Genomic DNA, 72,089 nt, shown 5'->3' on the forward strand with positions numbered 1-72,089 from the left:
AAAGGACACTCTTGCAACCAAGATGCAACTAAATCAAAGAAACCGTCATATTCTAACCAAGATTTGTCAAATCGAATAATTTTGGAAGATGGAAAAATTACTGCCTGGGTATCTAAAATAATGGGATTATGATCAGAATATGCTCTAGGTAACGAATAAAGTTTGGATAAACTAAAATGAGCATTCCACGAGGTAGTACAAAATACCCTATCTAGTAAGGCCTGAGAAGTTGAATTTAACGATCTAGCCCATGTAAATTTTCTATCTACTAAAGAGAGTTCCATTAATTGGTTGGCTCTAATGAATCCATTAAAACGACTACTCAAAACATGATTAAAAGTTGGTCCAGTTCTCTCATTCCTTATTCGAATCATATTAAAATCACCCATAATCAGTCATGCATCTACTCCTAAAATATTAATAGGTCGCCAATTAGAAAACTTATCTACGGGAGGCACTGAAGGGAGAGGAGATGGCCTATCTCTAATCGGATCAGAGAGAATAGGAGACGAGGGATGAAGCACCTGAGAGGCGGGATGAGAAGAGAGAAATGAAGAGAGACGGGAGATTGTGTTTTGGAGTTCCGCCAGTAAGGATGGAAGGGGTGTCTCCAGTGCAGCCATCCGAAAAAAAGAGTAAAACCCGATCAGGCCCAAGGCCCAGTTCTTGAAACACCGATCAACTCTTTTTATGATTTGCTTAAATGTTTGTTAACTAACATGTTTTAATAGTATAGATATGAAGATTCAAAATAAATTGAGTCAAAGAAAGGACTGATGAAAATTAGGCAGCGGTTAAATTAAAAATTGGAAAAATACTTGTGCCAAAAAAGGAACTGAAGGAGGATGGAGGATGGAGGATGGAGGAGGAGGAACGAGGAGGTAGCAGTGCACTCCTCTAACTTTAACTTTAACTGCATATAATAATTAATTAATTAATTAATGCAGTGCATCTCGCCTTTCAAAGCAGATACGCTGCTAATTATTCATATCGAAATGCTATAAACGCTCACCCTATCTCCTCGCAAAGTAGATACATGATGTGGATTTGGTATTTCCATTTTTTTATTACCATATCCATATTTTCTTAGAGGAATTATTTTATTCATTTTGATTTTTAATTATTTCTATAAGTAAATTTTTAATACACATACATAACATAACATGTACACCACGCACATAAGCACATAAGAATGATATGATCTGCTTCAATTCCATGCGTGCGCCTTTTAGTTTTAGGTGAGCCGGATATCACATCAAAATTAGGTTGCTTTCATGAAATGAATAACAGCACTTGGCATATAATTAAGGGCTCATAAAAAGTTATTTATTTTGGTAAAAATAAAAATAAAATCGTGACGTGCTTAACTTAATAATTTAAAAAGATTTCAGTAAAATAAGTTACATTGAACTTTAATTATTAGATGGACTGGACATGTGTGTACGGACTTACGAGAGATATGTCAGCAAATTGTAAGCTACAATATTTTTATTTTTATTTTTATTGATCACTCACTGTCTTGCGGTTCAGTGCATTAAACTAATTTTATGCGACAAGCAACGAGCCAACAACGACTACTTTAGCTTTACTGCCCCAAGTCAACCTTAACTTAACTACTATTACTGTTACTGTCCTTTGGATTTATTTAATAATTGGCGTAAACAAACTGCATTTACAAATACCATTTTAATTTCTACGTTCATTAAAATGTCCTCAAAAAAGAAAGTGTAAATAAAGATGCAGCCCCTTTTTTGTAAATTACTTCAAATACAATATTCATAACTTTTTTTCGACCAGGAAAAAAGAAAAGAAAAAACAGTTAATTAGCCAACAGGAACACAACTCCAACAATTCAAAGAAAAGAAAAACAAATGTAAAAGAAGAAAGAAACAGAGAACTGAAATTTTATTAATTACTATGTTCACTCTATTTTCCAAAAAGTAGAACATTTTTTTTTTTTTTTTTCTTCTTCTTTCAAGTTTTACCAGTCCAGTGTGATATACAAACTAAACAATCTATTATTCTTCCACCTCCATCTCCTCCAACGTTTTAACATCGGTGCAAAACATGTCCCGGCGTGCGGCATTCCCCCCTTTGATTACATAGTGTGCGAGATAAGGCGTACCGGTCTCTTCCCTGAAATTCTCCAGGCACAAAAATTCCTCGCTACACACCCGCTCGACCTCTCTGTCGTAGTCGTGCACAAAAACATCAGTGACACTGTCTCTCTTAGTGGAGCGGGCCAAGACAGCAGCAGTAAAGATTGCCGCCATTCGGCCAGGGGATTTAGCTGAGTATCCCCTGGGCCCGTCAATCAGTATAACATCCCAGTTGATGTCGTATAGCTGGTTCGGTAGGTCATTGAGTGCCAATCGACATTCAGAGAAGAGGAGGTTCTGCACAGGACGACAATCGGAATTTCTTGATTCTCTGGCAGAAGCTATCAGGTCGCGGAATTCGCCAACCTGCACAATTTTAATTATTATGCTTGAACCATAAAATACAGAAGAAGGTGTTTAATTAAAGTAATTTGGAGAATTGAATGGAATTGAATTGAATTGAATTGAATTAAATTAACCTTACCTTAGTAGTGTAGGAAACATCATAAGCCTCGATGCCGGGATGCTGTCCTTCCATATACTCAGCATAATATGAATTTTCATCAAGAAAAACGGTGCGCCCCCCATGATTAAGTGCCCGCCACAACGGGCTCTCAGCCCCAAGACCAAATACTAACATGTTACACGGTGCGCGGCGCCTCAACACCGCCGCAATGGCAAGCATATCAGGGTGGGGCATGTGACTAGTGGAATTCACCAAAGAAGCATAATGTAGAATAGTGTCAAAAATGTGTGAGGGGAGACGAGTGGACTCAGCAACAAGACCAGGGGAGAAAGAATGAGACGGCGGGGAATGGCCGGTGGAGGCGGAGGAGAGGAGGGTGAGGAGGGAGGCGATAGTGAAGAGAGAGAGGAAGAGGAGGATCCAGAGGCGGTGGTGGGAGGAGATGAAGGGAGGAGAGGAGGCGTTGGTGGAGGGCTTCGTTGTGGTTGCGGTTGCGGTTGTGGTTGTTGGGAGAGATGAGGGATGGAGGAGGATGAATCTTGTGTTGTTCAGGCCTTTCATTTTCTTAATCTCTCACTCTGATTCTTTCCGAGAGAGAGAGAGAGAGGGTGTGAGCGGTGGAGAGATAGTAAAAGGACCAAGTAGATTTTACTTTTTTTTATGTGAACATTTTATTATACCATTTTCTGTAGCGGGTCGTTGGCAAACTTTTATGTATAGATTTTTGTTATAGCATATTAGAAGACCATAAGCATTAATGGAGCATCACTTCTTAATGGAAGTATTTTATTCAAATAAATTCAAAGATATACATATGCAATCCATAATATTGTATTTCCCTTTTTATTGTTACGAAATCAAACATTATTTTTGTTAGAAAAAACAAAATTCATGCTTTGAGTGCGCTATTTCTCTCTATTTCTCTCTTCTTTGTTCAGAAATTCTCAAATCAAAACCAAACTAATTTAAAATATTTAACTAATTTCATTTTTTCTCTCATTAGATGTGGACGATAATTTTATGTTTACAATAAATATTTTTTAAGCAGGTCCTTACTTTTTTTAAAAAAAAGTAACTAATTTTAGGGTGTCAACGGGTACGATACGGGTCGGGTGGAGATATTTTCATATCCGTACCCGTTATGATAACGAAATTTTTTTTTATTCTTACCCGTCTTTTCAAATACGGTACGGGTCAGGTAAACGAATAAAAAAGTACCATTGACATTTCGATTTGTGATTTCGATAAAATATTTTTCAAAAAAAGAAAAAAAATATGAATACAACTAATTTGTATTATGAAAATTTAATAAAATACAAAAAAAATTATTGTGTCATGTATGATCTTCATACAAATATATCTCTCTATATATATAATTTTATTTTTAAAAATTATTTTATACAAAAACATGTAAGATAACGGAAAAAATCATTACCCTTACCCGTACCCAATTAGCTAACGGAAATTTTTTTTACCATTACCCGTGTTTTCGAATACGATACGGGTCGGGTAAACGGGTAAACGGGTAAAAGGGTGCCATTGACACCCCTAACTAATTTCATTTTTTGTTTAATAGATGAATATTGACGAGTCGGCAATTTTATTTGAACAAGAGACCAAAAAACTTGAATTACTCGGTTTCAAGTACGAAACTCGCGAAGATCTACTTATTGGTGTTAGAGCATTTTGCTTGGCTAAAGGATACGCATTATCTATTTGTGGTTCAAAGTCAGAGAATATGTGGTTTTACAATGTGATAGAGGTGGTCAATATCGTGATGTACGGGGTGTGCCTTTAGATGAAAGAGAAAAGACAACAGGGACACGACGGATCAATTGTCCTTTTAAAATTAAGGGTAAAAAGACGGATGAAGGAATTTGGATAATTGAAATACGTAACTTATCACACAACCATGAAGCATATACCAATATCTGTAGCCATCCTTCTCTTTGACAACTATCACAAGAAGATATCGAGAAAGCTGATCACATGACTCTATCTGGATACCGCCTAGACAAATCCTCTTTTCTTTACGCCAAAAGAAACCCGAGCTTAAAGCTGTCTCTAAAACAGTGTATAATGTGAAGGCGAAGATTCATAAAGAAAAGTTAGAAGATTGAACAATGATTCAAGCTTTATTGGAAGAACTAGGAGGAGATGGGTTTGAGTATGATTACATGATGAAGGTGATAATCTTACACATCTTTTCTTTATATATCCTATGTCAATCACTTTGGTTAAGAATTTTCCGAGTATTTTCATTATGGATTGTGCCTACAAAACAAATAAGTATAATGCCACTTTTTGATATCGTTGTGGTCTCATGCTTTAACACCTCATTTTATGCCGGATGTGCATTTTTAAAGAATGAAAGAGAAGAAGATTTCATATGGGCACTAATCATGTTTAAAAAGGTTATTCCAAAAGAGATTCAACTTTCGGTTATAATGTCAGATAGGTAGCAAGCATTTACAAATGCAGTAAATGTGGTCTTTCCGGCTATTACCCATTTTCTTTGTGTGTGGCATATAGAAAAGAACTTAATGACGAATTGTCAAAAACACTTTGATTCCAAATAGAAATATGGTATTTTTCTATCCATTTGGAACAATGTAGTTTATTCTTCAATTAATCAAAGTTGGTTGGAATTTCAATCACTTTGTAAAGAGAAAAAGGCTTCACTACAATACATAATAAATGTATTATTTAGTGTTTCAATTTAGTTATATGAAATATTATTTTATTCATGTAGTTTTCCGTTGAAACTTAAAATTTAGAAAACTAAAAAAAATAATCAAGTTTGAATCTGTTTTGTTACAAATTAATTATAACAGTCCATATACTTAAAAAATCTAACAAAAAATAAATTAAGCATACCTCTGTGGAACTAATTTTCCTTGTGCAAACGTATATATTTTTTGGAATAGTTGCTAGTATCCCTAGAGTAGCTGCTTAATTAGCCTTGAACAGCCTATGTTACTGTTGCATCTCTGGTGGGTGGTATAAACCTATTTCTTCCATAAGCATTTTGTTTGGTGTCTCAATAAAGAGAACACTTAGTACTATTTAGGAACTAATGTCCTAAAAACTTTCTGTTTGACAATAGCTCAACACAGGGATAACATGCCATCACATAGCATTTATCCCTTTCCCAAACAGAATTGGTAGGCCAATATTTACAGCGTAATGGCAATGAATGTCATAGTTGTAGTTGTATAGTCTTTGTTAACTGATGTAATAGTTGTAGTTGTACAATTTTTGTTATGTGTGTCTACTATCGATATAACTTTATATATAGTTAGATGTTAATCTTAATAGTTGATTATCTTTTTCCCTATGCAATTTTATGAACAATTTTGTTACACTCCTTTCGACAATAGCTAACGAAGCTAAGCAAGACTCACTTCTAGTGTTATATTAGTTTTTTTTTTAATGCAGGGACATAATAGTTCAAGTAAACAAATTCTCTCACCTGATCGCTGCATTGAGTCATTTTTTGCTGTTAAAATCCTCATAGGCCATTCAAATTGAATCCAAACCCAAGCTCATTCCCGTTCCCGCCTAACAGCCGAATAGGCCCGAGTGTGTAAATGTATTAAACATTTAATTTATTTTTATAAACACCTAAAATTTTAAACACAAGATAATGCAAGTATAGCCGATTTTTTTAAAAATACCCACTAAAAGAAATATTTTATTAAAAATAACCAGGTTTCAGCAAAATTTTTAAAAATACCCAAACTGCGGATTTTTTCCGCGCTCCGAAATTTTTATTCCGGGCCGCGGAAAAAATTCGCGCCCCGAAAAAAAAAAAAAAAAAAAATTTCCGAGCGCAGATATTTTCTTAGAGTTTGGAGTTAGTAAAATAATGTTTTTTTGGGAATTTTTTGTCCAACTTTGCACCTCCGATTAATATATCAAAACACCTTCAAAAAGCATGAAAATTTACCGACATGCATTATTGACTTCATAGAATAAGACTGTGAAGTTTCATACAAAATCTCAAAACAGATCGTGAGATATCAGCTCTCAAAAATTGCCCGAACTGCTGAAGGAGTGATTCTGAGCCCAACTTTGCACCTATGGTTAACATATCAAAGCACCTTCAAAAATCATGAAAATTTACCGACATGTATTCTTGATTTCATAGAACAAGACTGTGAAATTTCATACAAAATCTCAAAATAAACCATAAGATAATGAAACATAACAAAACTGAAAACTAAAAGATAATAAAACATATACTAAAAAGATAATAAAACTGAACATAACAAATCAAAACTCAAACATAAAAAAACTGAACTCTCTCTGAAGGAGTGCTTCTAAACCCAAATTTGCATCTCTGATTAACATATCAAAACACCTTCAATCATGAATCACTTCTTCAGCAATTCGGGCAATTTTTGAGAGCCGATATCTCACGGTCTGTTTTGAGATTTTGTATGAAACTTCACAATATTGTTCTATGAAATCAAGAATACATGTCGGTAAATTTTTATGATTTTTGAAGGTGCTTTGATATGTTAACCAGAGGTGCAAAGTTGGGCTAAGAAGCACTCCTTCAGCAGTTCGGACAATTTTTGAGAGCCGATATCTGACGATCTCTTTTGATATTTTATATGAAATTTCACAGTCTTGTTCTATGAAGTTAAAAATGTAAGTCGGTAAATTTTCATATATTTTGAAGGTGCTTTGATATGTTAACCAGAGGTGCAAAGTTGGGCTCAGAACCACTCCTTCAGCAGTTCGGGCAATTTTTGAGAGCTGATATCTCATGATCTGTTTTGAGATTTTGTATGAAACTTCACAGTCTTATTCTATGAAGTCAAGAATGCATGTCGGTAAATTTTCATGCTTTTTGAAGGCGTTTTGATATGTTAATCAGGGATGCAAAGTTGGAAAAAAAATTCCCAAAAAACATTATTTTACTAACTCCAAACTCTAAAAAAAAAAAAAAAAAAAATCCGGGCCGCGGAAAATATCCGCGCTCGGAAAAAAAAATTAATTTTTTTTTTCGGGGCGCGAATTTTTTCCGCAGCCCGGAATAAAAATTCCGGAGCGCGGAAAAAATCCGCGGTTTGGGTATTTTTAAAAATTTTGCTGAAACTTGGTTATTTTTAATACAATATTTTTTTTAGTGGGTATTTTTAAAAAAATCGGCAAGTATAGGCACTTTACAAATTCAGTCTTGTCACACGTACAGTTTGGAATCTTAACACTCAATTTATAATAATGAGAACTAGAATTTCAATTATCCACATGAGATTGTGCAAATATGAACATCTAAAAGATTTTTCTTAACACCAAAAATTTCATATAGAACAATAAAATGAAACTTATTACTCTTATAGTGTTATCACATTACTATATATGCAAATTGCAAGTTAAAAATACTGGATATTTTAAATATTTATGTTTAGTAGCCTAGTTATTTATACAAGTAGTAGAATAGTCGGAATAAAAAAAATGAAAATTTTGCTTTGGAATATTGTTAGCACTCCTTTAAATAATGTTCGTTTAAAAATGAGAAGGAAAGAATTTCAAAAGTTTTATAACTTGAAAATATAATATACCAGACTTTTTATTTTATTTTAAGATGAAGAACTACACAAAAAAAAGCTTATAAATTTTGTGACAACACCCTGTTTGGATGGAAAGGAGAGGAGAGGAGAGGAGAGTAGAGGAAGGAAAGGGGAGGTAATTAAATTAAATTAAAGAGGTGTAAATGGTGGATGCATGGTGGGAAATGGGATAGTGACTTCTCAGGAGGGATTTTGAAGATCTCCGATAATTGCGCTTATTTATTTATCGAGGAGGGATCCACTTACAACAACTTGAAAGTTACAACATCTTACAACATCATTTTTTTTCATTTTCAAAGTCCAAATCGTCGATCCAAACAGTTAGATATTCAATCTATATTAAAACGTGGTTGCAGACCAAATTTTACATTTTTTGGAATTTTTTTGCTATTTATTAAGATGGGTACAAAATCGCTGTATTTATTAAAATTCTGCACCATTAAAAAACAGCGATTTTGTACCCATCTTAATAAATAGCAAAAAAATTCCAAAAAATATAAAATTTGGTCTGCAACCACGTTTTAATATAGATTGAATATCTAACGATTTGGATCGACGATTTGGACTTTGAAAATGAAAAAAAACGATGTTGTAAGATGTTGTAACTTTCAAGTTGTTGTAAGTGGATCCCTCCTCTTATTTATTTTGGTTTATTAGAAATTGAGAATGAGAATGAGAATGAGAATGAGAATGGAAATGGGATTGCCACCGAATCCAGTTCCAGCAGCCAGTCTCAAATCTCAAAGTTGACTTAATTATATTCCTGGTTGGGCCACACCCCTACACATAGATAGATACATACATAGATCTACTTAAATTAATTGTGTGTTGAACTTCAACTTCAACAGCAACACTTACACTCAACTCATGAACTCAACATCCTTTAATTTCTCCATTTCCCACTTTGAAGCATTTTAAAGCAGAGTAATATATGTGTAATTAATTAATGTTCGATCATTTCAACACTCAGGCTTTATACCTATATATATATATATATATATATATATATATTCAATATTTCATCATCAAAAAACTTAAGAAAGCATAGTTAATTTTTGTTCTTATTTATTTAGAAACTTAAAAAGCGGATTGAGTAACAGAAGACAAAGAATTTGCTTAAAGATGCAAAAACTACTAGCTAACAGGTTAGGTTAGGTTAGAGTCATGAAGTGAATGTTGACCTAAAAGTAAAATAGGTGTAGCAAAGAAATTGGAAAATGATGGCTGGCTACAAAGTAGCTAGAAAGGGAACTAAACATAAAATAAAGCATCCTATCGATCCCTATGTACTAAAAAAAGGCTATACTTGATTCTTCAAAGAATAATTGCAGATTACTGCTGATTGGTATATTATAACTTAATAACTCTTGTTTGAAATACATTAGAACTGGCTAGGACGGGCAAAAAAGCTCGTGGCCCGTGGCCCGCTTGGTATTCGCCCGTGATTCGATTGGTAACAGCTCGTTCATTAGTGGATCGAGTTAAAATTAGCTCGCTCGCTACATACTTGAGTTGGAAATAATGAGTTTGAGTTTGGCCTGGCTCGCCACGAGCTAGCTCGGTCGTTAACGAGCTATTTAATATACATAGTTTAATAGTTTAATTGGATCCGTTTACTTCAGATTGGGAATATTATGGTCTATGGATGTTATAGCCAATATTATGACAATTGCAATTTGGACTGTGTTTAAGTTTATTGGTAATTTTGTATGGGATATGTGTAAATTAATTACAAGCAATTAAGTTAATTTGTATGAATTTGTTTGATTCGGTATGCATGAATTTATTTGTGAATATGTTTGTATGAATATAGGATTTTAATATATTTGTATGTATGAATTTAGCTGTAAAGTTAATTTATAGTAGTTGATTTGCTTAATTACAATTGAATTAAGAGTATTATTCAGTAATTAGTGATATAAATATTATTTTGTTTTAGCCACAATTGATAAGATGTGTTATAAAAATTTAAGATATAGCAGGAAAGAAAATATACAAATTTATAAATTTGCCAAGCTAGTAATGAGATAGCTCGGCTCGCTCAGACAAGCCACGAGTCGGTCTTGAGCAGTGTTCTAAATAGCTAGCTATAGCGGCGCTATAGTTTTTTCGGATCATAAACGCTAAGCTATGAGATAAAAGTCTGCTAACTCAGTTACGACTGCTATTACCGCTATGTTACATGGGCATTTTTTTTTGCAATTTATATGGGCTTCTGTACTTCTATTCTTATTTCTAATGCTACATGATCTTCAACAATAAATATGCTAAACCAAACTATGTGCTTCTGTTTTTATTTGTGATTTATTCTCTCATTCTATATCGAAATATTCAAATATTAATTCTTTCTTTTGATTGCTCTTCGTATAATATTCATTTGTAAAATTATTATCGTTCGTTTCAATTGAAAGCTGATTTTGGTTATTATTATAATATATAAAATGTTTAAATATGTATACTGACTTTGTATACCTTATAAAATTAATTGATCTTCGTCTATTATAATATGTAATACTATGAAGTATGAACTATTAAATAATGTTACTTTTTAGATCTTTTTTTTCTTCTTATTTGCGTAATTGATAAAAAATATAGACTTAAATTAGTTGTCATTTAGTTATTACCTCAATTGTCCAATATTGATTATGTTGATAATTAGTAGAAATATAGAATATAAAATTTGAAAAGGAAAAAAAACGCTATGTATGATAGCTTCCGTCTTCCGCTATAGTTATGTTATTCGCAATAGCTTTTTTTTTAGTCTCCGCACTAGGCCGCTATAATCGCTATTTAGAATCTTGGTCTTGAGCAATAGTTTTAGCTCGGGACCTAAAATCCAAACTCGCTCGCTTAGTTTAATATACTAACAAGTCGAGTACGAGTGTGATCTAGCTCGCTCTTTAACAGCTCGTTGCCGCCCATAAAAGTGGCACCTGAGAAAGAGTTTGAATTTGAATTTTTTACCAATTAAATATATATAGTACGTACACTTTCATAATTAGATGTCACTACCTCTACTGTAATATAGTACATGCATGTTTTTCTACTCTATAATTATTAATTGCCTTAGCTAGATCAGTCATCATTAATTGATGAACATTATATATATTCACCAAACTTTAGGTAAAAAGGGATGATAATCGTCATTAATTAAACAAATTGACAAGTTAATTAGCATGCGTCAAGTAAAAAGGAAAAAAAAAATTAATGTTTGGTTTCTAGTTAGATCCTTTTGACAAAATACCACATGGGGTAATTTTTAAGTTTAAAAATGTCAACATTAATTTATGCTTCAAAAGATGATAATTTGCTCTTACACTTTTGTTGGTGAGGTTGACAAGAAACGAATGTGGTAGCTAGGACATTGGGTGGGAGTTTTCCATCATCACCAAATTAAATAACACACACAGAGCTCATAATAAATTAAAAAATGATTAGATTTGAAGGGGGCATCAATCAACACTTAGAATTTAAGTCATACCTTGACAAAGCATAGAATTGGATAGAAGGTGCCTGTCATCACTGCACTCTCTTTTGGTGACTAAAAACCTGTAGTCAACATTAAACAAAAAGCATTATGCAATTGAATCTTTTGCAATGAGGTCCTCCCAGTATTTTGAAAATAAAAAGTTATCCCCATAGAAGTCAGATGAGTTTCTGGATATAGAGCGGAGTAGGTCTGGTGCGCATTAACCTACTTTAGGTTTGATGAGCTCCAAGACCGTTTGTTATACTTTATAATCTGTGCACTCACACTCCGCTTTAATATCCATGCGTGACTATTTCAATTTCCGTACACACTAATTTTAAAGTGGATCGGAAGACCTACTCCACTCTATTTTGGGTATTGCTTGCTTCATTGTTTTTCTTCTTTTTTTCCTTGAAGATATGGATATATAATTGGAGGTAGCACTTATTCATGCCAAAAAATTTGATTAATTAACTTCAGCTTTTAAATATATCCAAACTACGTACTATTGTAATTGGTCTTCTTCAAAAAATGTGTCCACAGTTTTTTGCAACAACAAAAAATTATAAAAGAAGAAAAATGAAATGAAAGACGACGATAGATACTACCTAGCTAGCTACCATTTCATGTCTGATACAACATTAACACTCATGGCCCCATGAAATATCATATTGTGTACGCATCGTATTGTGCCATGTCATGCCATGTCATGTATGAGTATGACATTGTGTTAATTTGTGTCCGTGCTATATAAGATACTATTAAAGATTTATAGTTCTAATACTGTCAATACATGATCCTTTATATAAATAAATGCTAGCTGTTTAGGCAAATTAAAACCATGTGCATCTCAAGTTATTTTACTTTTTGATCTTTTGATGTATACACTTAGGTGTTATTTTATATATGATTAAATATAATATTTATAGAAAGGTGTATCTTTTGTTCTTCTTTGAATTATGATCATTTTATTTTAGTGAAATTGTATATGTTACTTTGAATAAAATAAATTTTAAAATGACCAAGTATCTTTTGTAGAAAGAAAGACATCTCTTGTCATAACAACGATCAATTCGATCGGTGTTAAATCCATTTTGTTTATCTTTCCTTTTCGCGTATATCTACGAGTATCTTTTGTTTTACATTGTGCTGGTCCATAGCACAAACTAGGAGTGCACAAAAAAACTCATGACTCATAACTAGTTCAGAATCAATTCGGATTCAACTCGCTAATAACTCGAGTTGAAACTGACTCGAGTTTATTGACTCGATTGTTTCACGAGTTGAATTCAAATGGCTTTCAATTCAGTTCAGAATCAACTCGGTTGACTCATTGACTTGATAAACTATGTAACTTTTTATTTATACTTTGTACTATTTAATTATGTATTTACCACTATTTCATTATATGAAGTTTTAAATTGTGTACTATTTTGATAAACTATGTGCTATTTAATTTTGTTAGACTTTGGTTTGGTAATTTTTAATTTGATAAACTATGTACTATGAGTCACGAGTCGAATTTGGAACTTTAGAACTCTTCAATCACCTTAGTATCGTAACAGATTTATTTCCATAATTTATAACCATGAACCATCTCTTATTAGTTATTATTAATTAGTAAAAGAGTGAGTCTATGAAAATATATATTTTGGGTTCTTCCTAGACCTAGAGAAAAAGAAACTCTTATTTATTAAATGGGGCCCCCAATTGCAACGATTAGTCAGTGGGTGTCTATTTGGATTTTTCTGGACCTCCATTTGGTAAAAGGCCTGTCGTTATAAACTTGTACATGTTAGCATTATGGGTGAGGCCCATCTTTTCTGTTAATCTAATATGTGTAATGTACCGACTTGAATAATTTTCAATAATAAGGACCAAAATATCCAAGTCATATCAGAAAATGCATAAAGAATACCGGTCCGATAGACAGCACAACACAATAGCAGTATTTTGATAAGCCTAGTGCAACAGTACACCACAATTTTAGAGTTTTAAGGATAAATCCCAGAAACAAACACAGACACTTGGTTGGTAGATAGTAGATACTAGATACCCTTGCGGTGCGGCACAACACAACACAAGATCACACAAAAAAACCACAAGTGTACTGTGTGGTACTTACTACTTGCACCAATTTTGCAGGTGCTCATCCTTACGAGAGCTGCTGATAAGACCTCCGCAATTCAAACAAATAAAACTGCTCCCATCAGCAAATGCATCCAAGATCACTTGCCTCCTACCAGATTCAGCTAAAATGGCATCAGGAGTCGTCAGAAGCTCAGATGGATCCCGTCCAGGGCCACAGAAAGGATTTGACACCGCTGTGGGGCTTGATCCTGATGCCTCCTCAATCGCACACTGAGCCAGCAGTGCCGTCAGGTCACCCATGTCAGCTTCAGACTGGGCCCTCTGTCTATATAGCTCACGGGCCCGGCTCATGGCACGCAGGACAGCATTTTCGCCCCCTTCTGATCTGATAGCTGATAAAACCTAAAAGGGAAAAAGGAATATGAATTTTATGATTGATAAGACCAAAATAAAAAATAAAATAAAAAACAAAAATTCGGTACATCTTTTCTCTCAAAAAACATTAGTATAAGCACTGTAAAACCAAACATGATAAACCATAAAGCAGCCTAAGAAAAATAGTAGCAAATTGCAACCATACTTAGCTTAGTAAGGTAGTATGAAATACTTGAGTATTTGTTTACAAGAAAGTAGTCTCATTTAGTTAACAATGGTAGCAGAAAATGGTGTTATACCAGTAAAATAAGCCGGCAAAGAAAAGAAAATAATAGGCGTTGTGCCTACTATTATTGCAGTTGTCTTGTTTTGTTAGAATGGTGAAAAGATCCGAAGAAACGATAATTTTTTGGATGGATTTGGTGAGTTAAAGGGACAAGTACAAGTAGAAAGTGGTTTGTTCCGGCGGTAGAATAGAATAAAAGAGAAATCTTAGAAAGTGCAGTGGTAGAATAGATTAAAAGAGAAAATTGATTACAGTTTGAAGAGCGAGAGTGGGGTTTCCCTCGGCGATGAGTTGGCGAGCCCTAGAGAGAAGGCCCCACGCATTCTCCATTTTGCGGCTGGTTCCGGCGGCGGCCTCCGCTGAATTCATCTCCACATCCGACCTTGTCTCCATCGCCTCTCTCTCTTTCTCTCTCTCTTTGATGGTGTCTCTTTGCATCTCCATTTCTTGTAATCTTGCTCGGGCGTTGGTCTCTCCAGTAGTTTTCTTTTCTTTTCTTTTCTTTTCTTTTTCTCCACTCCACACTTTTTTTTTATATTCTCTGTGGCATTTATGATCCAATCGATCGAGATCGAGATCAACAGGTTCATGTGGATGTGGGTCCCAAATATCGGTGACTCATTCATACTCCTCCATAAGAAACATTTTCCTTCTTTGTGCGACCGCCACACACGACACCGACCGCCAGGTGTTCTCTAGGGACTTCCGTAAATATCTGGAGACTTCGCCAATGTGTCGTATCATAATTGGTCTAATCCTGACTTAGTTAGTATCATCTGAAACTGAAAATAAGTGATTTATTAAATAAAAATTATTATTATTTGCAAACAATCACGCCCTCGATGACTCCACCCACCGACCACCGTGTAAGAGTAAAACAAACATTTCATCGTTCATCCTATGAACATCTACCAGAATTCAGAAATTTTATTTAGAGTCATTTTATCAGATTTTAGAATTCAGGATTAGGAGGTCCCCATTTGTAATCTTCAAGAGTGAATATAATATAATATAATATAATATAATATAATATAATATAATATAATATAATATAATATATAGTTCTGCATGCAGATCCACCTGTAGCATCAGTGCAAGTGGCTCTAAAAAATTGACCCACATAACTGAAAACTAATTTATGATCGACTACACCTATCTAATACCTAAAGTAGAAGTTTTGGTTGGTACATTACACAAAATCATCATCATACAATTAAATATAAGATGCAGATAGGTTTTTCAAATACAACTCATTAGCTAATATAAATATTACACTTTAAAGTTATGGACTAATTAAGTTTACAAATTACAACAATTAATTACTCAACTACTACCAATAATAAATTTAGTGCAGATCTATCGTCTGTCATGCTTGCGTGTACCCATCCTTGATTTTGCATATCTAACACTCGTGTCAAGGCAACATGTGATATAAAAAGACATATAGACCAGAAAAAAAGAAAAAAAAAAGAAAAGAAAAAAGGGATGTATTTATAAACAGATAACAAAATAGATGCAAGGATACTCTAAACGCATTCCTTCAGTTGAAGAATGTAACAGTGTTCCTTGCAAATTAATCAGGGCCGTGGTTGCACTCTCCTCATCCTGTTCAAAAAGCATAGAACAATAATAACTCTAGCCTTCAACAATATTGTCATCAACCACAAACAAACTTAACTTACCTTGAAGTCAACAAATGCAGCAGATGGTCCACGCCGCCTTTGCAACTTAAGTTTTAGAAACCCAGGCCACCTATAACATTATGACATCTTATATTAAACCAAACATTAGGACCAAATACAGTAGAAATAAACAGAAGAAATTCCAAATTCTGAATAATTATCACATGCACTTTATTTGGGGAAATAATACTTTGTTCAATCACTGGTTAGGCTCTGAAATGGAGAAGGAAAGTTTTATGTTCCACCAATGTATGCTGAAGAGGTGCTCAGGAATACTAACAAGAGAATCCTGATTCTGACAGAAGCTAAATTAAGGGCTCATGGCCAGTGTATGTTGAGGGGCCCTACTCCACCAGGTTTTTTTGCTGCTTGTGGTCAATTATCATATTTATGAGCATTTCCTGGCACAAGCTTCATGGTGGCATTTATGGTGTTTTGCTTGTGCTTGCAAGAAAATTTGGTGGTGGTATTGGTCTAATCTTGGGCTGGTGACTTAGCTACGGGTACCATAATGTATGTGGTACTGCCCAGGGAGTTTAGCATCGCAGTGTGCTGATTCTTGCTGCATTCGTATTAGTAAAAAAGCTAGTAGTGCTTTATACTCATTTTAATTAAAGAAAAGAGCGCGTGCACAGAGATAAAGAGAGGACCGAGGGTGTGTGTGTGTGTGTGTGTGTGTGTGTGAGAGAGAGAGAGAGAGAGAGAGAGGGAGGGAGAGAACCTAGATAAAACTTGAGTTAGCTCATCCTCTGTACAGGTTGGACCCAGATTAGTCACATAGAGTGTCGGGCAAGGAGGATTTTCTTGAGGGGCACCCATTGATCTTAGTTCCTTCAAGCAAACAGAGTACTCAGAATCAATTATCTAGTAAGAGAAAGACACGACAGTTGCAAGTGTACATCTGCCAGGTCTCTTCTGAGAACAAACCAAAGTTCAATTCAAGTGAATTTAAGATATCAGAGAGCAATTGTTGAAGCAAATAACTAATGACCACATTAAAAAGAAGTTAATAAAGCATGCTCACCAATTTTTTATAGTCAGTTCCAGGTGGAGGAGGAGGCTCCAGGCTAGATAACCTGAAAGTACAGTGAAATTTAGCATTAAAGAGTCCGAAAGAAATACCAGTTCTTCCATCACTCTTGAAACAACTAGTTAAAACTATATCACAGATTTATTTAATCGAGTTCATTTTGGTGTGACAATTAGTGTATAACAAAACATTGTGCTAGTGGTGCCATAACCTTGGTGCAGAAGGATAACCACTCAAGCTGTGAAGTGCGTGTCCTGATGTGTGCACATTGCTTCCAACACCTGTTAGAGTGTGCAAAGTGGGGCCCATGTATGTGGTAGAGTGAGCTTGTGTATAAGTGCGGTATTGTAACGGATTGCAAAAGAAACTTGTCACTGCCAAATGATTTCTGTAGCAATTCTTCTCAGGTATGTGCACATGTATGCACAAATTATTATAGGCAATTATTAGCTGTTATTACCATGATTGTATTTTCAAATGTTTGAAAATCAAAATAGTAATGGACCCTTTCAATAACCTATGTAATTCAGAAAAATGTCTGAAATACAGCAAGCAAAAGACCAAGAAGATTATACAGTGCAAAACATTTTTGTACCCATACATATATTTTATATCATAGCATCAAAAATGAAACAACATTGTTTGGTGCTTGGAATTATTTTACATTATTTAAAAGGTCAAAATAATGTACCATGCATAAAATTGTTCAGTATGTTATTTTAAGAAAGCAGAGATTTTAGCCAAAATTTCCTCAGTAAATATTTCCTATCATGATTCTGGAAATTATTATAAATTAAAGAGAAGCAATAAAATGTCCACTTTGTTTGTGCCCATTATACTTATTATTTGGTGTTATAATATAAAACAGTAATTCCGAATTGCAAATAATGTTAATCTTTGTCCACATCATGAGTAATGCATTCATATAAAAGCTACAAAATCTAGGGTACATTTAGGAGGCCAAAAAATCAACAATTTCGTCAGAACTTATTTGATGCATTGGTTCTTCAGCCTCTTAATCTTGTATTACATGAAACATTAAATTCTATAGAATTGGACATGAATACATTAGTCTTGATATTAAACAAGATCAACAGTTCAGATTTGTCTTTGGAATTCACACGTTTTAGTCCTAAAGAAAAAATATGGGTACTGATAGGGAAGCAAAATAGGTTGGATTTGACCTCTCTTAATTTAAAATACTCCACAAGAATTACAGAATGTAATAAAGAAATCAAGATAGTAATTACCAAATTCTTCTTCTCCTCTGGAGTATTTTGTTGCGTTGTGAGGAAAAGAGCCATCATCATCTGACAAAGAGGAAAAGAACTAAATATAAAGAAATGGAAATGTTTTTAAAAAAAATACTTAAAAAGGGACATTTTAATCTAAAAAACAATAAATAATTAAAACTCACGACAAGGAAAATTTTGCATACGCGGTAATCAAAGATACTAATGCATGATAACAAACTTTTCTTGGGTATAAAAACTCATTGAGATAAAACTAATTACAAATTACAAATTCCAAAAGCTCCCTCTTTCAAACTCATAGTTTTCAGAAAAAACAGCATGTGAGCACAAATATTAACTCAGTCTTCAGCAATCCAACAGCAGTTAAACATTTTTTTTAGTGTATATGAATTACAACCATTAGTTTTGAAGGGCACAAATTTTCAACAGAGGCTCAGCTCATAAAGCATAAAATAACTCTGGGGTTCTATAATTTCCTTACAACATAATAAATATTCTTGTACTTTAACAAGCACTCTAAAGTTGTAGAGAGTGAGGGAGAAAGCAATCAAGAGGGCAGGTAAGAAGCAACTGCAAGATAGATGAGAGGAAGGAAACTGCTTATAGATGTGGGAGATAAGAAGACAAAGCTCTTTCTTCCCTTCTATTCTACATTTTTTATAACATCACTTCATACTTTTAAGCATTGATTAGGTTCATTAAGAATATAAATAAGGCTCGCAGCATAAGGGATTAATTGAGCATTGTTAAAATTGAGATAAAATATGACATAGAAAATTGAAGTGTCACTTGTCATGAACACAGCAGCAGCTTCTATGAGAGTAACCACTAAAAGTGCAAATATACTAAGAATGATAAAGGAGCTGCAATAGCCGAAATTTTAAGATGTAATGGAAGCAAGGCATATATGCAATAAAAAAGGGGAACTAGAGGAAAAGAAAATACCTCCTCTAGAACGTTTTCCTTTAGAATTAGACTTGGCAAGCTCAATATGAAGAACTGAATCCCTTTGAAGATCAAATTTCATTCCCTGCATGCAGAGAAATATTTAGAGGAAGTTCAGGTTCAGTCTGATCTGAATTTGTGAACTCAATTTATATGTTTGGAACCTCAGCAATGTAATTATGGTCACTTGTACTGCATTGGGCATAGGCTACAGGTATGATTAATACATGCACAGTTGAAATACAGTTTGAGTAGAGTACATTATAAGCATGCAGTGCCGTCAGTGCAGAATGCTGATCTGCGAATACAGCAAAGGCAAAGGCCTACAAAATTACAATACAATAATTGGTTAGAAACAAGATAGAATGTTATATAGAAGATGCATGATGCATGAAAAGAGTTATTAATTACCTGGGATGATCCGTTCTTAACGCGAACATTAGAAGATTCGTACCCGGGAAACTCCCTGAAAAGGTTGTAAATCTCGCGAGGTTTTGTGTCATCAGGTAGGCCAGCGATGAAAAGGGTTCTCAGCTGATTCTGCGCTGGGAGGGAGTAATCAAAGGTCACGAAAGATGCAGATGCAGATGCGGATGCAGATGCAGAGGGGGTGGGTTCAAGAGGCGGATGCTGGATGTGGTACGAGTGGGGATTGTGGGGGTGGGAATAGGGCTGGTTAGGTGGAGGAGGGAGAGGCGGCGGAAGGGTAGTGGAGTAGGTGGCAGCGTAGGGGAGGGGTTCGGCGGTGGAGGAGGAGGGAGGCGGAGCGTGGCGGTGGTAGGAGGCGGACATAGCAGGAGCCGAGGAGCCGAGCAGCCGAGCAGGGGTTTGGTCACTTGGACTTGGTTTTATCGTTTTAGTTTAGCCACTGCCATCCGGAGACCGGAGTTGATGATAAAATTTGATTGGATTTGGGCCTGACTCCTGAGAATTGAGATGAGCTTTAAACGGTTTATAGGTTTTGGATCTTTCGTTTGGGCCTCTCTTTTTCTTTTTCTTTTTCTTTTTTATCCATTTTGCACTATTTATACAAATACAACACTGTTCAAATAAATCACTAGCTAGTATGAGTAATGAGTAATGAGTATCTATCTACTATCTAGCTAATTAATGTTTTCATATTAATTACGGGTGAAGTGAATATATAGAGAATTGAACCTAATTAATCTAGCTCTGCTGTGGAGAACTGGAGATGGATGCTTAAATAAATAAATATATATATATACAGAGGACAGGTACGGTCATGAGCTGCGCGTTTTAGAAAACTTGGTATAGATGAGGTGAGACCGTGAGAGCAAGAAGACTTAGTCACGTCTGACCTCATCCTGTTTTCTAGAGTCCCAGTGCAATATATATATACTTGCATGCATGCTGACCGTGTATAATGACATCTGAGTCATATATATATTGGCTTTAAATAATCTAGTACGAATCTTAAAGCCAATTCTTCATCAAATTGATTTTAGTTTCTACAGCCGGTGTACTGATAGCGATAATAAATAAAAGCGTCTAATTATCTACCGACTTTTGTCCATCATTTGTTCATAGTTTTGACTTGCGCGAATGCTGTAAAATTACTTCTACGTGTTGTATAATTATATAATATTTCACATAAAATATATCAATTAATCACAAAACATCCAGCAACTATTTGAAGTGGTCCCATGATAGTTAGAAAAAGATTGCAACTTACACAACAGGAGAAAAGAAATGTACTTTCAAACTGTACTTTCGGGAATTGCAGTTATAGGAAGTTATTGGCAGTTAGAGTTAGTTACTAGCGTCCACACTGGGTTGAATCTTGTATACTGTAAAATTGAATCTTGTATACCGTAAAATTTTCGATTGAATCTTGTATACTGTAAAAATTGAATCTTGTATACAGTAAAATTTTCAATTGAATCTTGTATATTGTAAAATTTTCAATTAAATCTTGAATACTGTAAAATTTCTAAATCTAAACCATAAAATAATACCATGTATACTATAAGATAAAATGTAAAAAATGCTACATTTCAGCTTAAACTACAACCTGCAAAGAATCATGTATAGTGTAAAATTTCAAAATATAAACCATAAAATAATACCATGTATACTATAAAATTTCTAATCTATACATACATCCATGATCTGTTCAACAAAAATCTGTTCACCACACACAAAATCTGTTCACCACAATGTTTGACTCTGCTGATTGTTCAATTCTTACATCTCCCACAATATCGGGTTCGGCATTTAAATCAATTTCTACAACCCTAATTTTTGCAACACTATTCACGCTAGAATTTTCACTTGCCAAATCTTCATTAAAATCAAAAGCCATTGGGGCAAAACTGTAAAAATCAATACTAAAGAATGTTAGACACAAACAAAAAAAATACAATGATGTACATCAAAATGTATTCATAACACTGTATTTATATATCTTATATACTGTAAATTACTTAATATAAAATGTAACATACACATATCATAACAAATAATACAAAGTGCATATGAAAACATTACTTATATACTATAAAATTTGTCACCTATACCGTAAACCAAACCCATTTATAATATAAAATGATGTACATAACATTTAAAAAATAACAACATATATCATGTAAAACTGACTTGCGTCAATCCTGTAAAATTCCTAATTCAAAGCTGTAATTTATGTAAAAAATCTTATAAAAAAAGTCGGTCATTTTTATTAATAACCAAAAAAAAAAAGTTTTTTACAAAAGTAACCCCAAAATTTGAGTTTTTCCAAATATAACCAAACCGCCAGGCATGCTGGCAGTCCACTTCTATAGCGGACCGCTAGGGACACGGGCGGTCCGCTTTTTTTTTTTTTTTTTTTTTTTTTTTAGAGATCTGATTTTTTTTCTTAATATTTTTATTTGTGAAGTTTTAGTTTTGCTTAGAGTATTTGTCAAAAAATAAAACATTTGAGTGATGTCGTAACTCTTTATAACTTTCAATTGATTTGTCAGTTGGATATCACAAGTCTAAAGATAACACTAATTAAGGACTTGGCTTTGATTCAAAAAATTTCAAGCTCTGACAGCTTGTTGATCTTCTTCTCTATATTTATGGTACTAAAACAATAGTTTAGAGATACTAAAATATGTTCAAACCTCAAATTAGATCTCTGTCCATGCACAAAGCACCCTAGACTGACCTCTGGTATGGTACCAAGTCCAAACTCAGCAGCCAAGCACTAGGCAAAAGCTGTTGGTATAGTGCAATGCACTAAAAACATTAAATTTGACCTCTGTTGGTAAATCAGCAAGTCTGGACTGATACAGGGACCAAACTGAAAAAGTTATTACACCAGCATGTAGAGCATTAAAAATACACAGAATTGATACAAATTTCAATTTATTTGGATTTTTCTACAATTAGACAACATGACTTATAAATATATCAAATGTTTTATTTTTTGGCAAATATGATGCAATATGGTCCTGCGCATGCTTCACGAAAAGGGGCGTAACTTTTGATTCGTCCGTCGGATCGAGCTGAAATTTTGACAGGAACTCCACAGCCCAAAACCGAATTAGAAACAAATCTACATTTTTGGACTCAGATTCGCGATCCGAGTCTTCCTTCATGGACTTTTGGACCTTTCTTTATAATTTTATAGTTTTTAGGGTCTTTTATGTTTTTTTTTTTATGTATTTTCTGTTTTTAGGGTTTGTATTTAAACAGACGTCATGTCTTTTGGCAGAAGTTAGTTCTTGATGTATCAGTTTTATTAAAGAATTGAGAATCTGTGTGATCTCAGAACCAAATCTATCTTTCCATTACTTTTTTTTCCAATTTCTTGATGTCTTTTGGACTTTTGGACATTTCTTTATAATTTTAGAGTTTTTAGGGTCTTTGATGTATCTTTTATGTATTTTTTGTTTTAGGGTTTGTATTTAAACAGACGTCATGTCTTTTATGTATTTTCTGTTTTAGGGTTTGCACAAACCATTTATAAGAATAACAATAAATGAGCAATTTGGATGATATTTTATTTAGTGAGTGTTATTTGTTTTCTGTTTTATGTATTTTCTGTTTTAGTGTCGGCTATTTACAAAGTATTAGTATCAGCCCGATTAGTGTCGCCTAATGTCTGACACTAATACCCATAAACAGCTGACACTAATTCCAAGTTCTCCACTAGTGAATAATCCAATTATTCTCTCTCTCGCTCTCCAATTATTCTCTTAAAAAAAAGTTGTGAATCAAGACCAAGTCCTTAATTAGTGTTATCTTTAGACTCGTGATATCCAACTGACAAATCAGATCTCTAAAAAAAAAAAAAAAAAAAAAAAAGCGGACCGCCCAGAACGCTGGCGGTCTGGTCCCTACTGGACCGCCCAGGTTCCTGGCGGTTTGGTTATATTTGGAAAAACTCATATTTTAGGGTTACTTTAGTAAAAAAACTTTTTTTTTTTGGGTTATTAATAAAAATGGCCGAAAAAAAGTCATTCAAATTTTCAAACATCCAGAAACTTTCATAACATATTACAAAATGCACAATTTCGCAAAACTAACAGTACAATATAAAAACATTTCAATATGCACCAATACTGTAAAATTCATAATTCAATGTTGTAACTTAAATAACAAATCTGACAAAAAACGTACTTCACATTTTCAAACATCCAGAAACTTTCATAACAGTTCGATACCCTGTAAAATGAGACATATATATTGTATTTCATATATATATGTACTATAAAAAAAGGAGAATACAAAATCATACGAAATTACAACATACGAATAATATTCAGATAAAAAATTCAGTCAAAATGATAAAATTGTAGATGCGCTTCTTTGCTTCCTCTTCGCTGTTTTAACAAAACACAGCATTACATTAGAAAAAGACTTCTACATAAGTAAGAAAAATTAGGAGAAATTTTGTTACCTTCCAACAACTTTTTTTTTTTGAGGAAAAACTTGTAGGTTTTTCCTTTCTTCGTGAGAAAATCTCAGCATTCCTAGCTTTCCAAATACACCAAATTAGATTGCACAAGAACGTAATTTGTTGAGGGTCTATGTGGTCAGTGAGATCCAGTAATGCCTTCGTGAAATTCATTGGTATCATATCCACTAGGAATGCTGTTTGGATGTAGCAATCAATCATCTGTTGTTTTGTTGCCTTCTCGCCACCTGGCTTATCCATCAGTATTATCAACTAGTGCTCGTAATCACATCCAGGGAAAAGCGGGGCCAGATCTGCAGGAGGTCTCTCATTCTCGATTCTTCTCGCCATACACCTCACCGACTCTGTCCGAACTCACAAGGCTAAGAGGAGGAGAGGAGACAAGTAGAATGATTGATAGTCGGATCGGATTTCAATCAAGGAGAAAATAAAGAGAGAGATAAATCTGATCGGATTGCAATCAAGGAGAGGAGAAAAGGCAACGAGCAAGGAGAAAAGAAAGAGAGAAATTCAAAAAAGAAAATCTGATCGGAAATTTGAAAAATAAAATTCGGAAGGTTCCATCGTTTGGCGATATGTTTAAATACAAGTTAAACCGTTAGAAAGTGAAAACCAAATAACACTGTGAATAGATGGTGGACAAAAAAGAATGGACAAAAACCTTTTTCCATAATAAATATATATATAGAATCAAAATAACTCTGTCTCTCTCTCTCCACGACTCGATCATGCGCTCCACAAATTTAATCAAAATCTTTAACCTTTTTGACCCGTTGTATGGGAAGATGCTGTCTACACCACTGCGGGGACGGGCCGTTACATCACAAAAAGCGAGACGCAAATTAAGCAACGGTACGTGGGGTTAGCTATATATAATAATAATAATAATATATTACCTATTTTTGGAAATTTTGAAACATTTTTTTTTCCTTTACTGCGCTACAAGTCAAATATTCAAAAGTTTGTAATTTAATTATATAACACGTGCGTTACTTTTTTGTTAAGAAAGAGATCATGACTCATGACTGCATATATAGTGATAGTGTGTGTACCGGTTCCTTGAGGAATCTTCATTTATTCAAATTCAGTATGGACGCTAACACTTGAGGGAATCTGTGCTACCTGCTTATTCCTTTTCTTACATACTCGATAAGTCAACGAAAAATAAAAAATCTTACTCTTGTCCGTCTTTCTTTTCAAATATAACAAGTATCGGATATACAAACAAATTTTCTTTTATGTTTTTTTTTTTCTAGTAGTTTCTTTTTCTCTTTCTTTTATTCTAAATTCATGTTTTTTTTCTTCTTATTATTCAACAAAAATAATGAGAGGGGGATCCGTATCCCTCATTTTACTTGAGGGTGTGATTAACAAAACTTGTTTATATAACTCTAGCACAAATCTCAAAATAAACTTCCTATATAACTAAAAAGAACCGAATTTCTAGATTTGATTGGGATTAAATTCAGACTGTTTTATTTTACTTTTTTAAGTTTACCATGTTGGTACAATAAATACGAAACGATAGCGGGTGAATAATAAACTAATACAATAATTAATTTTATTATATTTTACAAATAGAACTTCAAAATTTATTCATTTCACACATATGCAATAGCATTACTAATAAAAAAATAAAAATAAATGTGTAATCAATTTCAATGAAATTATTTTTTATAAAACAAGAGAATTCAAATACACGAATATATTTTTCTGTCAAATTCAATTATTTAACTAAATAACAAGACATGCAAATAAAAGTAATATGTTTAACATTTTTTATAAACAAAAAACATACACTAAATAACAAAAGCACTCACTAATTATTGCTCAAACATTATCATATGAAATATCAAACAAATATTTCACCATTGCTAATTATTTCTCAAACATTATCATATAATTTTATTTTATATAAATATCCTATAAGATAACGGGTACGGAATAATCTTTATCTGTACCCTTACTTGTTTAATTAGCTAACAAAAAAAATCATTACCCATACTCATCTTATCAAATACGATACGGATGATAAACGGTTAAAAAGATATCATTGACACGTACCCCTACGTTTATGATCTACTTGTCATGGTTCCACTTATGGTGATTGATACTGCTAAACTTTTCTGGTGTTGTTTAATTATGTTTTGTATATTTCTAGCTAGTAGTATTCCGGGAAATATTGTCTAATGCCCGAGGTATTTTGTATTACTATATATTACTTACCTAGCTTGCTGACAGGTACATAATATATATAGTTAGTACCATTTTTGTAAACATTGAATATATATATATATATATATATATATATATATATATATTATAATGTTTCTTAATGAAACGGCCGGTAGATATATATATTAATTAATTACCCACTTTAATTTTGTCAGCAACTAAAAAAATGTATCTAGGTGGCAGCTGGATGGCTAATTAGTAATTATTAACCTGAAATTACAATCCATTAATTACCAAAATTTACACGATGCATTTGCACTCAAAAGAAATTTGTACAGAATATATTACAAACAGATACACTAAGCTAACAGAATATACAAATTAATTAATTAATTTGTTGCATTTAGCAAAAGGTAAGAAAAAGATGAGTGAAATTAATAATAAAAAGAAATTCATCTCTCTTCAACGACTTCTGGTATAGTCTGCAAGCGGGGCTTCCAGTGGGCTTCAATATTAGTATTAATATTAATATTAATATTATGGTGATGAGAAACAATTCCATTGCTGACAATATTCTCTAAAACTTTGTCGAGGGCATTGCTGGTTAATGCCTTCTCCAGTTGCTTCTTGCTAATTCTAATCTTGACCTCTCTTATTTTATCATTTTCTTGCAACCTCTGCTTCTCTTCAGCTTCTTCTTCTTCTTCTTCTCCATTCAGCCATGTCGTCTCTCTTTGTATCACAACACAATTCCCCATTATTAATTTTCAGTAGCTAGCTAGCTTTGCGTGTTATAGTATTTGAGAGAAGTACTACGTACTAGCTGGAGCTGGTAGAAGGGGCGAAATGGTTGGAGTATTTATAATAGAGATTAATTGGTGCTACTGCTCAGTCAGATCAGGTGTGGATGGATTCTGTTAGGGAATATTAATTGTTTGGTGGTAAGGTGTGTGAACGCTAAGTACTCAAAGGAATCATGTATTTTTTTTTATTCTTTTCTCTTTCTGAGATGCTCTGCTTTTGTAGAATTGTAGGCGTTCGTTCAATCGGAGATAATTAAAGAGGTGTTTTCCTTCGTAGTCGCAGGGACCCCACCCGAGCACACTTTGCTTTCCTTTCGGTTGAGACTTGAGATGTGATCGATGATCGATCCGTTGAAAGTTGAAACAGTCCATCGAGTTAAACCCAAAAAATACAAAGAATTGAAACAGTCAGCGGTCTAGCTGGGAAGATACACTGCTCGCTTAATTAAGAACACTTTTTAAGCTACAAAAATATAGCAAATTAAATTAGTTCCCGCCAAAATTTGATCTAGGAAAAACGGCGCACTGATGATTTTTGTTGTTGTTGAAAATCCGCAAGCTATTTTATTTTATTGATACAAAGAGCTATAAACTAGCTGTTATATTAGATAAGACAATAAATGCCCTTTGATAGTATACATTTATAAACAAACTAAGAACGCACTGAAAATATGTGTATCACACAAATTTGGTCATTCTTACTTGATTATAATGATAGGAGTCTAGTAATTGTTCCTTCTGTGCATATAGATTATTTTGTTCTTGCTGGCAGACTACATCGTAGAGGCACTGAATCAAATTAGATTGGAAACTAAATCAATCAAACTAGGACAGTCGCCACTCATAAGTCACAATAAAAGCACTGAATTAAACTGGACCAGGACAGTTGCCACTCAGAAGTCACAATAAAGCCACTGAAACAAACCGGACCAGGACATTAATACTAAAATGACATCAAATTTGAATAATACCAAATGCGGTTTAATTATCAGATCGCCTTCAATTTTTCCAATAATGACTATAATACTAACTATTATAGTGATAACATAATTATTCGTTGCAATACTTTTTTTTTTAGGGATCAACTAACTATCCTCCAATTCATTTTCCCCATTTATCCTCCAGTCAATAACTGTCTTTGTTGACTACTAATTAAGAGAGGGACCACAACTTTCAACACTAAAAGACAAAACAAAATGCATCATTATCGATTATTAAGTTGAGGGACCGCTCATTTACTAGGTGGACCACTAACTACTTGAGGGACCGCTTAATATTTGATAGATTTTACAACTGGTGTGCGCAAATATGGATACATATGCACGCAAGTGTTAATATATAATAGATGAAGTATTCATACCTAAGATATCAAGTATTTAAAAAAAAAAATTAGGCACATCACACCCATCTTTTACACGTTTTTAGAGATGAATTTTTTTTTATCTCCGTTCAATCTCACCAATATTTCTGATGATCTGTAATGAAATTTGTGAATCTAATATCACAAACGTCTTTTACATAATTTTGTCTTTCAAATGAGATCCATGATTACATACTTTTGAGTTGTCCGTCGCGTAAGTATTCATATCTTGTCATGTAGTTTCATACCTTGTCGGACAAGTATTTTACCATGTCGAGCAAGTATTCATACACCTTTGTGCAAGTATTGATACTTCGTCGAGCAAGTATTCATACATCATTGAAAAAGTATTCATAAATCGCCTGTGACAACCTGAAAAGCCTTGTTGCCGGCGGATCGGTAGGAGCCGATGGATAGGAAGTCGGAGGTGATACAGTCTGGATCAGGATCGCGACGAGTTATGAATACTTGCATGACGAGGTATGAATACTTGCACTACAAGGTATGAATACTTGCGCGGCAGACAACTCAAAAGTACTGCTTCATGGATCTCATTTGAAAGAGAAAATTACGTAGAAAACGTCTGTGACTTTAGATTCGCAAAAAAATTCGCATATTGTCAGAAATATGGGTGACATTGAAGTAAGAAGAAAAACCACATTTAAAAATGTGTAAAAAATGAGTATGTGATAAGAAAGATTGTTTAAAGAAATACTTGATATCTTACATATGAATACTTACTATATTAGATGTTAATACGTGCGTGTATAAGTATACATATTTACGCGCATCAGTTGTGAAGTTTTTCAAATATAAGTGGTCCCCCAGTTAATTAGCGGTCCTCCACATTATTAATGACTGATACGCGTTTTCTTTTGTCTTTTTGTGCTGGAAGTTGTGGTCCCCTCATATAATTAATGATTGAGGGATGGATGGAAAAAATAATACATTAAATTCAGACTAGACTAGAGATCTTAGTCTCACAAAAAAAAGCTTAAAAATATATATACTAAAATTATTTTGGTCCATAAAATATTATTTGGATATAATTCATAAAATTAGCAAATAATTCAGATATATCAAATAATAAACAGATTGATTCGTCACGGTTCAAAACTGAATAATTTGCGAATAATTTATAAATCTTATTACTATGCACGCTAACTATTAAGCCACCGTTGGATGAACAATTTTATAAAATACTTAATAAATTCAAAACACACACGTATTTTTGTGAGAATGGGCGGTTAATGGGCCTCGTTATTTCTGAGAACCTGATCGAGAGTAGTCGGCTGTCTTCCACAAAATTATTTTGTGAAGAAAGCACCGACATCCTCGCAATAGCTAGCTGTTCTGTTCCTGTTCGGGTTATTAGTTCATTATTAACGTAACGCAAGTGGACGCACCGTTAAATTAATGTGTGTTGTCCGATACAGGATATGTAGGTGTACATACCGTGCAATGATAGAACGTAACCATCTAAGGGTTTAGTGGCCAATTAATGCCCCTTCCCTTTCTGAATTCGAGCTAGAACTAGAAAGCCGCCCCACGATTCCAAATGTTGTTTGATGCTTTCCACTTTTGGGATCCTCCAATCCAAATTGTCGGTGGGATGGGATGGGATCCGATCCTCTCCTCTCCTCTCCTCTTTAAGTCGACAGCATTGGATTGGACCCCCTGTTTCTGTATATATATCATATCTATATATATATATAGTCCAGTCCGGAATCCCGATCGATCTGATTTTTACATACTAGGTGCAGCTACCGTCTTGTCTTGTACTGTGTTGCTTAGCTATAAAACTATAAATTAATTAATTAATTTCATCATCTTGAATTGGTATTGAATTAAATTAAATTAAATTAATTCCATGAGGGAATCCTATAAATAAATTTCATTATTTTATGAATATTTGAACAAAAATGGCACGCAACGCAAAGGGAAGGGAAGGGAAGGGAAGAGAAGAGAAGAGAAGAGAAGAGAAGAGAGAGATTGGATGGGATCCAGTACAGTGTTATATTATATTCCCTTCCAAAGGAGCGTTCCCACAGCCACCGAAATGATCCCCTCAAAGCTTCCGTTCACACACTGACACTGTACCTAATTTCATCTTAGCCGTCCATTCTTTGATCAGTACTGCTAGACGAATGCCACGGAGTTTACTCTTTCCATTCTTCAAAAATAATTGACGTGGTCGTCTCCATCATTCATCATCTCTGACCCTCATTAATTTCCATCTCTTGTAAGTTGTAACCAACCTCGTGTGTTCTATTTGTATTGCTCTTGCAAGTTGCAACTTTTTCTTAATTCAATTTCAAGGAAAGCACATGACATGAGAATGGTCGTAGGGATGGCTACACTGTTGTGACGTATATGATCAAGAACACCTCCTTCTCAGTTCTCAGCAGGAACCAGGAAGGAAGAGACGAAGAGTTCAAGCTCAGCCATCCGATATGGACACCTACTTTAATTATTCCTATTCCTATTCCTCATAGTTATCTATCCCCACCCCCTCCCCAACCACTATATAAATAAATCAATCATATTCACCCCCACACCACCATTACCATTACCATTACCATTTCCATTACTATCTATCTCATATATACTTAATTGCTTCAAATTAATTCATTCATTAAGAGCAAGCAAGGGGCCAAGGTGCAAGCAATTCATAGAAGAAGAGAAGAAAATAAATAAATAAAGTCTCTCTCTCTCTCTCTCTCAATGGGAAATTGCATTGTGATCCAACAAGAGAGATCATGGGTGGACGAAGACGGAGAAGATGATTTTGAATGGTCAGATGAGAAGCAGAGTGAGAAGCAGAGAATAATGTTAGAGGTGAAGGTGAAGATTACAAAAAAGCAATTGCAAGATCTGTTGCTTGGAAGCAAGAGAATTCCAATCGAGAAGGCATTAGAGGAGATCATTCGAAAAGGATCAATTTGTAAGGACCATATCAAGGAAGCCCAATGGAAACCCCGCTTACAGACTATACCGGAGGTGCAAGAAGAAAGACAGCGCGCAACAATTCATTAATTCATTAATTCTCAACACCTTACTAACAATTCTCAATATATAGTCTGTATCATTTTTTTATTCATTTTATAATTTTTCTTCTTGGATACTCTTTCTTAGAAGATTTAGCTCAGTTTTTGTAAAGGACTTAATTTAATTTCAGCGTGTAATGATAGAGCAATACTATTAACATTTTTTAAATGAAATAGGGGGGTATATATATTCATCTTTTGAAGCATTTCTCTTTGGCTCATTTAATCTTAAAATTTTCATTTTATAGCAGGAGATCGATATCATTTATTATGAAGTTGGTTCATTTTCAACCATTTTTGACTCACATATATATATATGTGTGTGTGTGTGATTATTATTTTTTAATTCACCAATGGTATGTCAACATCATTAATTAATTCTATCAAAATTAATGAGCCCTTCAAAGTTGAAAGTTGAAAGATATATAATAATACGCAAGGCAAGGATTTGATTCATCTTTCGGCTGAAAATAATACTAGTGTACAAATAAGATAAATATTGATATATAGTTTTTCAGTAAAATTTGCATTTTTAAAAAACTTGTGGACCAAAAGAAGAAGAGGCGAGACTTTGAAATCCATGTGTGTAAGTCGAGGGTAATTATGATCGATGGATCGATCCATCGATCTTCTGAGGAAATAACAAAGAATTAATCTTCCACATCAACATTGCAAAATGCCAGAGCGGTATGTATGGGATCCTACTTCCTTCCTAGCATTCTTTTCTTAATTTTAACGTGGTACTGTGGTAGTAGATTCATTGCATTCAAATATTTGTGCTTAATTCCCAATTAAGAACAATACAAGAGCTAGCTAGACGACATAAAAACGTGCATGCTCACTCATCATACATAAATGAAATTAAAGTCTCTTCAAAATGCTATACTATATATTGCTCAACCACCAAAACCAGCAAGCTTGGCAAATGGATCAACTAGACCTAGTATAATATTTAGCTCTCCAACTCCAAGTGTTTTTTAGACCATTCAGCACTATGGTTCTTGGAAAACGAAAAATATCACTTTTTCTATTAAAATTGATGTTCATTTTGAATAAAGATACAAGTCTTCCACATAAAACAAAGTGACAAGTTACACCCAAAAAACCAGCCGAACATGACATAAAACTTAAAAATTAAAAATAGAACCGCTCAAACCATTTTCCCTCACTTTTGGGGCATATGGCAGGCTACATTACATTACATTACATTGTCATCTTCTCCTTTGCTTCAACAAACCAAACTAACTACATACACAATAACACAAATGATAACTGGTATTTAGCACATGCATTTCCAACCGAAAGGAGGCTAATGTGCTAGTGCTTTTCTATGCTTCAAAGCACTTCAGCCCATGTAACGGTAAATGCAAAAATCTCTCCAATAAAGTATAAACTTACAAAGGGACCACCAAAAGCTTGCGCTTCAACTGGAAGCCTCACACAAACATTTAAAATCTTAAAACTCACCAAGCACCTTGCAAAATATTACAACCACATACAAGCACAAAATCCTTACATTCCTTCCTTCTCACACAAATCAAGAAGAGCGAGTGTCTGCACAGAGCAATAAAAATGGCAGGTTATTATACATTTCTACTACGACATCACTTAAATGGAAATGAATGCAGTTTAGTATTAAAAATAGAAGAAAAGAACAGAAAAGGACAACATTCTGTCTTAGATTAAAGAAAAAGGGAAAAGAAAATTGTTTTTTTAACACTTTTGAAATGAGATGCTCAGTTCCAAAATGACACTACTATGAAAACTTCAAAATTAAACTATACAAGACAAGGCTGATTTTGCACAATTAGTTAATCATAAATTAAAGAATACAAAATGCATCTAAATTATTCAAAACTCCTTTCGGCAATTCTAAACAGAATGGAAATTGTAGTCCATGATCACTATTTACAAAGACATGCTTCACATGCAAGAGGGGAAGGGACGGATTGGACATGCCTAATGTCTACCACTATAACAATGGAACTTTTCCTAAGAATCTTCTTACTTACTTTGATCTTCAGTTAATTCATTTATTTTCAATTATTTTTGTTCATGTATTAAATAAGGTAGCTACTTATAACTCAAGTCTCTTTCTTTTCTTTTAGCTCTAGTTTATTTATTCCTTTTTAACTCTTAAATTTACACCTTTCAATATAATAACGAGAAAGCACTAAGCAACTCAACTTCAGCACACAAAAGCTACCCCAAAAATCGAAATGAACTTGCAAATATTATTATAGTATTTTACACCTAGGAATGTGGTGTTATGTGCAAGATCTAGAAATTACTTGTATGTAGTGGACACGATTGTGGATGTTGATGTACCCGCAAGCAATGTAAAGACAACAGAAGAGTAAAGACCAAGTAACTTGTGTGCAAATAATTATTATGTGAGGCCAACAACTTAGTGCTTTAGTAAAGCAACCAGCTTATGTTTTATTCCCCCATAAATGGGTACCATTGACGGTCCCACGTGTTAACTAACACAAAGTTACCTATTTTAAAGACAACCCTTGCTACTTAAATTAATAAATATGCACTTTTAAGTCCTTGACAAAAAAATATTTTCCACTAACAACACTGGGCTCAATAAATTCTAAACTCAGCTAATGCTGTGTGAAAGACATTCCGACTTAAAATGAAATAATTGAATCTAATTCAACATACACTGACATAAAAATATCACACAAAACATTATGAAATATATAAACTTGTGGGCTCTTGTTAAACATAACCTAGTCCTTTTGCTCATGCCTATTTAAATCCCCCCGGCCCTCAATTAACTAACCTCACGTACTTTGAAAGGTTTGTGATCAATAATAACAAAATGGAACTGACCAACGCCATGCTCACAGTGGGTCCATTTGCTACCATAGTTAAGAAAACAGCCCTAATTAAACTCTTTCATGTTGATCATGGAAGAGAATTAAAAACTCAACAAGTCAACTCAAAGATTCTTTGGTAAAACTGCAATCAGTCCCAAGAATACTTGAGGCAAACATAACCTACGAAATGAGATAATTTGGTCACTAGCTATTAAAAGGCAATACAATCTTCTGGCAGCAAAAGATTTAATGTGACAATTCAAGATACATACACCGGCTCCACATATGATAACTACTGAATAGACAGTCTTGTTGTGAAGGTAATCAAGAAATACCTGCCCCAACAAACTGTCACAATCCCAAACCTATTATCTTCTGAACTACCATGCAAAAATCCATTACAAAGAAAGAATGATAGTGAAGGATTAATTGCAACTTGCAAGAGATAGTTTTTGGATTCTATTTCTATACTATAAACAGGTCATCAACATTTTGCTGACAGCAAAATATCACATATAATTTATGCTCTGTTGAGATCAAACTAAAAAGAGTGTTCAATTGAATTCACAGCTCAAGGCATTGAGATGTGTATCCATACCTAAAATAAGAATATAACACTCATAAACCCCCGATACGCAACTACTAAAACAAAATTGTTGAACAAAAGGAGCCTATTAATTCTTAAAGAGCTACACCAAAGATTTCTATATTTTCAAATAACCTAATTAGATATGACATGCAACAATTCAAACTAGCAACTAACATCACCACATGTAATATTAATGATGCATAAACAAACAAATCATGTTTCAAATATAAAAAAGCTACTCAAGGCTAGCATGACATATAGAGTAGTCTCATATACCTCAGCAATTGAAAGCTCAAGACGGAACTTTGGACCATCATAGTGATGCAGAACTGGCCTAAAAGCATCCTCATCCAAAGCCTTGCACAGCTTTCTAACACGGATTCTCACCTATATATTTAGCCATTTTTTCATAGAAAATATCACTAAGCATGTGAAAGGGCATTACACTGGAGCTTAAATTAGTGTAAAATTACAGTGAATGAATGAATTTTACCTGTGCAGGGAACCTAGACTCGCCTTTGCACTTTTTATCTTCCCATGCAGAGGGATCAATGTTTGAACCCCCAAAACTAGTAGCCTGGTGAAGTTTAATAATGAAACGAAATGATTAATATGAAACACCTGTCATGGACATACTTACAAATTTAATTTACAACCAATAAGAAAATGAACCTCAAAAATCCCATGGAGCTGATGGGTGGTGTAGTTGTACAGGAAAAGAGGCAAGCCTGGAGTAATTGCTCTCACTGAATCACGATAGCGAGCTGGTAACCCTGCAAATGATTTGATAAGATAAATAGATAAGTGCACAATATAAGCATTAGAATTACACAAGTCATGTGGGTAAAAGAAAAACGGATATCATATATACCACAATGAATCCCATTTTACTTCAGTTATTCAAGAAAATAAAATTGGATCTTGCAGCAAAACAGTTCCCGTTCTTATAACCAAAAGGAACATCCAAAGAAATAAACTCAAAATGACTACATAGCCAAAAATATAACAAACAGTTTTCTCTTCAGAAAAATAAAAGATATAAGAACGCATACCAAAAAGTTGCCTCTTCAGATCCTCTTGCATGGTATCATTGTTGCACACAAAAATATAACCACCCAATACTTCATTTCTGGGTAGCATCTCACTGGAAGGCAGAGTTTTGAATCTCTTATCAATCCCAGCATTATTGTTATTGCTGTTCCCATTGACAACCTTGTCATTGCTGTTCATGTTGCCATTGTTACTTGACAGAGTGACATCCTTTCCACTCACATTACTCGAATATTTCCCTAACCCAGCATTCATCTTAAAAGAATTGACATTAATGTTATTGCTATTGCTATTGTTATTGTTATTGTTATTATTACTCTTCTGATAAACCGGCAAACCCATATTCATATTGACATTCATGTTCATGTTCATGTTCATGTTCATATTAATGTTATTAATATAGTTGTTGCGAAACTGGGTTTTGAGAGCAGGTTCATTCATCTTCAAATCCAGATTGATCATGCCCAAATTGAGGTTCTCCATCTTGGGGTCGTCTTGATATGAGAACTTATCATACTTGTAATATGGGTTTGGTTGAACCGGGTTGTGGGAGTAGTCAACATTGTTACCCCGCTCCCCATTTGACCTGGTTAGCTGTGCAAGCTTTGAGGTCATCATAGACCATTGGTGATCCTCAGAGACTTTTGGTTGGCCTCTGAATTCATCTCCTAAATGCCAAAGGTTATCCATCTTCTTTTTAAGCAAAATCTGTTAAATGAGATCATTTGAACTGTGTAAGATAATAAAAGAGGAAATTTGTATGATAGGAGAGAAGATGATGATTTAAATCTCAATCTTAAATGCCAATTAGAAGGGGTTAAATTAGAAAATGTTTTGTGCAGGAATTTAGATAGGAGCGAGTAAAGGATGAACCCAGTTTTGCATCGGATACTAACTAGATCTGGAAGTGGCATAACAGTCCAACTTTAGGTAATAAAATTTACCTGGTTTAGTTTAGTTTAGTTTAATTTAGTTTAGTTGAGACCACAGTAGAAAGAAGAGAAGAGGCTTAAATTAGAAATGTGGATAAAAGAAAGCAAAATTCGAAATGAATCAGTGCTTACATAGTCTGATTGGAGCACAAACAAGTGAAAATCTAACCATATTTCTACCAACAGAAAACATGAAGGTGAGAAATGAATAAAGCATTTGTAAAAGCTAATTAGATGGCATGGATTGGATTGGATTGGATTGGATTGGATTGGATTGGATTGGTTTAGTTTAGTAAAAAAGAGCGGTGAGGTTGAGATTTGAGAGATTTGCTGACCTGAAGGAAGATGCGTAGATCCGATTTCAGGGAGAAGGGTTAAATTAGATTTGAGATTTGAGGGATTGAAAAGGAAAGAAGAGCGAGCGAGCGAGGAATGGATGGGAGTTGAGTTGATTTCCCCCCTTTCTCTTTTTTCTCTTTCTCTCTCTTCCACTTCCTCTTCCTCTTCGAAAGCCACGTAATCTAATTTGAGAGAGAGGAAGGGGCACAACTGCACAAGCATAACACAGCTGTTGTTCTCAATACCCCTGGTAATATAGAAATTCACGGTTTTGCCACTTGTCAGAGTCTTCGATATCTATCTTCTTTCAGTAAGCCCAAGGCCCACTTCTCTTCTCTTCTCTTCTCTTCTCATATATTTGTCTTTCCATCAATGCTAGTCTGCTAGAGTAAGTATTAAGTATTAACCGAAAGAAACTGGCCATTTGCCAACAATGTTATTTCATTTTTCACTCATATATATATATATATAAGGAGGGATCAAGTTACAACAATTTTTGAGTTACAACAAGTTATCACAATTATTTTCTATATTTTCAGAGTTCAAATCGTCAATCCAAACCATTAGATGTGATCGATCTCTACAATAAAATGTGCTTGGAGATTAAATTTTACATTTTTTTGAATTTTTTTTACTATTTATTAAGATGGGTACAAAATTCAATGGTTTGAATTTGACTAGTTTTTGTACCCAACTTAATAAATAGTAAAAAAATTCCAAAAAATTTAAAATTTGGTCTCCAAACACATTTTATTGTAGAGATCAATCACATCTAATGATTTGGATTGACGATTTGGACTCTGAAAATGTAGAAAATAATTGTGATAACTTGTTGTAACTCAAAAATTGTTGTAACTTGATCCCTCCTCTATATATATATAGGTCGGCTACTCCACTTACATAAGCATATGAGGGTATATGCTTATAAGTTATTTTTTCGTTTTCAAAATCCAAAAAGTCGATCTGAACCGTTAGATGTGATCTCTATATTGAAATGTGCTTGGAAACCAAATTTTACATTTTTTTTGAATTTTTTTACTATTTATTAAACCACTTTGAAAATCGCTGATCCAACGGTGGCTTCTGATTTTTCCGTTTTGTTAAGCCACCGGTGGATCAACGATTTTCAAAGTGGCTTAATAAATAGTAAAAAAAATTCAGAAAAATGTAAAATTTGGTCTCCAAGCACATTTCAATATAGAGATCACATCTAACAGTTCAGATAGACTTTTTAGATTTTGAAAATGAAAAAATGACTTATAAGCATATACCCTCATATGCTTATGTAAGTAGAGTAGCCAATCTCTATGTGTGTGTTTTTTTTTATTTCTTACAACAATTAAACAAGTCATGAGATTGCATTCCTCACATCATGAGATTTTTGGGCTAAGTCAAACATTTGAGTCGATTGCATACAATTTAAAATTTCATCTAACGTCCATTTTTCTTTCCAACACGCTTAGACTTAGTGTTACCTCTCATCTCATCTCATCTACCGATTTTTTGATTTATATCCAAAATTTTCTTTTTTTGAAAATAACCAGTTTGATACTGGATTTTGAAAAGTACCCAAACCCCTGCAAACATCCACTGGAGAATAATGTAGACATCCACGACGGTACATCTAACCCCTGCGTCTACAACTGTGGTATCTCGTATGCCTGCGGTATTTCATACCCCTGAGCCTTCAATTCATACACAGTTTTGTTTAGCTATAAACTAAATTTGAAATCACCTTGTAATTTGAATTCATACCTGTCCAGTGTCTGCAGGTGCTGGTGGAGTATCTACTGCGAACTCTCCTGGTTAGATGTAAATCCTTTATGTGAAGCCCTCATATAACCAGCCTGTTACTGGATCTGGGCCTTTGAATACAGGTGGCTTTGGGAATGGCTCTGTTCCTATAGGAGTACTCTCGTTTGATGAAAACTCTTCCCAATTACGTGGAACCCCCCCGCCTCATCCATCATGGCAAGCGCACGGTCTTCGAAACCATTATCCCTACAAAGTCACAGACCTAGTCTCATTTTGCCCCTGCCAATTTGACGGAGACCCTTGGTGAAGAATGTTCGAACGCCGTGTGCCAACTCTCCCATCCCACGCAATGCATGTACACATAATCGAAATATAAGAAATGATATCTAATTAAAATATTTATAAATTCCAGAGTTAGAAATGTTTACATTTCGAACAAATGTCGGTCCGCTAGGAATGTATCTAGACTTCGTCTCTTGGAACCGGAACATTACGATCCATCCCCTCCACGTGCTGGCCAAACAAATAGACAGATGCCATGCAATTCTTCTGGTACCATTTATGATATCTTACAAGGTCATTTACTTCAAACAAATGAGCTTCTTCATCCACATGTTGTGCGTATTGTGTCGCATGGTTCACATGTCGGTGGTACACATGTGCCCAGTTCACATTCCTCTTTGAGCCCTATTTCAACCTGTTTACAATATTAGTAAAATAAATTAGTAAATAAGTATATTAAAATAAATAAACCACAGAAATACTGCGAATATTACTTGTGCAACTCTTTGTGCTCGTGCTTATTCAGGGGAGACAGTGGTGAGATCTCTTGAAATCTTTCAAACTGTCGCATGCAACGATCAGGATTGTGCTGCTCCACAATCCAATAAAAATAAGAGGACCACGGTACAAGTAGTACGGCTGATAAATTTGTAGTTGTAATGTTAATTACAATTTATAATTATGATGACATAAATAAAAAAAATATGTGACTTTATTACAATGTACCTGGTCTGCCCGAGTTACTCTCGAAAGCCGACTGTAAACATATGCGTAACGGCTCCCACTCCACCACGTTCTCCGTCAGTTGCTGAAACTGGTTGCGCGGGATACTTGAACCGGCGGTTTTGCAATGCGACGAGTTCTTTAACATATGTGGGCCTTTCCATAGGTCACCAAAAGCTGGGCATGTATCTTCTGTTGGAGCGCCCCATGCTGATCGATATTCCAGTACCGCCCAGTGAATTCGAAATCGGCTCCACGACCAGTGTTGCAGAAGCATAATGGGACCATGCATAGAGTGGTAGGTAGGAACGGATGCGAGGCATAGTTTTTGAAATAAATATGCGAGAACAGCTCCACCCCAATTGTAATTCTTTGGCTCGTCCAACATGTTGAGATACCACAGCGGTATCTCGTCCCCACTACTGTCAGAAAATATGGTACTCCCTAATATCTCAAGGATAAATGCACGGACATACCTAATCACCAATATTAGAATGTGAGTACATTATTGAAAATGCAAAATATGAATAGGGTTTTAAAAAAAAATACTAACCACTTCACTGTTTGGTCGTCCGCTCCTTCGGGCAATGTTTCGAAGCACGCACGGAGCTTCTTTTTCGACACAAGTACATCTAATGTTTTCTTATTGGAATCCTTTCCCCTTTTTTCATTAATCCCCTGATTTCATGATCTCGGATGCCTAGCAGCTCATACAGTCGGCCTTAGACACTCATCGAGTCTGTAATGCTCGTTATCGGATCCCCCGAAATAGGCAAACCCCACAAACAACTCACATCATCCAGTATAACTGTAATTTATTTGACTTGTCAGTAAGAAATTATAACATCAAATTTATTTGAATTAGTTAATATCTGTTATCTCTCCGAAAGGAAGATGAAAGGTGTGTGTCTCCGGATGCCACCGCTCGATAAGGCTATGAATGAGAGCCGCGTCGAGGGCGATATCAAGCATCGTTGCGATCTGATATAAGCCCATTTGAATTAAAAACGGTGCGTACTTCTCATGATACTCACAATGAAGTCTATAGTGTTTGACGGTTAAAATATCATCACTCTAAATTAGGAAAAAAAAACCAATTACAATATAATTTGATTACTGACTGAGTTATGAAAAACCAAATAAGTAAATACTTACCTCCCTAGAAGCCTCAGATACCCTATGATTGTCGTAAACTATCCACAACAAGTCGCTAAACGTATGCCCAAGTACTCCGTCTGTCATACTAAAAAATTCGAAGAATATTCTAAATTATTTGAAACCATTTTGAAAATTTCTAAATTATTCTAAATTATTTTGGAAATTTCTAATTTACTATAAACCCTTTTGGAATTTTCTGAATTAATCGACAATATCTAAACCATTTTCTAAATTATTCTAAACTATTTTGAAAATTTCTAAATTATTCTAAACTATTTTGAAAATTTCTAAATTATTCTAAACCATTTTGGAATTTTCAAAATTATTCTAAACCATTTTGGAAATTTCTAAATTACTCTAAACCATTTTGAAATTTTCTCAATTATTCTAAACCATTTTGGAAATTTCAAAATTATTCTAGACCATTTTGAAATTTTCTAAATTAGTAGGGCAATATTCTAAACCATTTAAAATTTTTCTAAATTATTTTAAACCATTCAGCAATATTCTAAATTATTTGAAACCATTTAAAATTAACTAATTAATTATATTTTAAATTAAAAAATAAAGAAAATAAAAAAAAATCTGAATCGAAGAGCCGATCGATCGGACAATCAAAGCTCCGAAAGGGATCCGAAAAGAAAAGAGGTTCCTAAAAAAATTATAAATCATTTTGAAATTTTCTAAATTATTTTTGAAATTTCTAAATGATTCTAAACCATTTTGGAATATTCTAAATTAATCAGACAATATCTAAACCATTTCCTAAATTATTCTAAACTATTTTGGAATTTTCTAAATTATTCTAAACCATTTTGAAAAATTCTAAATTATTCCGAAACCATGTTGTAATTTCTAAATTAATAGGGCACTATTCTAAACCATTTTGAAAATTTCTAAATTATTCTAACTAAATTATTGGGACAATATTTTAAACCATTTAAAATGAAGTAATTAATTATATTATAAATTTAAATTTAAATTTAAAAAAATAAAAATACCTGAATCGAAGAATCGATCGATCAGACTGTCAGAGCTCCGACAAGTATCGAACACGCTCTAAAAGAGTGAAAGAGATTGTGTGGGGAGAGAGGGAGGGCCGGCTGCCTTTTGTAGGAAAATAGAGAAACCGCAAACAAATTTGCGGTATTGGGACTAAATACCGCAATTTTTTTTTGCGAAAACTCCTTACCACAAATTTTTTTACCGGTTTTAGCTCCTATTTACCGCAAATTTTTTTGCAGTATTTGGTGTTAAAACCGCAAAGATTTTTTACAGTTTGGATAGTTTTCGAAATCCAGTACTAAACTGGTTATTTAAAAAAAATTGATATAAATAAAAAAATCGGTCTCATCTAGGGGTGTCAACGAGTACGATACGAGTCGAGTAGAGATATTGTCATATCCGTACCCATTATGATAACGAAAAAAAATCTTTACCCTTACCCGTATTTTCAAATACGATACGGGTTGGATAAACATATTTAAAAAGTGTCATTAACATTTCGATTTGTGCTTTCGATAAAATATTTTTTAAAATAAGAAAAAAAATAATGAATACAACTAATTTGTATTATGAAAATTTAATAAAATACAAAATTTTATTGTATCAATATCATTTTCATACAAATATATATCTATATATATAATTTTATTTTTAAAAATTATCTTATACGAAAACGGGTAAGATAACGGAAAAACATTATTATCCTTACCCGTATCCGATTACCGTTACTTGTGTTTTTGGATACAATGCGGGTCGGGGAAACTGGTTAAAGGATTAATTATATTATATATTTTTCATGTGAAAAAGAAATACATCTTATATTTACAAATTCTGAGACACAATGAAAACATTAATGATACTAACATAATCCATAAATATTTTCATTCGTTAAGCCTGTTCAATATATGAAACATTTCATATACTCATGTTATTAAATGATAAGTATTTATCAACATTTATAGAAACTACAATGTACTTTAATCAACATGACAAACTTATCATGACATATTAGTGTTCTATGCTAATAACTAAGTTTGTGAACATTTTAGAGATTTATGTTTGTCATCATATAGAGTTCTATAATTTAAGACCAAGAGCATATTCTTAAATGCTTCTAAAGATAAACATAAATTTCATGGAACAAAATATATATAGCATTCAATTCATAAACATAATAATATATAAAAGTAATCAACATAAGATAACTTTTATAACACAAAACTAACATTTATCCATTATTAAAACAAATATGTAGCACATTTAGAGAAATATTCAATCTTATAATTATTCGATTATGAAGACAAATAATTTATTTTTTTACTAGTGATACACAGACATGTGTACACCTAAATATCACCGTGTATATATTAGGAGTAGATAAATGAGTCATTTGCTATCGAAAATCGATAAACTAAAAGACTGAAGATTTTATTCATACACTGATTACAAACTTTTATTTTTTAATTAAGGAAAAATGAGAACTTTGTAAATTAAAAATAAGTTTTAAGTGAAACGCGATAAATTGAGTAAATTTGTGATTTTTTATATTCTAAAAAGATAAATACGATATTATGATTTTTAGAATAATAAATACTTAATTTAAAAAAATAAAGATTATACATGAAATTTAAAAAAAAAAAAAAATCGTTCTAAATTCCAGATAACTTGTCCAAATCGTTGGGAAAAATTCCAGATAATTAAATTTGACCGGCTTCAACTCTCTCGGCTCACTTCCACGTTACTTCATTTCTTTAAGATTTTAAAATAATTCAAGCATCATAGCTTGCTATTCTGACTTCTTTCTACGAACCCCACCACCTTTTTTTTTTATTATATTTTAATCTCTATTTCTAATAATTAACGACTGGCTTTAAGTTACTTTGGTTTCCAGGATATTCTGTCTATTTATCTCACTACATGATTGTTTGTTGTTTTTAATTTTCAATAAATTAAACTTGCAATGTAAAATCTACATTTTAAATCTCTTATTTTTACATTTCTCTCATGTTATTAAATCTATAAACTTTTCTAACATTAGACATCACTGGTATCATTATTAATGAAATTTTAAAGATCAGACTTTTTTTTATTTTTTATCTTGTTCTAGCTAAAAGAAAATACAATAAAATAGATTGCAAATAGTAGTTTGCCCTTAATAACTTTCTTTCAAAGACTTCATCATCCTTTTTTTCTTTTGAGATACAAATATGAAAATTTAGCCTTTCAACTTTCATATGTCTATACAAAAAATTAACCAGATTAAAGCACAAAATCAACGATTCAGCTACTCTTTTTTATTTTATTTATTTATTTGATGGATATCAGTAACAGTAGATAACGCTCTCTTGAACTGCATTAATTTTTAAAATTATCTTATTATTATAATATAAAGGAGTTAAGGAGCTGGATTTGAATTTAAATTTGGTCTTAGGCTCTTAGGCTCTTAGCCGAACCGACCATGTACGGCTTACAAAAATCAAAGAACCATGTTCCAATGAAAAATATTAAAAAGCTGAACTTAATTAACCCAAGGAATCAATCGTGACTCGTGAGAGAGAGAGAGAGAGAGAGAGAGAGAGAGAGAGAGAGAGAGAGAGGCTAATTAGTAATTAGTGGAGCAGTTTGACCAATTTTGGTAATTAGTGGAGCAAAGCAATGATATTTTAACGGTGATAATGCTAACCATTAACCAATATATGTTAGTTATAATTAATTATAATTTCCGTGCATGATATATAGCTCATTTGCCACCCCTTCCCTTCCCTCCCCTTCCAAACTATATATCATTGCCGTTTTATTTTAACACCAAATTAACTAATTAAGGCAAAAAGAGAACGAGTTAGAGAGAGGCGGAAATAGAACTAGATTATTGAGATTTGAGAGCGAGGAAGCGTTGGTTAGGTTAAATTATTACCCTTTATCTTGGGTTTTAATTTCATCAGGTAAATGAACTGCCGATGTTATTATGAGATTTGAACCATAAAAGTTCGCGAACCCATTTCGATCAAACCAAACCTAGTTTGAATTTGGTTTGAATTAATTTCGAACCGAACCTGATTTGATTTGTTTCAATTCCAACTAATTTCGAATTGAATTAAACTCGAATCAAACATGAATCAAACTCGAATCAAACCAGCTCGGTTCGAACTCGAAATGGAATTTAAACTGGATTAAGTTTGATTCGTATGGATTCTTTTGCAATAGAGATGGGTTAGAAATGAAATGGGCTCTATAAATGGGCCGAAAGAAAGAGATGAACAATTGATTTCAACGAATCTGTGCGAAATCTGGACCAAGACAAGAGCAAGCAGACGTTCTTTCCTCTTTTTCTTTTCATTTATTATTCAGTTATAATTGATTTCAATGGATCAATGGTGGTTGTATTGCTTGTGAGATATTGTCACAACCTGATCTATACTACTTTTTGGAGAAATTATCTCTTAATTTCAAAGTAACCAACCTTCATCAACCTACCTTGATGGTTTCAATTGTGAGCTTGTGCTTATTGAGAGTCTTAATGGGGTCTTTGCTGACCCATTTGAGTTGCAACACCTTGTAAACCGTCGAGGTATACATCTTAGTTACTAGAACCTTTGGTTTAATTAATGCTTAACTATTCATACTCAAGTGTAACTATATTAATTAGTGTTGGGGCAAATCTTTCTATGACCATTCAGAATAAAAAAGTCTTTAGGACAACTTAATTTTTTTTTTGAGAAGCATCGCTTCTTGGGGTATTCTTCTCACTAGTGGAAAAACTGGAATCAGGATCGGCTATATGAAACAACTGATCCTAATATCTATCTGGATCGATTTTCTTAAAAAAATCGATCCTAAAATCTATTCAGATCGGGTTTTATGATCAACTGATTCTAATTTATGAACTATTAGGATCGATTTTTTGTTATAACCGATCCTGATACTATCAGGATCGGTTTTTACAAACAACCAATCCTAATGTAACACATATTAGGATCGGTTATTTAAAATAACCGATCCTAATTCCAAAAAAAAAAAAAACTTTTAGAGTCGGTTGTTTAAAATAACCGATCCTAAATTTTTTTTTTTAGAATTAGGATAGGTTATTTTAAATAACCAATCCAGATTACTACTGTTATGATCTGTTGTTTAAAATAACCGACCCTAATTCTTAAAAAAAAAAAGCTTTTAGGATCTGTTATTTAAAATAACCGATCCTAAAAGTTTTTTTTTTTTTAGAATATAACCGACCCAGATTACTACTATTAGGTTCGGTTGTTTAAAATAACCGATCCTAAAAGGTATTTTATTTTTTGGAATTAGGATCGGTTATAATAACCGATCCTGGTAGTATCAGAAAAAATTATATGTTGTTTAGAAAAAAATCTATAATTTAATCTTTCTAAAGAAGATTTAAGAAATATTCCGAGTTGATTCATTATCTATTTATGGTTGAACAAAATAATGAGTTGTTAAACAAAATATTCTCTTAATTGTGCTTCATTCTTTGAAGTGAATGTAGTAATGTATAACAATAATAATTTTGGAAAAACTTGTGAACATGGACAATCTAAATTAATTATCATAATGATTATTCCTATAATATACATTTTCATCGGAAGTGGAAAGATAATGAAGAAAATAATGAGAAAAAGAAAAATGGAAAGAATAATAATAAAAAAAATAATTGATGTTATCATTGGTTATGTACCAGTCGTACGTCAACATACCCGCAGTATGTTGAAACATCATATTGCCCTATATTAAGCATCACTAAAAAAAATTGAGAAAATGATTTTATTTGAGAATGTCATGATCTCGATCTTATATACTCCAAATAATATTACTCACTGAATTATGTTGATTCTTTAACGAGAAACATATATGATAGTAAACCATTAGAATTTAACAAACCTGAGAGGTCATTAAATGAAACTTTAAACTATATAAGCCATGTACATACCAATATAAAAGTTTAAGTATTGGTTATTACCTTGACTAATCTTTCTCGGTCTCATGTGAATATTTACTTTTAACAAGTCAGTTTTTTCCTACAATAATAATAATAATTTGATTGAAGGCTCTGAAAGAGAGCAATATTATCAATATTGTTGTTATGCGGAGGATATAAATTTATATTGATGATGTATTATATTCTTCTAAGTCTCAAAGCAATTTGTTAAGCTTTAAAAATATCTATCGAAATGGATATCATATTGATACAAGTAATGAAAAAAAAGAATGTTGAATATATGTATATAAAAAACAATGCATATTGAAAACAAAATTTTCCTCCGACTTATATTGAGCATATATTAGTACAATTGAAGCACATTTTATAGTAAATCAGTCGCTTACACATAACAATATGTTTATAGCTTGGCAAGACTGGTTGGACTATTCCGGATCAATAATGATGTGAAAAATATTAGAGAATTAATGTAAATATTTTTTAAAGAACCAGAAGATTCTTTAATCTGATGAATTTTTATTGTGTTGTTTTCATTTCTAGAACGTATACAATGTGAATATTTGTGGAACACTATATTCATCATGTGAACCATTTGAATATTTTATGGTTTTAATTTATGCATCAACAAGATGATCACATGTATGTTTATTATCAAATCGCAACATGGCATTTGCAAGATTACTTGCTTAATTGATTTGATTAAAAACATAATTTTATTATTATCCAATTAAGAAAATACGTCTGAAAAATACCAGAATTAATGTTGAATATCATGTAGATGTTCATATATAAAAAGAAGATATGATATTTTTAATGCAACAATACTAATTTGCATCATGCCAACATTAAACAACCGATCCAAATTCTAAAAAAAAAAAAAAACTTTTACGACCGGTTGTTTAAAGTAACCGATCCTAAAAGTTTTTTTTTTTTTAGAATTAGGATCGGTTATTTTAAATAACCGATCCATATTACTACTATTATAATCGGTTGTTTAAAATAACTGATCCTAATTCTAAAAAAAAAAATTTAGGATCGGTTATTTAAAATAACCGATCCAAATTTTTTTTTTAGAATTCGGATCGATTATTTTAAACAACCGATCCAGATTACTATTATTAGGATTGGTTGTTTAAAATAACCGATCTTAAAATTTTTTTTTGGAATTAGGATCAGTTATGATAACCGATCCTGATACGATCCTATAATAACCGATCCTGATAGTATCAGGTTCGATTTTTTGGAATTAACCGATCCTAATGCTTATGTAGCGCTAGGGTTTATTTTCATTTCGCGCCTCTGTACTTATCCAAAATATTTGAGTCTCAACTCATCCCTTTATTTTCGTTTCGCGCCTCTGTACTTAGCGAAAATATTTGAGTCTCAACTCATCCCTCTCCTCCGTGTCTCTCTCTTTCTCTGTCTCCGTCTCTCCCTCTCCTCCGTGTTTCTCTCTCTGTCTCCGTCTCTCCCTCTCGCCTCACCTTCTCCGCTCAATAAGCTTTACTGTTAATTTTAGGTTTATTAATAAAGTGGATTTGCTTGTGATTTAAGAGCTTTGATGTTAATTTTATCTTCCATTTGCAAATTTTATTTTGAACGTTACCTTGTTGGCATTTTTTCAAGCTTGCAAATTGAAGTTAGGGGATTTCAATGGTGCTCTATTAGATACTAATTTTGCAATTTGTGAGAGAGAGGGTCATGCTAAGGCTTATTTTCGGCAAGGACAGGTTCTGAAATTTATTTGATATTGTGTTTTTGGTGCCAAAATTATGGAATTTTTTCAAGGGTCGTACGAGAAATTCACTCTGATGATTTGTTTTCCTTTTTCTGGTGTTATCTTCTTGTAGGGATAAGCAGTGATGACTAATTCACTCTGCTCTTTAGTGATGCAAAACTTAATTTTTGCTGGTAGAGAGTTCACATTTTGATTATTTCTAAAGCTTTAGTTTAGGTAAACTTTGCATGAACATGAATTTTTTGTAATAATTTAAGATATGTATGATATTTAATTTAGGATGTGTATATGATATTTGATTATTGCTTCTTACTGTGCAAAAAAAAAAAAAAAAAATTAGTATGCTGGCCAGCAAAATATATATGGAAGCTGGTCAAATAAATAAAAATATTTTTTTTTTAGCTTCAATAAAACACCAGGTTCGGTTGTTTAAAATAACCGATTCTAATTCTAAAGAAAAACAAAAACTTTTAGAATCAGTTGTTTAAAATAATTGATCCTAAAAGTTTTTTTTTTTTAGAATTAGGATTGGTTATTTTAAACAACGGATCCTAATAGTAGTAATCTGGATCGGTTGTTTAAAATAACCGATCCTAAAAGTTTTTTTTTTTTTTTGAATTAGGATCGGTTCTATTAAGCAACCGATCCTAATAGTTATTATTTGGATCGGTTGTTTAAACAACCGATCCAAATAGTAATTATTAGGATCGGTTAAAGAACTGATCCATATTTCTGAGGTATCAGTATCGCCCCGGTCAGGATTAGCTGTATTCCGATACTGATATGCGTATATAACCGATCATGATTTCTGTTTTTCCACTAGTGTCTGACTGTCAAGGTCAATTTTCTTTTGAATGTTACGCTCAATATTTCAGCTATATATGCATCCTACTGGAACTGGTATCAAACTTAATTATCTGTATCTTGTGGCGGGGCGGGGTTGGGGGTTCTCTCAAGTTTCTTCCACATGTGCCAACAAATTGGCCTTTCAACTTTAATTTGCTCTCAAGAATCATTGGATTTTTATATAATCTTAATCAATTGACTCTATAGTTGTTCATTGAACAAAAAAAATTAAAACGCATTGATAAATATACCTTATCCAAGTAAGGCATATATTAATAAAATTTACCTTGTCTTTTCTTCTTTTTATTTTATTTTATTTTATTTTATTTTATTGCCTTAAGATTGGACTACCCCTCTTTTTAATGGCTCATGCAAGTTTTTTTTTCCCTTTAATTTCTCTTGAAATTAGCCAAAATCAACTCCATTTTGTTAATTTTGTTGAGATGGTTAATATTCGTGGTTCTTTTAATTTTAAGCGTTTAATTACTTACAAAATATATAAAGATTATGGTTTATTGTAGGATTGTCATTGATAACCATGTAACATTTTAATTTGCTACGTACCTATTAATTCTTTAATATATATATATATAGAGAGATGGGCTATGGTGCATTGTAATGCATGGAGGGGTTTGTGCATTGGACCATAAATCTAAAATTCAAAATCCAAATGGCTGATCCAAACCGTTCATCTTGTTCTCCATATTAATATGTGGTTGGAGACCAAATTTTACATTTTTCTGATTTTTTTTCTATTTATTAAGTATTTTACAAAATTGTTGATCCAACGGTAGCTGCTGATTTTACTGTTTTGTTAAGCCACCGTTGGATCAACAATTTTGTAAAATACTTAATAAATAGTAAACAAATTCAGAAAAATGTAAAATTTGGTCTCCAAGCACATATTAATATGGAGAACAAGATGAACGGTTTGGATCGGTCATTTGAATTTTGAATTTTAGATTTATGGACCAATGCACAAACTCATCCATGCATTGCAATGCACCATAACCCATCTCTCTCTCTCTATATATATAGAGTAGAACTAGGGTACTCTTAAGCTTACCAAAGTTTTGGTGCGCTTAACTCTAAATTAAACTCATCAAATCGATTTCAAATGACGAATCCGAACCGTTGCAACCCACATACCTTACGTGTGATTCATCTACATGTGAAATTTTTAAACATTTGAATTAATTTAGTATAAAGTCAAGCGGTCAAAAACGTTCAAAAAATGAATGCACTAAAATTAATTTATTAACCTTCTACGCTTGACTTTATATATATATATATATATGAGGAGGGATCAAGTTACAACACTTGAAAGTTACAACAAAGTTACAACATCACTTTTTTTCATTTTCAAAGTCCAAATCGTCGATCCAAACCGTTAGATATTCAATCTATATTAAAATGTGCTTGCAGACCAAATTTTACATTTTTTGAAATTTTTTTGCTATTTATTAAGATGGGTACAAAATTGCTGTTTTTTAATGGTGCAGAATTTTAATAAAAACAGCGATTTTGTACCCATCTTAATAAATAGCAAAAAAATTTCAAAAAATGTAAAATTTGGTCTGCAAGCACATTTTAATATAGATTGAATATCTAACGGTTTGGATCGACGATTTGGACTTTGAAAATGAAAAAAAATGATGTTGTAACTTTGTTGTAACTTTCAAGTGTTGTAACTTGATCCCTCCTCTATATATATATATATATATATATATATATATATATATATAGAGTTAGGCTGGGGTGCTATGGATAGCATAGTGGCCTCTATGCTACGGCTCAATATTCGAGTTTTCAAAATCCAAACGGTCGATCCGAACCGTTCATCTTATTCTCCATATTAATATCTGCTTGGAGACCAAATTTTACATTTTTCTGAATTTTTTACTATTTATTAAGTATTTTACAAAATTGTTGATCCAACGGTGGCTGCACAAAACAGTAAAACCGTTGGATTAGCGATTTTCAAAGTGGCTTAATAAATAGTAAAAAAATTCAGAAAATTATAAAATTTGGTCTCCAAGCAGATATTAATATGGAGAATAAGATGAACGGTTCGGATCAACCGTTTGGATTTTGAAAACTCGAATATTGAGCCGTAGCATAGAGGCCACTATGCTATCCATAGCACCCCAGCCTAACTCTATATATATATATATATATATATATGAGTAAGGCTTGGGTGCTATGGATAGCATAGAGGGCTACGGTGCTACGGCTCAATATTCGAGTTTTTAAAATCTTAATGGTCGAAGTTTTTAAAATCTCAATGGTCGACCCGAACCGTTCATTTTGTTCTCTATATTAATATGTGTTTGGAGACCAAATTTTACATTTAAAAAAAAAAATTACTATTTTTTTAGCTAGATAGAAAATCACTTGATCTAAAAAATTCTGCACCATTTAGATATTTGATTTTCTACCTATCTAAAAAAATAGTAAATAATTTTCAAAAAATGTAAAATTTGGTCTTCAAACACATATTAATATGGAGAACAAGATGAACGGTTCGGATCGACTGTTAGAATTTTGAAAACTCGAATATTGAGCCGTAACACCGTAGCTCTCTATACTATCCATAGCACCCAAGCCTTTCTCTCTCTCTCTCTATATATATATATATATATATATATATATATATATATATTGACGTACGTATCTTCCAATTGCAGTGTTAGAATTTATTCATCATCTGATCATGACCCAGGGAGGGCCAGGCTAGAATTAAATATTAGACGGTAGGGTCGGTTTGGTTGAATCTGATCTATAGTTGTTGGGTTATGCCACTTTAATTTATACCGAATCTATTGATATTTTCAACAAGGAGACAGAACATGCATTTTGGTAGAAATTAAAGCTAGTCTTAATAAGGCTTTTTTTTTTATATATTATCGTTACAGATCGAATGGGAATGCTATCCACTAATTATCATATCATATAATAGGGAATATGCTAGCATGCTATGCATAGCATATAGTCTCTCCATGTAACGGCTTAGATTTTGATTTTTCAAAATCATAACGGTCGATCCGAACCGTTCATCTTATTCTCTATATTAATATGTGTTTGGAGACCAAATTTTACATTTTTTAGAATTTTTTTACTATTTTTTTAGATTTATTAAAAAATTCTGTTTTTAGCAAATCTGGACCATAAAAAAACAATGATTTTCAATAAATTTAAAAAAATAGTAAACAAATTCCAAAAAATATAAAATTTGGTCTCCAAACACATATTAATATGGAGAATAAGACGAACGGTTCAAATCCACCGTTAGAATTTTGAAAACTCAAAATCCGAGCCATTGCATGGAAGGGCTGCCTGCTAGCATATTCCCATACAATAGAAATATATATTTAGAGCAGTAATTGTCGGAGAAAGTTGAATTGATGCACGAGATCTGATGCATGCAATGCAAGTGGCCTGGCCTGGGCCCCTCTTAATACTATATATATATTTTTCATAATTGTTTTTGGATAAGAGTAAGAGTGGTATATATATATATATATTACTTCCTAATTAGTTGGGTATATATATATTGCGAGGGAGCCGATCGAGGTCATCAGTCAAATGCAAAATGCACTGTGCACTATGCACATTGCACGTTCGTTCTTGCTTAATTCTCTTTAATTTTATATCTATTTAATTAATTAGTTGTACTTGTACTAGATCAATTCATTAATTCATGGAGTCATGAGCATATATATATATATGCACTTGGATTATAATGAATTAGTTTACAGATTAATTGGTGTCCAATATTCCAATGTATGTACATACATGAAATTAAAAATCCTTCTCGATCAATTAAAGTCGTAGGAGTCTTATATATATATATATATATATTAACAATATATATATTTATTTATTACAACAAATTAATTCGAATATATTATATTGACTTTAAGCTAGCAGTAAGTAATGAACACGTACGTACGTTTTCCTGATTGTATTAAATTATATTGGTTTATTAATTGCACGAACGTTAACCCGCAAAAAGAGTAGCCTACTGCCTAGCTAGCTATAAATGAACTAGTTTTCTTCTAATAACAAGTTAACAACAATCGTGATCGCAAGAAATGCTTCGAGAATTATATATATATAATTAACCTAGGCCCTAGCTAGCTAGGCTAGCCACGTCTTCATTTCAATCCAATCCAATCCAATTCTTACACTAAATTACTGTCAAACAATTATTTTTTTCATAGTTCTGCATGTAGACGTGGACTGTTAATTTAATATCTCAACAACTCTTGATTAAAGCTGCCGGCCACCTTGGTAAGGCAGGTAAGGTAAGGTAAGGTAAGGTAACCCTTATATCTATTATATAATCTCCTTGGCATCATCAACAAAGAAGCACCAACAATCTCAACCATGGCTACTCTTTCTAGGTTAATTTGTAAACCATCTCCCAGCAGTAGCAGTATCAGTAGCAGTAGCAGCACTAGCAGCAGCACTGCCTCCTCTCCATGCCCCTTCAACACCAAACCATCAAAGGTTTCCCTCTCCCATCAGCATCACAAATCCAGCCGCACATGTCGTATCTCCTGCAGTGCCGCTGAGTCAGACACACCAAAAATAAAAGTTGACCGTCGTAACGTCCTCCTCGGTCTAGGTGGCTTATACACTGCCACATCAGCCCTCACGCCAACTCAAAATGCAAATGCAAAACCTATTGCTACACCAAACATCACCGCTTGTGGTCCAGCTGACCTGCCACCTGGTGCTGTTAAAACAAACTGTTGCCCACCCGGCTCGGGTCTTGACCCCATTGACTTCAAACCACCTAATGCGTCGACACCACTTAGAGTCCGACCAGCTGCACATGCAGTCACTCCAGATTACATTGCCAAATTCAATAATGCAATCCAAAAGATGAAGGCTTTACCTGACTCTGACCCGAGAAGCTTCACACAACAAGCCAACATCCACTGTGCATACTGTGATGGAGGTTACGACCAAGTCGGATTTCCTGACATGGAATTGCAAGTGCACAACTCATGGCTCTTTTTCCCGTTTCACCGGTGCTACCTATACTTTTTTGAGAGGATTCTCGGCAGTCTGATCAATGATCCCACTTTTGCTATTCCATTTTGGAACTGGGATGCACCAGATGGAATGAAGATGCCAGCTCTCTATACCAATAAGAGCTCGCCGCTCTATGATCTGAAGAGGAATGCGGGTCACGTGTCAGGGAAGATGATTGATTTGGACTTCAGTGGGAGAGAGCATGTTATGACGGATAAGCTGATGATTGATCACAACCTCAAGATCATGTACCGGCAGGTATATATATATATATATGAAAACTTTTTCTCTTTACTGATTCAGTTACCAACAAATTAAAGATAATTAATAAGGAAAATGCTTACTGATTCAACGATCAAGTTAAATTTGAATCGTAGTTTCTTTTTACCGAGAAGTGAAGTGGTATCTGATTCTGAGCTAACTTAAAACTTACAATACTCTAAGTTTTACTTTATAATTAGAAATGCAAATACCATAACATATAAAACTAAAATGGTTTGTATATAACAGCAAGTCAGCAATTCACCGCAAACCAGGTACACGAGGCTAAACCAGGTACTCCTAGGTTGTAAATATTTTTCTACTTAATACAATTAATCATTTGCGGCACTTCGCTGCAAACCTTAAACAAAAAAAAAAAGAAAAGAAAAAAAGTCAGCAACAATTCACATTAAAAGAAAAATGCTCACTGATAACAAAAACTTATCTTCGTTGATGGATAAGAAAAAAATGAACATAATATATAATATACATCATCACTGGTCGAAGCCTTAATTTATGACATTTCTAAACTAATAAGACAACTGTCCCACAATCCTTTTTGTATGAGATGAGGGTCAAAAAAGTCTTCAGATCACCTTTAATAATATTTCAAATTTGTATCTCGCAAGTTGGAGGTATCCCATTTAGCACCTGTATTAGATTATGTTTTCCATTTATGCAGTAAATGTAAACATTTATTGAATCATTGATATGGAAATGCCCTGGTCTGTTTTGATCAGTACTGTCATATTACTACTCTGATCTGAGCCAAACCAGAGAATTATATATGCCCCATATCTCTGCATTATTTTAAAGATTACTAACAAAACAATGAACAATTAACTATGTCAACTAATCTGAAAGTAATGAGAATATTGGTCTAGAATATATGATAGTAAATTTTATCTTTCATGTAAAAGACACAAGTTCAAAATTAGTGCAAATTACACTTGGTGATTTGAATTTTTTTTTTTTACTCTCATTCTCTTGGTAGAAAAAGTAATCTGACATTTACACTGTGATTTTAGATGGTCTCCAACAGCCCAACAGCCTCGCTCTTCTTTGGTAGTCCGTTCCGAGCTGGGGACGACCCGAACCCCGGTGGCAGTCAGGTCGAGAACATACCTCATGGCTCAGTTCATGTCTGGTCAGGTGACCCTACTCAGCCATCTGGTGAGGACATGGGCAACTTCTACTCGGCAGGCCGGGACCCGCTTTTCTATGCACACCATGCCAACATTGATCGCATGTGGTCTGTTTGGAAAACCCTTGGTGGTAAACGCACCGACATAACGGACCCTGATTGGCTTGACGCATCGTTTCTCTTCTACGACGAGAATGCCAAGGTTGTCAGGATTAAAGTGAGAGACGTCCTTGACACAACTAAGCTGAGGTACCAGTACCAAGATGTAAGTATCCCGTGGGCCCAGTCAAAGCCTACGGTTACCCAAAGGGTGAGAGATGTCTTTGCCAAGGAGGCCAAAGCAGCCGGAACAGCAGTTGTGACTAAATTTCCATTGACGCTTGATAAACCAGTGTCTGTGACCGTTAAGAGGCCAAAGGTGTCACGGAGCAAGAAGGACAAACATGAGAAAGAAGAGATCTTGATTGTTGATGGGATTGAGGTCGACCGAGATGTTGGGGCTAAGTTTGATGTTTATGTTAATGCCGATGAACACACCAAGGTGGGGGCCGGTGGCAGGGAACTGGCTGGTAGTTTCTTGAATGTGCCACACAAGCACAAGCACAGCAAGAAAGAGATGGCAATAAAAACCAAGCTCCAACTCGGTCTTACCGAGCTTTTGGATGATATTGGTGCTGAAAACGATGAAAGCATAGTAGTGACTCTTGTGCCCAAGGCAGGGGAGGGGATGGTGAAGATTGGTGGGGTAAAGATTCATTTGGTTGATTGATCGATCGAGTTGTACTGCTGCACATGCAATCTTTTCTAGGATTTCCTTGAACCAAATAATTAAAGCAAGCACGCTTAAGCAGTTACTGTTAGTTATGGTCCTAGTCTCCTAGACTAGATATTTTCTTTCTTTCTCATTTGTATTTGTATTTGTATTTGTATTTGTATTTGTATTTGTATTTGTATTTGTATTTGTATTTGTATTTGTATTTGTATTTGTATTTGTATTTGTATGGTGTTTGTATTTTTTCATTGAATAATTGAAGCTTAGTACGAGGAACTTTTAATAACTTCCATTCCTTTTGTTGGCTATTAAATTTCTCTACTCCAAATAGTTTTTCCTCGCATTGCATTGCATTGCATTGCATTGAGGGGGAGCCCAGTTTCTTTTTGGTACTATTAATTTCTTTTTGGTACTGTCCTGTCCTGTCCGCTTTTACAATTGGTACTGATGAGAAACTGAAAATTGACATCTTGCTTAACAGTAAGTAATAATTTAGATTTCCTCATACTTCCTTACAGTAATTAATTTTTGTGACATTCTGATTAATTACTTAACTATATCATGACCAATCTTCACTGGATGATAGCATGCATATTATTTTCTAATAGAGGAGAGTGACAGTGTGTGGATGGATTAGATAGAGAGGTGTTGAATTTGAGATTGAATTAATTAAAAGAGAAATAATTTCATTGATGGATAATCCTTTTACAATGCTTCTAAGGTCTATTTATAAGATACAAGGCTCAAAGAGCCGTTAGAGAAATTTAGAAAAGAGCAGTTGAAGATTTTGCACATGTCAGATATCGGAAAATTTCTCTAAAAAAAAACTTCAACTGCCTACCCCTGTAGTTGCCAGCCTTCATTTTTTAGCAAGTATCGGAAAATAGGGAGGAGGTATTTGGTAAAAGTTGTATTGGATTTGCTACCTAAGTGTTTCCAAGACTTGCATATTCAATAATATATATATTCATTCTTATATTAAGTATGTAGATGTTCTCAGTGGTGAGGTTAGGATTTGAGTTAGGGATAGACAAGAATCAAGTTCACATTTGAATAAATTGACCGATTCAGGTTCGAATAACATATAATTACATAAAAGGTAACATATAATTACAATGATAAAATACAAACAATGAAATTATTTCTACCCAGCTTAAGCAGAGAAGTGTTTGGATTTGCTACCCTGTAACACCAAGTAAATGAAAATAATAAAATAAGGTACACCCTAAATAGTATATAAATTTCTCTTTCATTTATTTAATTTATCAACTTCACAAATTATCCAAATTGAGTTACCGTGACAAGAAACAAATAATTATGATATAGATCTCTGAAATTATATACTCCTATAAATATCGTTGCCAAGACAGGAAAAGCCCAATAGAAATATCCATCGGATTATCGGTCAACTTTGAAATAAAAACCGATCATAAAGTTCAATATAAGCCAATTAGATAATCAGACCAGGAGTTTCATTCTACCAAAAAGTTGCGACTCTAAAAAAAAAAACTAAAATATATAACTCTTCAAAATAACCGGCGCCTGACCCCAAATTTAGAAACCGTTTCTATATATATATCGTTTAGCCCTGTGTTCGCATCTCTCTATCTCTTTCTCCGCATCTTCACCGATTCTGTATTCTTCTCAATTGTTTATTCCGTTTCTTCCGCCATAGTCCCAGAGGTCATCAAATTCTATCATTCTTGTCAATTTTTAAATTCTTTTTCATTCATATACTCTGTGGGAGGACCAATCCGTGCAAACCAACGTTTTTCAATTTTCATTAAATTAATATTTGTTTGAGTTGTGTTTTGTTTGTCTCTTTTGTTGCATTCATTTGAAATTTGACCATCTTATACTATATTTATATAAACATGCCTTAGTTTAGATAGTCAGATACGTTTTCAATTTTTTTTATTTAATTAATGCAGAAAGTTGTGTCGTTTCTGTCTGTTTGCATTCGGATTGGAATTCGATACTACTTATATATTGATATACATGCCTCCTGGTAGATAGTCATATTAAGGCTCTTTTGTCTTTTTCTGTTTCCTTTCGGTTTTAAATTGAGTATTTTATATTTTATATATATATATATATATATATATATATATATATATATATATATATATATATATATATATATATATATTAGTTTGATAATAATCAGATAGTCAGTTTGGAATTTGACTATGTTATTAAATTTGTTTATATAAGTCAGATTAGATGATAATAAATATATTTGATTATATCTTGAATGAGAGTCAAATGAAAAATTTAGAAACCGTGTTACATGGTCTAGGTCTGAGTTCTAAAGTAAAGAGTGACGAAGAAACGGTAGCGAACTACACCACAATAGCAGGTACGGGTTTCCTGGACTTGTCAAATTGTACTTACCGTTTTGTATGCATATTATTTATTTAATTGTTTGGAATTGTGCATGTTGAATCGAACGATCCCTTTGGCTTGTGTAGAATTACAATAGGATTATTTTATATCGATCATAAGACTTGTAAGTAGGGTGTGTTGAGCATGATATCGTGTAGTGTTAAATGACGAACGAAAAAGGTAACGGATATGTTAAAGGAAAGGGGCCAACATGTGTTGAATGCATGGATAACAACTCCAAAAACACAATGGTGTGATATCATTTGCGCCGACCGAAGCGATTAGGCGATTTTGAGAATTCTGAGTGAAAATTGACTAAAATTTCAAAAATAGAGAGAAAATCCACAAAAATTCCAAAAATAATAGCGTAGGTGTGTGCGATCTTTGCTCTCCGTCTTTCTGGAGAGATGGATTTCTCGCGGAGTGCGCCTCTGGCGGAGCTTGATCAAGTCATTCAGGCTTTCTATGGAGCTCTAACGTCAGCAATGGCGTCGATCCTTGGCTCAAACCCTATACGGTTTGAGAGCGAAGCAGTACCGACACAAGCCCTAAATTGGCGTAAAGAAGATGATCAGCATCTAGGTCAAGATCGCCTCACCAGATCTGAGATTGTTAGATTACAACTCACAAAACTCAAAGAAGCTTCTACTCCATCTTGCCCTTTGTGCTTTAAGTGTGGAGAGCCAGGTCATATCGCCATTCAATGCCATAATGCAACTCTTTGCTTCGTGTGTAATCGAGTCGGTCACAGATCGCTGGAGTGTCGATCGAGAACTACACACATCCCTGTCTCTCCTCAACTTGCACAGACAACTCATCAGGTCCACTCCGGGTTAGGCCATAATTTCATACCCGTTTCTTGCGAGATATCGGTTATGGCTTCCATCAAGATGCTAGAGATTGAGTTAACAGAGTTAAAGCATGAGTTGGCATTGATGAAAAAGAGAGATGCAATGGTGATAGACAAGGCATGTATCAATGCTCAATTTTCTAGTAATAAGTCTAATTTGGTAGAGCTTGAGGTTGCTACAGCAGCACAACAAAGTCAACAGGGGTTTGCACCAGATAACCAACAACCTTTGAGTTCTGATTCTGATAATGTGATAGGTGAAAAAATTAAGGGGAAAGTTCCAATATGTGCAACTGGTATAGGGGTCCCCATGCCTCCTCTGGTAATAGAGGGTTCGGGAGACAAAGGGATTTCAGGAGATAAAGGGATCTCAAGTCTCAATGCTGCATCGGGGATGGATAAGGGTACAGGCCCGAGTCATAATTCCTCCAAAAGTACATAGGTTAAGAATCCATTTCAGAAGAAAGATACTCACTTTAGCTCAATTAAGGATAAACTACAACACAATGGAGGGACATCTGCTACAACCGAAACAACTATTGCAACATCACCTGAAGAGACTGTTGGTACTGTACCAATAGCCCAAGGGGGTCAAGATTCTTGGATTAGTCAAGTTACCAGAACCAAAAGCAAGACAACCAAATCTGGCTCCAACGAGTGGAACAGTGTGGCACTTAGTAGAGAGAAGAGAAGTACCCACTTTCGTAACAAAGGGTGCTGAGTGAGAAGAGATGCAAGGATGATGCCTATGGAGATAGAGGTAACACTGATACCAGTATTGAGGGACAGTTGAATTGTTTTACTGTTTTGTTGATGAATGTAGAATGTAGTGTGGTTAGATGAGACTAGTATGAGAGAATATTTTTATTTTCTTCTTTTATTGCATTGATAAAATGAGTAGGATTTTATGTTTTTGGCATAAGAATTAGGTGACAAAGAGGTGGCTAGTATAGAGGGAGTATTGTTCTTTTCTTTTATAATCTGTTGTAATTAAATGTTTCAATCAATGAAACGGGCATTTTTGCCTTTTTAAAAAAAAAAAATGTGTTGAATGCATGTTGGAATGTATACATTGGGTCTAGGTTCGACTAGACCCCTCGTCAACGTGGCGTTGGTTGGATTTCCCGTCACGGGTCAAGACCTAGCGTAGGGTGGATTCCCCGTCTAGTGAGACATCCAATATCTAGCGTAGGGTGGATTCCCCGTCTAGTGAGAAGTCTTCCGTTGTTGGATGGATTTCCCAGCGGAGTGACGGTCTTCCGGTGTTGGATGGATTTCCCACTGGATTGGCAAATAAATGGATTAATGGAAAACTTGAAAGATAATTAAAGAAGTGTATGTGTGTGTGTTTAAATATTGCATAACATGTGAGGATATAATAATTATATCCTATTTGTAATAATAAGTAAATTTGACAAACTCCGGGACTGGAACTAAATCCTATACTGAGAGACTGTTCGATCTCTCAGCCGTTCCACTTTTATGTGGGTTCTAGGAAAAGATGAAGCCGACGAGGAGCACGAATAGGAGGGATGCAGATGAGAAGGTCAACGAGCAGATGGCTCAAGTATCTTTTTATTTTCTTTTTAGTTGAACTTTAAATTCTCTCTTTGAAAGTGGATACATTGACTAACATGGCAATTATCGGTTTGTTTGCCCTGTTTGTCTTGATCTCATGTTGAATTTACGTTATGTGCTTGAATTACTTGTGATATTACAATACTTTGTTTGACTTGTAAATATTGCATGAGTATTTATTATTGATAATGTATGTGATGTGCACACGCCTTACGTATAAATACGTGGCGGGTTGTCTCGGGGTGTGACATACCCAGCTCACTATTTTCACACTTATCGTCATCCCAAATTCAATCGACTCACCATGAAAAAAATTGAAGAATCTGCCCAGCCAGAAGAGAATCGCTACAAATCGTTAGAACTGGTCCAGAGATTGGCAAGACCATTTTTCAAGGGTAGGCAAGTCCTTAATCAGATTTAGGTCCTCTGAAAAAAAAATTTCAGATTCAGCTCACTACTTTCACACTTAACCTGTAGAAGGCTGGCTTTGCCACTGGATGTTCTGACCCGTCAATGATTTTGTTAAAATATAGATCTCATTATTTAATTAATATAGAAATAGGGATTTATTTATTTACAAATATAGATAACGGTAACGTGTATCTTCATTACTAAAATAGAAAATGGTACCAACGGCTAGTTTTGCTCCTTGTAGTTATAAATAGAAAATCTTGTAATAAAAAAGATACCTTAATTTTTCATCAATATATTTTTTCTCTCTTCATTTTATCTATCTCTAAAATTCAACATGGCATCAGAGCAACAGATCTGAACTATACCGCCCAAGTATCACATAAACTAGCAAAGCTAGTCGGTACCAAAAAAAAAAAACAGCAAAAATCAAAATGGCTCAAGAAGGGAAAGGGCAAAAAAAGCTGACACATATTTTGCTCAATGGCCAAAATTATTTGTCATGGGCAAAGGCTGCATATAGAGCTCTAAGTGGTCGGGAGGTGGTAGAATATATCACCGGCGAGACAAAAGAGCCAACAGTAGCAGATCCAAGAAATAAGACCGAAATTGAAAAAAAGGCAACGAAAGATTGGAGAACAAAAAAATGATAGAATCATAACTTTGCTCATGTTGTCAATGGAGCCAACCTGTCACACCCCGAGACAACCCGCCACGTATTTCTACGTAAGGCGTGTGCACATCACATACATTATCAATAAAATTTAAATAAAGCCACATTTTATTTCATAAGCAAAAGAGTTTTCACAAGCGATCATGGCGGACATGGCTAGTAACACAGACACTGCCATGCCTGCTCAATGTATCAATATATAATCATAGAAACAAAAATTAAACAATATGTGGTAATTTATCACTAATATGTCTTCCCGCTTAGTCTCACTCTTGTCCTTGCTCGAATCCTTCCTTTTCGTTACCTGTAATCCACATAAAAGTGGAACGGGTGAGAGATCGAACCTTCTCTCAGTGCGGGACTTAGTTCCAGCCCAGAGTTTATAAAACCTTTACTTGTATTCACAAATATGATAAGAAATAAAATGCGTATGATTTTCTAATGCAATGTGATCCTACCAGTACTTATTAACTTAATCATGCTTTCTTTTCTTTTTTCTTTCTATGTTTCTCCGACCGCAGAACTCCTGCCCGACGCCGGAAGAAACCACTTAATTTCCTTGTTTCTTCGACCGCGGAACTCCTGCCCGACGCCGAAAGAAACTGCCAACCCAACCACGGAACTCCCGCCTGACGCTGGGAGGCTGTCGCCCTAACCGCGAAACTCCCGCCAGACGCTAGGGTTAGACCCGTGACAGGACCGCTTTCGCCTACAGTCACGTTAACGAGGGGTCCAGTCGAACACTAGACCCAATGTATACATCCCAATATGCAAGCATATCGGCCCCTGTTCAATTACCATATTCGTTCGTTTTCAAAATACATTTATTCAATCACACAATTCATACCATGCTCAACACATCCTATTCATGCATGTCCATTGGTCAATATATGAATTCTATCATTTCATGCAATTTATTTATGTCTACTCAAGTCAAATGGTTCGAAAACAACATGCATAAATTCAACTAATGCAATAATAATAAACAGTTGAATGAACAATAGGAAGTTAAATAGTTTTATAAAGTCTAGGAAAGCCGCACATGTTTGCATAGTAAATTCTTGACCGATATCTACGTCTCTCAGTTCCTCGAAAGTCGAACCTAAGAAATAAACATATCTCTAATTAATAAGGTTTGAGTTCACATATTCTTATTTTCTAAAATTTTATATTTATCATTATAACCCTAGATTATTAGTTCTAATTTTTAAACTTTGGTCACTGATTATTTTGATTCACACTTTATAACTCTTTTATAATTCAAATTAAATAAGCTATATAAGAATCCAGAACCTGTTAAGTTAGGAATCCAAAATCTTTGATCAAGGAATATATAAAATATATTGTTTTCAAACTTCATTCAGCAACTATTTTTAGATGTAGTTTAATGAAATAATAATTATAAACTATGAAAAGATGTTAAACATATAAGATAATTTAACTACATCTATTTAAACCAAGTCTAACTATTAATTTGAGATGATACATCCAGCAACCAAATCAAAGCGAACAAGTTTTCAGATGTATCACGAATCTGAAACGATATTCATTTAATATTTATTAAAAGAATAATGAGTATATATAATCAAAATAAATATATTTTTAGTTTATTATAGAAAGAATACAACTTAATAGTCAAGATTTTATCATTAAGAAAAATGAGATTTATGATTGAAACTCTATTACTTGTAATTTGCAGTTTAGGAAAGGTAGGCGCAGCAGTCACTGTTTTGGACGGTTCTTAGCAGTCCAAAATCCGGCACTCACGGTTCCGTATCGCCGAGCACTCATGGTTCCGTATCGCCGATTGGAATGAATACAGCGCTCACGGTTCCGTATCGCCGAGCACTACAACTCTCATGTTGATTGCTTCTCCAAAATCCGGACTTATAGGCGGTGGTTCTCTTCGGAAGTTGGCTGGCCGGTTTGGGTCCAGCAGGGTTTAGATCTGAAATGAGGGAAAGGGTGCTGTGGCGGCTAGGGTTAGGGAAAAGAAGGGGGGGGGGGTGGCTGTGGAGAGGCTTTATATAAGGCAGGGTTAGGTTTAGAAGAGGATTTGTGATTTTTGGGCTTGAGTTTAGTGGACCAACATATTATAAATTCGGATTTGAGCCCATGATAGAATTTTTTTTTAATGTTTGTCTTCTAAGATTGAAATAACTGGAATTCTAAGTTCAAAATTTGGAGAAAGTCAAAATATAAGAGTTGTAAGTTTTTATGTTACGGTTCTAACGCAATTAGTTTCGCCTTAATCCTAATTTCCAGTGAGGAGAAAAGATAAAAATGATCGATGAAGGTCTGCAGTCTCTGAACTGAAATATTTACTGACTTTACATTTTTATGGAGAATCCTACGTTTGGAATTTAGGATAGTCTTCTACACGAAAGTTGTAGATCATGAAGTTATATTTTCAGGTATTAAATTTAATTCCAATCCGAATTAACAAGAGTGATATGTGATTAAAATACTAACAGTTGTCCATCTGAAAATTACAACTGAAGCTAAATTCAAAAGGTTATCGAGAGGAGTAACTCAAATCGAGGTTTTAAATAAGGATTTGATTTGTATTTACTTTGTAATTGCTGAGGCCAGCTGGAGAATATATATATATATATATATATATATATATATATAGATGGGCTATGGTGCATTGCAATGCATGAACCCCCTTATGCATTGCACTATAATAACGGATTTAAAGTCCAAACGACCGATCCGAACCGTTAGATGTTTAATCCATATTGAAATGTGCTCGGAGAAAAAATTTTACATTTTTTGGAATTTTTTTACTATTTATTAAGCATTTTTGAAAATTGCTGTTTTGTTGTGAACAGTAAAAAACAGTAAAATTTTCTGGACCATCAGATCAGCGACTTTCAAAATTGCTTAATAAATAGTAAAAAAATTCCAAAAAATGTAAAATTTGGTCCCCAAGAACATATTAATATGAAGAACAAGATGAACGGTTCGGATTGGTCGTTTGGACTTTAAATCCATGATTTATAGTGCAATGCATAAGAGGGTTCATGCATTGCAATGCACCATAGCCCATCTCTCTCTCTCTCTCTATATATATATATATATATATTTTAAGAGACATACTAGTCGTATTAATATAAACATAATATGTTACGAAGTAATTATATTATGAAAACTCTTGTAATCATAATTAACAATGATTTAATTTTTCGAGACATGACAGAATGTTACACAATCATAGCCGACCTCTTCGAGATGGCTGACACGGCGTATGAGTTGTGGGAAGCCGTAAAAATCATGTATGGGCAACAAAACAATTTTTCCCATATCTATCAACTCATGCAAGAAATCCAACAAGAAAAGCAAGGATCAAGAAGTAATACCGAGTACCTCGGTGCTCTTAAGAAGAAAAAGGCCGAACTTTGGACTTATCGGCCTCTAACTATAGATCTGACCACCCTTCAGAAACGAGATGAAGAAGATGAAATCTTTCAATATCTTGCCGGGTTAAATCCGAGCTATGAAGCGGTAAGGTCTCAAATCATGACTACGGTACCTCTTCCCTCTTATTCTCAAATTCAAAACTTAATTCAACAAGAGAAAAGTAGAAGATCTGTCACAGATCACAAAAATTGAGGAACACAAGACTCGGGGTTTAGCCGTAAAAAACCCCAATTTCAATCAAAACTGACCAAATCAAACCAAAATCGAAAAATGCAATCACTGTAAAAGAGAGGGTCACACTCAAGATCGGTGTTGGTTTCTCTATCTGCATCTCAAACCTAAAAAAATTAGAGGGCTAGAGAAGGGAGGAAATAGGCAAAATTGGGGAAGAAACAGTGAAACAAATAAGTCCTATGCTGTTTCAAAGGAAGAAAATGGGCTCAGCGGCATAGCGGGTTCGACTGAACTCGGATCTGGAGCCTATTTCACCCCTGTCGGACCCATTTCCTTCCCTGGCGGACTCAATAAAATAGTTGTACCCGGATATAACCCAGTCGGACCCAATTACAACCCAAGCAGACCCGTTTACTACCCAGTCGGACCTGTTAGTTCAAATAATTTCGGGAACGGGTCAGCTCTCATATGGCACTGGCGGGTCATACTCAATCGGGTCAGGAGCATATTATGGTGCTGACGGGTCAACAAGCGGGTCAGGAGGTGCATATGGCGCTGGGATCAAGTGCAACAGGCTCTGGAGCATCTTTCTGCGTTGCTTGGGAGCCAAAACACCCCTAATGCATGTGGTATTGCCTCTAACTCAAAATATTTATTTTTTAGTTAAATTATTATAGATAGTGGAGGAACCGACCATATTTTTGGTAACAAACAATTGTTATCAAATATAAACTCGACCAAGAATGATAAATTTGTCTTAGTTGCAAATGGCATGAAGGCACCAATAAATGGCATAGGGGAAATTAATTTATGTAACAAGTTAATTAAAAATATTTTATACTTAGAAACATTTCCCATAAACTTACTTTCTATAAATAAATTAACACAAGAATTAAATTGTAATGCAATTTTCTCTTATAAAACGTCGTATTTCAGGACCGGGAAACCGGAGTCAAGATTGGTGAGGGATTTTTACAAAACGTACATTATTTATTGAACTCCAAGCAATTTAATTTGTGTGTTTCCGCAAAGACCGTCAATTTTGATCTATGGAACAAGAGACTTGGGCATCTATCCGACAAGACTTTAAGTAGTATTTTAGATTTAAAAAATTCAAATTATATGAATTGTGAAACATGTAAGTTAGCTATGCAAACAAAGCTTTCTTTTGTACCTTCCTTTAGCAAAACTAAAGCTTTATTTTGATTTAGTTCACTCCGATGTATGAGAACTAGCTCCAATTGATTCATATAATGGATTTAACTATTTTGTTATTTTTATTGATGATTTCTCAAAAACTACTTGGTTGTATTTATTAAAATCTAAAGATGAAGTGTTTGGATGTTTTTTTGAATTCTTATGTCTTATAGAAACTCAATTTAATGCCAAACTCAAAAATTTTAGATCGGATAATGGAATCGAATTTATAAACAACAAATTTTCAAGCCTTTCTAGAGAAAAATGCATCATATATCAAACAACTTGCATAAATACTCCGGAACAAAACGGAGTATCGAAAAGAAAAAATAGACATTTATTAGAAGTGACACGAACTTTATTATTTCAAAATAATGTTCCTAATGTGCCACGCATTTAATTAATAGATTACCAAGTGTCGGTTTACATAATAAAAGTCCGTTATAAATCATCTACCAACAAAAAATTACATATGACCATTTAATAATATTTGGTTGCACGAGTTTTGTGCATATCAAAAGAAAATATAAACTTGATTTTGTGTCACAAAAAAACTATATTTTTAGGATACTTATATTACAAAAAGGGTTATAAATGTTATGATCCAATTAATAAAAATTGTATATTTCTAGAAATATTACATTTTTTGAAAATGAGCCATACTTCAAAGAAAAAGTATTTGACCAAACAAATATAAACTACCAAGTTCACCACATTGTGATGCCTTACATGGATGACTTAAATTGTGAACCAACCAATATTTGTGAAAATGAAGTTAGTGAAATTAATACTAACACAAGTGAAGGTTTAGTACAAAATAACTTACGAGTTAGAAGGTCACCTAGGATACCAATACCATCAACTAGACTTAGAGATTATGAAACATACACGGTTCAATACCCAATATAAAATTTTATTTCTTATGACAAAATTTCATCCGAATACTATACATTTCTCACTTGTGTTGAAAATAAATTAGAACCAAAAAATTATCAAGATGCCATTGGAAATCCAATTTGGTGCAAAGCCACGAAAGAAGAACTTAATGCCTTGGAACAAAATGAAACTTGGAAAATAGTCCTCTCACCAAAAAATAAAAAACCGGTTGGATATAAATGGGTATATAAAATCAAATATAATAGTGATGGTACTATAGAATGGTATAATGCAAGATTAGTTGCCAAAGGGTTTACTTAAACCTATGGAATAGATTATAATGAAACCTTTGCACCAGTAGCAAAAATGAATACCGTTAGAATTTTATTCTCTATTGCGGTAAATAACGGTTGGGACCTCTATCAAATGGATGTTAAAAATGTCTTCCTTCAAGGAACACTTGAAGAGGAGGTGCATATGACATTACCACCAGGTCATAAATTGGAAAACAATTCTAACTTGGTTTGTAGGCTAAATAAATCAATCTACGGATTGAAACAATCTCCAAGGGCATCGTATGACAAACTTAGCTCTTATTTAATTTCTTGTAATTTTAAGGTTAGTAATGCCGACCATTCTCTATTCACCAATTGTGATAGAACCAACACAACTCTAATTCTAGTATATGTAGATGGCATTATAGTTACCGGAAACAATTTTGAACATATCCAAAAAATAAAACTAAAAACTAAAAGAAAAATTTGATATAAAAGATTTAGGATACCTCAAGTATTTTTTAGGAATAGAAGTGGCTTTTTCAAATAAAGGACTTTTAATCTCACAAAGGAAATATACACTTGATTTATTAAAATAAATCGGTAAACTAGAATGCAAACCGGTATCTATCCCAATTGATAACAAGTGTAAATTAAATAGTGGAGATGGTGAACCAATAAAAGACATGAACCAATTTCAAAGACATGTAGGAAAATTAATCTACCTAACAGTTACTCGTCTGGATATATCTTTTTTTCGTGAGTCAAATTAGTAAGTTCATGGACTCACCTAGAACACCACATTTAGAAGCTATAAATAGAAATTTGAGATATTTAAGTATCCCGGAAAGGGCATTTTGATGAAAAAAATATATGTGGCTATTCCGATGCAGATTGGGCCGGAAGCTTCGATAGAAAATTGACAACTGGCTTTTGCACATTTGTAGGTGAAAATTTAGTCACATGGAAAAGCAAGAAACAAAATGTTGTGGCACGTTCAAGTGCCGAAGCGGAGTATTGTGCCATGGACTTAACCGCAAGCGAATTAACTTGGATTAAGCAACTCTTATCGGACATGGGATTTAAAACTCAAGGACCTATGAAAATATTTTGCAATAACAACTCGGCACGACACAACCTCAAATCCAGTGTTTCATGAGCGAACAAAACATATAGAAGTAGATTGCCACTTCATTAGAGAGAAAATTCAAGCAAAATAAATAGAAACACCGTATGTTAAAAGTGGAGATCAACTTGCGGATATCTTCACCAAAGGCTTGGACCCGAATCCTTTTGAAAGAATTACTAGCAATCTAGGATTATATGATATATACATTCCTACCTTGAGGGGGAGTGTTAAAATATAGATCTCATTATTTAATTAATATAGAAATAGGGATTTATTTATTTACAAATATAGATAGATAACGGTAACGTGTACCTTCATTACTAAAATAGGAAATAGTACCAACGGCTAGTTTTGCTCCTTGTAGTTATAAATAGGAAATCTTGTAATAAAAAGATACCTTAATTTTTCATCAATATATTTTTTCTCTCTTCAATTTATCTATCTCTAAAATTCAACAGATTTTGATTAAAAGATGAAATTTCGGATTGGATATCAACTATCTAATCAAATATTTTGATTCTATGCATCTTTTTTTTTACGTGTAGAAGTCTAAATTTTATTTAGACACGTACTCGCCAAATGCAAATTGTATCATTTATTTGATTGGTCATAATTTCTTTTTATTTTTTTAAAGTCATTTAAGAAACTTTTGAATCTATTGATGATTGATTGGTCATGTTTTCAGTTTTTTTTCTATTTTTTAATCATTTAAGGAATGTCATTTGTCATTTAATATATCATTTTGTTTGAGATTTTTTTAGGGGGAATTTCATGTACCCCCTCAAAACTTTCAATATTACATATTCCCCCCTCTAAATTATATAATTACATATTTCCCCTTACAAATTCTAATAACTCACATATTTATCCAATTAATAAAAAATTAAGATTAATTATATTTAATATTCTATAAAATATCACTAATCACTTAATTATGAGGACCCAGTCGGAGAATCAATTTGCTCTGCCCATAATGCTGCCCACGATACTCTCTTCTCCAACCTATCTCAGGATTTCTCTCTTCCTGACATATCTTTTCTCTCATATTACGTTGTTCACCTCTCTCTAGGATGGAGAAGAGAGTATCATGGGCAGCATTATGGGTAGAGCAAAGGGATTCTTCGACTGGGTCCTCATAATTAAGTGATTAGTGATATTTTATAGAATATTAATTATAATTAATCTTAATTTTTTATTAATTGAATAAATACGTGAGTTACTAGAATTAAAAGGGGAAATATGTAATTACAGAATTTAGAGGAGAAAATACGTAATATTGAAGGTTTTGAGGGGATACATAAAATTCCCTCTTTTTATATAAAAATATGTCAAAAATATATAAAAAAAGATGTAATTTAAGGAATGTTATTTATGTGTAGATGTTATTTAATATGTCATTGAAAAAAAATGTTATTTACGTGTATATATCATTGAAAAAAAATGTTATTTACGTGTATATATCACTTAGATGTTATTTACCCTCTTCGGATTCTAGACTTCGACTTTCCTGTTGGTCCGAATTACCTAGTTGCTTGTTTAGTATTCTAAAGGTATTCTCTTATTTATCGATAAGAGGAAATGTTCACCTTTCGGCTATTATTTGATTTTACCTTTCGGATTACTAAACCTACCTCATGTAGTTAACTTTGGTTGAGAGATTTTAAAGGGGAGAATGCGCTTTAGATGTGATCATGCATTTAGTGACAAACCAATAAAAATCAAACAACTTAATTTAAGCAATTAAAATCAAACAACTTAATTTAAGAAATTAAAATCAAACAACTTAATTTAAGCAATTAAAATCAAACACAAATTATAACACAAGAATCCAATAACTATCATGCAAAACAAAACATTCGAATATATCTTAATCCTAGAAACAAAGAAAACTACTGAAACATAGTTCTAAAACAAGTAAAAAAAATGATAAAAGAAACAGCCATGAAAAAACCCGAAGTACTAAGAAGATCCGTCGAAAACTCGCGTCTTTCGCTTCTCAACTTCGTCTCCAAGCTTAGCCGCCAAGTCCAAACCCTAGAATATGCTTCTCTGGTCCATAATTGGCTCTCTGGTGCAAGAAATCCCACTTATAAGCTTTTCTGGACGACCGTCCTTTAA

General features: G+C 33.7%; 5 protein-coding genes across 6 annotated transcripts; 1 reads left to right on the forward strand and 4 right to left on the reverse strand.

The window, feature by feature from the left end:
- Positions 1-1,887: 1,887 nt before the first annotated feature.
- On the reverse strand, positions 1,888-3,158 carry LOC144553616 (protein IRX15-LIKE-like). Its single transcript, XM_078301860.1, has 2 exons — positions 2,584-3,158; positions 1,888-2,465 (listed from the first exon to the last, which is right to left on the reverse strand). The coding sequence occupies exons 1-2, from the start codon at positions 3,124-3,126 to the stop codon at positions 2,019-2,021; spliced, it is 990 nt and encodes a 329-aa protein (XP_078157986.1). The 5' UTR covers positions 3,127-3,158; the 3' UTR covers positions 1,888-2,018.
- A 10,343-nt stretch (positions 3,159-13,501) lies between these two features.
- On the reverse strand, positions 13,502-14,880 carry LOC144552609 (uncharacterized). The gene is made up of 2 exons (XM_078300598.1): positions 14,621-14,880; positions 13,502-14,109 (listed from the first exon to the last, which is right to left on the reverse strand). The coding sequence occupies exons 1-2, from the start codon at positions 14,810-14,812 to the stop codon at positions 13,741-13,743; spliced, it is 561 nt and encodes a 186-aa protein (XP_078156724.1). The 5' UTR covers positions 14,813-14,880; the 3' UTR covers positions 13,502-13,740.
- A 723-nt stretch (positions 14,881-15,603) lies between these two features.
- LOC144553619 (RNA-binding (RRM/RBD/RNP motifs) family protein) lies at positions 15,604-20,170 on the reverse strand. 2 transcript variants are annotated; one of them, XM_078301864.1, is made up of 10 exons: positions 19,690-20,170; positions 19,539-19,601; positions 19,279-19,363; positions 18,331-18,390; positions 17,292-17,361; positions 17,075-17,132; positions 16,772-16,881; positions 16,051-16,120; positions 15,894-15,973; positions 15,604-15,770 (listed from the first exon to the last, which is right to left on the reverse strand). In XM_078301864.1, the coding sequence occupies exons 1-10, from the start codon at positions 20,068-20,070 to the stop codon at positions 15,725-15,727; spliced, it is 1,023 nt and encodes a 340-aa protein (XP_078157990.1). In that variant the 5' UTR covers positions 20,071-20,170; the 3' UTR covers positions 15,604-15,724. The 2 variants fall into 2 exon arrangements, with proteins under 2 accessions (XP_078157990.1, XP_078157991.1); XM_078301865.1 differs by having other exon boundaries at positions 17,075-17,126; positions 19,690-20,166.
- Positions 20,171-32,700: 12,530 nt separating this feature from the next.
- Positions 32,701-37,491, reverse strand: LOC144553624 (uncharacterized). Its single transcript, XM_078301874.1, has 6 exons — positions 37,319-37,491; positions 36,054-36,759; positions 35,674-35,774; positions 35,495-35,578; positions 35,278-35,388; positions 32,701-33,138 (listed from the first exon to the last, which is right to left on the reverse strand). The coding sequence occupies exons 2-6, from the start codon at positions 36,739-36,741 to the stop codon at positions 33,097-33,099; spliced, it is 1,026 nt and encodes a 341-aa protein (XP_078158000.1). The 5' UTR covers positions 36,742-36,759; positions 37,319-37,491; the 3' UTR covers positions 32,701-33,096.
- Positions 37,492-54,162: 16,671 nt separating this feature from the next.
- Positions 54,163-57,244, forward strand: LOC144553620 (polyphenol oxidase, chloroplastic-like). Its single transcript, XM_078301866.1, has 2 exons — positions 54,163-55,081; positions 56,113-57,244. The coding sequence occupies exons 1-2, from the start codon at positions 54,170-54,172 to the stop codon at positions 56,995-56,997; spliced, it is 1,797 nt and encodes a 598-aa protein (XP_078157992.1). The 5' UTR covers positions 54,163-54,169; the 3' UTR covers positions 56,998-57,244.
- The last annotated feature ends 14,845 nt before the right edge of the window (positions 57,245-72,089 follow it).

The sequence above is a fragment of the Carex rostrata genome, chromosome 4 (genome assembly GCF_964058835.1).
Source record: "Carex rostrata chromosome 4, lpCarRost1.2, whole genome shotgun sequence".
NCBI classification, from domain to species: Eukaryota; Viridiplantae; Streptophyta; class Magnoliopsida; order Poales; family Cyperaceae; genus Carex; species Carex rostrata.

Excerpts from the sequence above, each read along its gene's own strand:
- LOC144553616 (XM_078301860.1), bottom strand. The coding sequence starts at position 3,126 with ATGAAAGGCCTGAACAACACAAGATTCATCCTCCTCCATCCCTCATCT. Across the intron at positions 2,466-2,583 it reads ATGTTTCCTACACTACTAAG|GTTGGCGAATTCCGCGACCT; the intron begins GTAAGGTTAATT and ends AAAATTGTGCAG.
- LOC144552609 (XM_078300598.1), bottom strand. The coding sequence starts at position 14,812 with ATGGAGATGCAAAGAGACACCATCAAAGAGAGAGAGAAAGAGAGAGAG. Across the intron at positions 14,110-14,620 it reads CCACTCTCGCTCTTCAAACT|GTTTTATCAGCTATCAGATC; the intron begins GTAATCAATTTT and ends TTTCCCTTTTAG.
- LOC144553619 (XM_078301864.1), bottom strand. The coding sequence starts at position 20,070 with ATGTCCGCCTCCTACCACCGCCACGCTCCGCCTCCCTCCTCCTCCACC. Across the intron at positions 19,602-19,689 it reads TTAAGAACGGATCATCCCAG|GCCTTTGCCTTTGCTGTATT; the intron begins GTAATTAATAAC and ends GTAATTTTGTAG. Across the intron at positions 19,364-19,538 it reads CGGCACTGCATGCTTATAAT|GGAATGAAATTTGATCTTCA; the intron begins GTACTCTACTCA and ends CTCTGCATGCAG.
- LOC144553624 (XM_078301874.1), bottom strand. The coding sequence starts at position 36,741 with ATGGATAACCTTTGGCATTTAGGAGATGAATTCAGAGGCCAACCAAAA. Across the intron at positions 35,775-36,053 it reads TCTGAAGAGGCAACTTTTTG|GGTTACCAGCTCGCTATCGT; the intron begins GTATGCGTTCTT and ends AATCATTTGCAG. Across the intron at positions 33,139-35,277 it reads TTGAGCTTTCAATTGCTGAG|ACACTCGCTCTTCTTGATTT; the intron begins GTATATGAGACT and ends TGCTCTGTGCAG.
- LOC144553620 (XM_078301866.1), top strand. The coding sequence starts at position 54,170 with ATGGCTACTCTTTCTAGGTTAATTTGTAAACCATCTCCCAGCAGTAGC. Across the intron at positions 55,082-56,112 it reads TCAAGATCATGTACCGGCAG|ATGGTCTCCAACAGCCCAAC; the intron begins GTATATATATAT and ends CTGTGATTTTAG.